Raw genomic sequence first — 72,089 nt, 5'->3', positions numbered from 1 at the left:
TTGTAGAGTCGCAAAAGTTATTAGCTTACCGTTCATACTACACTTATCATCACCTTCTGAACAATTAAATTGAAAGAGATAAAATGTTTATTTTCATAAATCGGGTCGTCTTTTGTTTCCCGTCGTCGTCCTAATTAGTAATTACCGCATGTTAGTTGACAATCACTGCGCCAGACGGCAAATCAGCGAAATGAATTATCATTAGGCATAGATCACGAAGGGAATGTTACGATTATTTGGGTTTGTAACCTCATCTGAGGCCATCAATACACATTTTCTGATGTTATTGTTGTTTTTAAGAAATTATTTTTTTTGTTTCGAAAAGTTAGTTTTAAACAATATTCATGCAAACCCTTCAGATTTTACTCACGAGAAAGGGAAAGTTTCATAAACTCTAATGAATCGAACAAACAAAAACTCCATCATGTTCAAACAACATGGATTGTCAGTAGCAGCAAAGTGTATTGTTGTAAACGACAAAGTTTTTGACAAAGCCTAGAAGTTTGAACCCGATAGAATAACGGTGGCGACATCTTTAAATAATAACCACGGATTATCAGCTCATCCGGCATCGGTACAAACAATATGATTAAGAAAGGAAACAAATGTTAATGGCAGTAACATCTTTTGAGCAGACATCACCTGCTGCTATTAACAAGGCCGATACGAGAAGAGGAGACAGAACATTTTAAGACACGTTGTTGATATCCTCGGTTGTCTTACAACAGTGAAATCGAAAACAATACACTAACTGTGTGGTATCCTGAGTAAGTACTCGGTAGTACTATAACCAAGAATTTCATAAAACACAGAAACTACACCAATAGATTGAAATCAAGAAAATTCAAAGAAAATACAAGTAAAAAAATGACAGCTAAGAATAAATATACTTGTGTCCTTGGTCAAGTTCTGGAGCCCCACAATCGCAATGGTAGACTTAATTGAGTCGTGTCATTCGATTATCGATTAGGCCTACTGTATAAGTCGTCTTTGGAAATCCTCGTTATAAGAACATATTTGCTGAAAAATAGCAAAGCGTAAGCAATATTAAAAGAAAAAATGCAACAATACGCAGTTCGTCAGTTTTGCAAATTAATTTTGGCGGATATATACACAAAACTTTGCGAATGTATGCAATTTCATTTTCGAATATACAAAATACGTTTGTGATTACACGCAAAACTCTTTTATTAAATGTCGCTAACACCTCCGTAGTTTCGCCCAAGGGCAAGAACATGGTTGCCGTCATGCAACTCACGTGCTCAGATACAAACCGCGCGAAACTACATGTAAGTCGCGTACATATATATATATATTCGAAAACTTCATGTGAAACGTTAATGCATGCGTACGTATATTTGCAAAAGTATTGCGTATATCACTTGATTACGTACATGTACGTGTAATTTGATATCGTTTTGGATTAAAAGGTGAGCCCTGTCGAACACCTCTAGTGATTTTAGTACATTTAAAGAACTATACAAGTCTTTGAGACCTTTTGGATTTTACATGCATTTGTATTTCAATGGTAGACTAGTCGACGATGTCGCTAGTACCTATAATATATCGCTGTATTGAAAATTGTGTGATGACAAATTTTCATTGTAGGAGTAAAAGAGTTTTTTTACCTACGTGTAGAAGTACATGTCCATGGATCTAACGTTTTTATGTTCACTACTCTCTACAAAGCCCTTATTCAACCACATTTGGAATATGCGTCTGTTATTTGTTATGTACATCTGTTAAGAACAAAATTGCAATAGAAGAAGTCCAGAGTAGGGCTACTAAACGTCAATCTGATTAAAATACATATCCTTATAACCAATATTTTAATCAGATTGACTTTTTATTATATATAAATATTCGGAATCGACGTCATATTCTAAAAAAAAATAAAAAATAAAAATCTAGCTACAGTAGGCTACATAACCAAACTCGGCTATTACGTTCAACGTGTGCACGATGTAGTTATCGTCCTTGACTGAACTTGACAGCTGAGCAAAGGTGGCGCTACCATAAAAATCAACAAAACAAAACTCACAAACACGTGAGTAGTCGACCAAAAGTAGGAAGCAGATCTGGTCCATGACTGCTTACCGACTCCTGTAGGTCTCCACTGGAAAGTAAGTAGAATACTATATTATTAAGAAATTCGGTGTTTTGCATGATATTTCAGTGTCAATATGAATGCGCTATAAATCCAAAAATGACAAAATGACCTCAGTCCTATTTCTTCACCTGTCCGATCAGATGACCGCTGTCTAATCTTCGAGTTCAAACTATGTTTGAAAAATGCACGGAACCTGATTCGATAATTTAATTGATTCGATTCTGACTCACCTCATTTGATAATCATCAGTCACGTAAATTTGCATGACAGATGAATCAGAATCCTACTGAATAACACTGATATAGCATACATAGTGCATTCGGTGCACTGATGCACCAAAGTCAGTTGACTGCAGGCTACAAGTTTGCAGTGCAAACAGTGTGCAATTTGATGTGGGATGTCTATTTACACAGAATCGTAATATTTGTCGGAAATTGTGTTGTCTTTATAACTTTAAATTAATAAGGATCCCGGAGTTTATAGTATTTAGGCCGATTTCTTGTTTTAGTTAGGTTACTACAGAATGTCAAACTCCTAAATTAGATAGTACATATTGAGCTATAATTACATGTTAGGCTATATGTTAAATCTTACAAGTACCTGAAATATAATGTTCGAGCCAACATTATCATGCCATACACTTTTTATAGTGTTATTATATCTCTGTTTCTAAATTTCAGGATGACATGATGGATAAAAGAAGTTGTGACGAAGGCTCCTCTTTACTAGGGGAGGATTCAAAAGACACACCTACCGGTATCCCTTCAGTGCCCCAACCAAGATGGACGTTTCCCTTTATTATTGAAATTACTGTTTGTATGTACTTTGTCGCTAATGTGATCACGGTTCCTATAAGTCAGTTTTACGTGTACAACCAAGTTGCTAAGTCATACGGAATCCCAAACTACATAAGAGATGATCAATCCAGTATCTGCAATAAGAATAATGAATCCGAATCAACCATCCAGGTCATCAATAGCATTCAGAAAGAGGCTTCTAACCAGCTTATGTACATGTCCTTCGTCAGTAGTTTTACAGCAATCATTCCGACATTTTTTCTCGGATACATATCAGACAGGTGTGGGAGAAAGGTATCTTTCTTGATCAGCTTATTGGGGCTTTTATTGCACCAGATCGTATATATTGTTGTGTTCTATTTCGATGCCCCGCTCTCTTATCTTTACATCGGGAATGCCTTGGAGGGAATCTCTGGGTATATGTCCTGTGCTATAATGACGGCGTTCATTATGCTGGCCGATGTCACATCTCCAGGCAAGCAACGTGGATTTAGAATTGCAGTCATGGAAGGGGTCATTGCTTCTAGTGTAGGCTTAGCCGTATTAGCTGGAGGGTTCTGGATCAAATATTCAGGGTTCCTCCTTCCAATGGTATGTTCCACTGGGCTTTCCGTTGTCACCATCTTCGTGTGGATATTCGCTGTGCCAGAAACACGGCCGTTCCGTGAAGACTTCAGTCAAATTGTGATAAGTTTTGACAGTATTAAGCGGTGTTTTGTTTTCTACTATGAAAAAACCTCACAGAATAGGAGAGGTAAAATGTTGGTTCTTTTGCTAATTCTAGTCACTGCAGCTGCATGCTTCACATCTAAATCTAATGTAGTCACACTTTTCCTGCTAAACCAGCCCTTTTGCTGGTCTGAGGTTCATATAAGTGTGGTGAATGCACTCCAAATTATCATCAACTGGGTAGTAGGAATTGCATTTCTTCGATTCATACAGTATTGGATGCGGGACACTAGTCTACTTTCCTTCGGCTGTTTTATTGGAACGGTGGCTCACATTACTTTAGGTCTTGCCAACGTTGGCTGGATGATATATTTATGTAAGTATTTGATTAAAATATGAATTCATTATGGAATCCAAGATTTCTGAAACAAGTAATAAAATACTTTTATGAGTATGGTAAATGTATTGTATTAGGAAACATGAGTTAGTATACATAAAGTTCTACCGTATTAGAATTTTTACGTAATTTTGTATATACACCATACATGGTTTTCAATGCTCAATGAACTTAATTGCATTGATTATTGAGGTAAAATGTGGCATGCATGATCAAGTCATATTATTTAAATCAGGTGTCAGGACTTTATAATATCTTCTAGCTATAACTTGGGCTAGCAGGGTTGTGGACAATCAGGAAACAAATAACATAAAAAAGATAAAGAAGAAAACAAAGAAAAATAAAAGTAAAGAAAACAACAAAGAAAGAAAGAAAGAAAAAAATTGTGATACTTGGATGATTGCAATATACTTTAAAGAACACAGGAATTTCAGAAGAAGAACAAATTAGATCTACAGTCTACAGAGGTTGTTTCCCCTAGCAATAGGATATTTAAACTACATACTTATCAGTATATATATACATTACCAATATCTATTATTTTCCACTTTTAACAGATATGGGGATAGTGACTTTCTCTGTTCTGGTTGTCCCAATTTCAAGGTCAATGTTGTCCAAGCTGGTTTCACCTGAGGAGCAAGGTAAATGCCACACGTAGATAACTAGGGTCACATGCAGATCAACCAACAGAAATATATTTATTATGTCTTTCATTGTCATGATGTTTTGTTACGATCATGTAAGTTTATGAAACCTGTATCGATATCTATAGAATAAGCTTATAATTACTTGGTTCTCCTTTATTCCTACTGATGCCGTGTTCAATATAGGCTATGGTGGCCAAGTGACCGTGGTTAAGACATCTCAACACATTACCACAAACCCTTCATCTATGGGTTGCAAGATTAAATCCCATATGGGCCATGCCATTTGCTTGGTACTGACCACTGGTTGGTGGCTCTTCTCTGGCTAGCCTTTCCTCCACCTCTTAAAACTGGCATGCCTTTATAAAATTAAATGACCCTGACTGTTAATAACTAATCCAACCGAACGTGTATTTCTATGTAGGAGCTATGTTTGCTGGGGTGGCTGCCATGGAACACTTAGTGACAGGACTAGCAGGGCTGCTGTTTGGAGAGATCTATAAGGATAGTTTGACCTTCTATCCTGGAATGGTTTTCTTGGCGATAGCAGGGATTGTATTTATTTCACTGATTTTATCAGGGTAAGTACCAAAGGAGGGAGACATGATTGGTCCATTGTTTCATGGTCATGTGATAGCAAGATATTGATGCTTGAGAAGAGTCATACTTCCTCAATTTTGCTATCCATACAAAATCTAACTGGGACATGATAGGATGTAACAGGAAGGAAGGTGATACAATAAGGTGTTACGGGGTAGGAAGAACAACAAAACTTTCCCTCTTGTATCACAGGGCCATGCATAGTCTCTATATGAAAAAATAGCCAGAAATACACATAAATAAATGTTTATTTATATGTATTTCTGGGTATTTTTTCATATAGAGACTATACATGGCCTTCTTGTATGGTGTTGGTATATTTTTTGAAATCACTGACTGTTGATAGAAACTGCTTGTTAAGGATCAGAGTTTTAGTTGTCTTTGAATTTATTTCATGTTGAATTTGATTCATGAGTAAAAAATATATTGGGAGTTATCTTTCTTCCAATAAAAATCCTAAGAGTTTGACTTCAGTATTGGAGTTGTCTTTCTTTCAATTGAAATTTTGCTGCACACTGTTCTTTTTGTAGGTTGTTGTGTGTATGGATGAAAGACTGGCACCGGAGAGAAATGGAAATCATAGTTGAAGAAGAAAGCTAAATTACTGCATTTAGACAATATTGTCATGTAAACAGAATTCCACGATAAATACACAGAAAAGGTTGGGTAATCACATGTATAGAAAAGGTAACATATGATCGACTTGTTCGTAATGTTTGATATTTTACTTTACCAACATATGTTTCACCATATTCGTAGTAAATTGCAGCTCTTCTCTATAAGTGTCCCGAACCCAATACCGAGAAGGTACAGTAAAACATGTTTATAATGAATACACTTACAAAAATTCATGGTTGTAACATAGTGATTTTCATTCCCAGTCAAGATTCCGGCATGTATTTTCAATATGTGTATAACAAACAATGTTTATAACGAATTAATTCTGATGGTCCCCAGAGGTTGTTTATAACCATGTTCTACTGTATAGAACAAATATATAATGTAGACAAGTTATAAGTATCACTATAAATATATAATGTAGACAGGTTATAAGTATCACTATAAATATATAATGTAGACAGGTTATAAGTATCACTATAAATATATAATGTAGACAGGTTATAAGTATCACTATAAATATATAATGTAGACAGGTTATAAGTATCACTATAAATATATAATGTAGACAGGTTATAAGTATCACTATAAATATATAATGTAGACAGGTTATAAGTATCACTATAAAGATATAATGTAGACAGGTTATAAGTTAGTATCACTATTCATTGATACTAGTTAGAAATATAGATACTGTTCACCAACTTATTTTCGCTTTTTTATGATTTAATAAATTTAAAGGAAAAGGGAAAATCTCAAAAACTAATAACTGCGAAATGTCACAAACATAGGTACAGGTGAGCTACATGAATCTTAAATGTGAAATTAAATTGTTGAGAAAAGGTAGGCGGACATATGAGTGGGAAATTACTTAAATCACAACAAAAATCAGTTGGTTTTATAAAGTATGCTGTTTTATGGTTATAGAATGTGTTGTCATTATTTATTATCAAAGTCATTAGATAGAATGGTTCTAATGTTACTATATATAGCTAGGAAAGTGGATACGATCTGGTCACAATAGATATTATTCCTTAACTCATTCACCCTATGATTTCATAATGGATTGGTCTAGTCTTTCATTTAGAAGAGCCTAAATGAGTTTTCAGGGGTGAATGTTAAAACTGCCCAGATATTTTAATCACCAACATTGCTTTAGAGCACATAATAAATGGCAATGATCTGAACAATAGTATCTCTACAATTTGAACACTTTTTTTCAAATTTTGATAATAAACATGTTATTTTTCATATATTTTTTTTAACATTTTGGTGAATATCAACATTACCTGATAGCTATCCACTTTGTGCCTTTTTGCCCATTTATGTAAGAATTGGATCTTTTTCACCTGTCTCAGTTTGTACGGGTATCACATAATACTGTTACATATAATCTCCACCCATTTTTCTTGATCTGCTTTTTTGAAAATTTCTTACCTATTTTGTTTATTTCTTTTTTCCATTCCTCATTTATGTTACAATATTCTATGTTAACACAAGATTACCGTACCTTATTCTTAACTGTAAAATAATTTATTATGAAATCAATAATGTGTCGTCACTTTTAGAAGTTTGTTCTCCTGTTGATAATATGTGTACTTTAATTTATATTAATTTGACCAACGACATTTTTATTTTCTGGATATTGAAAGGTATCAACATTTTTGATGTATGAAAGGTCTGCCATGCAATTTACCTGATACAGAAAGTAAGAAAGAATTTTATAAACAGTATACTCACTTATTGATTTTTGTTCACTTCTGACTATTTTGATATTTATATGTGTTAAACAAGGTGACATTTTAAGCCCAACTCTTACATATGCTTACCACATGTAATTATCATTTAAATTCATTAAAGCAATACATGTTTACAATTATCTACAGAAACCTTTGCCAATTGCAATGTGATTTTTTATAACTTATAATTGTGCTGATAATGCTGAAATGATGTTTTATATCCAAGGCTTATCTCTCCATGGTAATGCTAAGTTTTAACTAAGTTGTTGCATGATTGTTTAATAGTTTTGTTGTTTTCTGAAGCTGAATTTAAAGTAAGTTTTTATATTATGTATTAATGTATTGTAAACATTTAAGCTTAGTTACAACTTTGATAATACATAATGAAAAAAAGTAGTTTTTCATGTTGAATATTATTGCGAGTCATTTCTAAAACTTTTTTTTTCTGAAAAAAAAACCTCTTGATCATGAAACGTCATTAAAGAGAAAAAAATATAAATTATAAGTGTGTTAAGTTTGACTTCTTTACAGATTGGTACATTTAATTAATCGTTTAAGTCTTTTCCAAGGAATGGTAAATGGATTCTTTGTGTTCTCTCTGTGGGAGAGCTTTAGATGCCACGTTGCACTTTGTTTGAGGATTCTACCTCTTAACCCTAATATGTTCACAAAAATTGTTCTGTTGATTTGCATTTAGTTTGATTTTTAAAATTTTCTTGGCATTGATGAATTTTTAAGATACTATTTCCTTACAACCAAAAATAACATTTTATAATATGCTGTGGCAATACAGTGTTTTTTGTATTTTAAAATGTTTTGCATTTTTATTTAACATTTTTGTATATTTTGTGGATGTGATGTCATTTCACATCTCTTGTATTCATAGAAATTAAAGTGATTCCATATCTGTATATTAATTGTGAATTCAATATGAAGTTACCAATACTGTTTGAATCCAATGTTTCCAACTAGTTTTGAAGGTCAGTCACTGGTTTATTTTGAATACTTAGTAGTCTGATTGGTATATGGTGTATTGGTATATGGTGTCGTCTAACATGGGGCTGGACAGAGAATGACCCTCTGGATGATTGTAAAGTTCCGAGTCAGACAATAAAAATCACTGTGCCTCTCGTGGTTAAGGAGATTTCTATGTATTTCTTTGTGATACAGGTTAAAGCACACTATACGTAACTATCAAAAAATTCAAGTGATCGATATTGTTAGTATTGTAGATTAGTTAAATTAGATATATTAAAGAATATTCATAATGTTTTTTGATAACTTTGGTACAGCAGTTGTTGAAAGTCGATACATGTAAACATGCCTTCATTTTAAACTGTCGCCATAGAAGTTACGAGTATTGCCGAACGGAAGTCGGAAAGTTCATGACCCGTTTTCGGAAGAGTTCGGACAGACGTTACGTAGTTACAGTAGTCACATGACGTTCTCGCAAAGACGTTACATTGTCGGCTAACTTCGGCTTGTTTGACTAAGTGGGACCCACCTAGCGATAGTTAATATTTATTTGATTTTTAAAGAAATATTACGAATCATTATCGCTCATCTTGACTTCGATTTAGTCCTGTCTATGCATGATTTACAACAGGATTTTTTTTCAACATTCTTCTAAATCAAGAAAAAACTAAGAAAGATACGGATATTGGGCCTTTAAAACTATATAATGTGATGATGTATAACTTTAGGTTGCTTTGAACTTTACATGTAAAGTATGAATTGCCTCTCATTCATCATAATGATAACTCTGACACTCAAATGCATACATCAGGATAACTAAGATAGATAGCTTTCTGTTATTGGGCGCCGTCAATCATTATTAGATCACTTTTGGTCCAAAGCATGTCTGAGGAGTCCTAGAGGGACTATATAACCACTTAGAACGGACTACTGCTCAAGTAATGGAATCAAACATTCTCAATGATTGCTCTGTAAAATGTGGTAACATGAAGCACTATGAAGTTCAGCCAAAAGTGCTAAATAAGACAATAATATATCTCAAATCCTTTGATGGTTTTATTAAGTACTAGTTTTACACATACTATATATTTCTCAATAAAAGATCTGATTCAGCTGAAATTTTGTTGGCCAAAAAGTGCTAAATAATATGAGATATTAAATAACAATTTCTTTTCTGGATTTCTTTCACATATGATTTATTGATAAGTTTAACAACTACCATGTATTCTCAATAACGATCTGATTCAGCTTAAATTGCATTTAGGGCAATCAAGCTCAGCCCAGATTTTGTTTTGATTTTGCCCAAAAGTGCTAAAATAATATTAAATATTTTTTTTTCTTTTATATTTCTTTGACCTATATTTATTGTTAAGATTTACAACTACTATGCATTCCTCAATAACGATCTTATTCAGCTTAAACTGATATGTTCATATTTTATCAATGTACATGCAGGAAGTGAATACAAGAAGATATTATTAGACTAATGTTATAATTGGTTGGTATCTTCATTACCATGCTAATGTTATAATTTGTGGTATCTTTCTTACCATACTAATGTTATAATTTGTTGGTATACAATTTCCTCATTTTATGCAATACGAACATTTTGGTGCATTCACTGTATTATGTATGTCACATTTGTATGAAAAAATGCTTTTATTATTATATTTTGTTTTCCAGAGATACGATTCTGAATATTACCGTTAGTTCTGATTATAAATGAATCTCTGAAATTCTCTTCATAAAATTCCTTATCAGTCTGTAATTTGGAACGTATATATTGAATCCCAGAAACTATTCGCTAAGTGCCATCAAGGGTTGTTCTCATTATGATAATGGGGTTTGAACTTGAAGGACAAAGTGTAGCAAAAGGTTGTACTATCTTTGATGACCACCAATTGGAGCTCTTGGAAATATTGCATGTTTAAAGGCCCACTACTTTTCCGAAATGGATTTTAATTTTCTAAATAGTAATGCAAAACGAGACTGACAATTTTATACAGCCGTAAAAATTATTAGCTACACTTATCCTTATCTTCCGAACAGTCAAATTAAAATTAATTAAAATTTTCATAACGTGGTTCGTCTTATGTTTCCCAGTGTCGTCCTAAACGCGGTTCGTCTTATGTTTCCTAGTGTCGTCCTAATTACCACACGTTGCTTGACTATCACTGCACCTGACGGCAAAACAGCCAAATGAATCTCGACTGTTAAAGTTATATGTGTCGTAATTGGTCGAAAATTTTGACATGCTATTTTTTCTTCAATTATCGATTTAAAACCATAAGTTTTAATGAATAAAGCTGTGAAAATCATTCAAATGGACAGACAATCATATATAATGCCTTAAAAACGTTAGTTAGAACACATTGGTTATGTACTGTGACATTCTTTTTTTTATGCCTTATACATGTTTAGATGGAAATTCAGAAATCACTTTACAAATCCTAAGAATACTTTAAAAATGTGCAATGAAATGATGGACACCAAGATGACTTCATGGTCTGACCGTATGTACTCATTTCATTACACTGAAGATGTTAATATAATGATTTTTGGCAGTACTGCCAAAAATCATTTTCAGTCCTTTTTGTACTTGTAAAATTAAAACCTATACAATGAAAGTATAAAGTATTGTAATTCTCAAAATGTTGGTAACATTTGGAGTTGAATAACATATTAAAAGCTCTTCTTGATTCGTGACTATGAAAAATACGGCACATATAACTTTAACAGAAATCTAGTATTTGTTGGTGTTGTAATCTCATCTAGAGGTCATTGATATAATTTTTTTGTTATTTTTGCTTTGAAAAAACTTGTTTCGGAAAACTGGTGAGCCTTTAATATATACCAGTGTATAGTAGGTTGTTAATAAAAGTGTGATGCTCCACTAGTCCAATCCGTCTACACTTTGTTATTGATGCTGTGAAACAGCAATCATAGGTACGCTAAGCAAGCTTTGGGCACATCAAAACAACAATAAGAATCCGCGATGAAAATTAAATGCTGTTTTGTTACTTTCACACCCTAATTGAAGGTATAAAATAATAAAACACACATGTATCATAATTGTCACAACGATAATCGATGTATACAATTACGCAATCAGTGATGTTTTCCGATGTTTACTTAGAACTATTTCGTTTTGATCTTGGTTCAGATCTTGTGTATTCCCGAAAATCACACACAACGCCGCCTTAAGTTATTCCTCCGCAGTAGATATTCTTATATTATCTATTTAGTTGAATGGTACCAAATTGATGCTATAAATGATGATTAATTATGTTTGTTTCAATGATTTATACAAAAAATAAGATTTAAATGTGTTTGCAAAAGTCTTATTTGGTTGACGTTGCGAATTATATCTGTTTAAATTACTACGATCTCTTCCATCTAGAGATGTGAAATCTCGAGTTGCTTCACTTTAAACGTCATTGCCTTTCATTGCAGGAATTAATTTTTTATAGCTACCTTTTAATTATTTCACCAAGATCAATTCAAACAATTACATATAGAAATTATACATGTGGTGTCAATCTCCAGTCAACATTAATTCCATTTTTCTTTTTTTTCTGAAAACATACCGTAGTAAACCGAACTATATCTGATGAACTTAATACGCACTCTTCCATCTAGAGATGTGAAAGCTCGAGTTGCCTCCCTTAAAACCTCATTACTATATCACCGTAGTGAAACTATTTGTTCAAGCCATGTTTAAACAAAGATACACAAAATATTTGCAACAATGTTCCATAACATCAAATGGATCGTTGGTAACCAAATTATGACTTTTTATTTGACAAAAGCATCTGGCCATGATTTATAAGTCAAAAGTAGGCAAAGGAAAGTGATACACACATGCAAGCAGCCATGTTAGTCTTTCTAACAAGGAATATTTCTGTTGTTATTAAATGGATGTTAATGAGATCTAACTCATTTTCTTTTCTTTTAAAGGGACATTGATGAAATTGATAATTTCAGTAATTAGAATGTGTATATAGATTACTTACATGTATTAAAAGAAAATAGCAATCAGATTTTTAAGAGATTTATTGGTTTGATAAATCTACTCATTTCAGACATAAGAAATTTTGATATATAAAATATATATCAGTTATTTCAGGAAAAAACCTATTTAACTTGTGGTGGTTGAATCAACTTTGATTATATTAAAACAATTAATATCTTTTGTTTAACTCCAAAATTCAACATTGTACATCATATAAATACAATGTTCTACAACATGTTAACCAAATTTAATATAAATGATAAACCAATTCTTTTATTCCTTTGTTTGAGTCCTTCATTCACAGCATCTATGAGTGGCCTTGGCACTTTGATATCATACAAGGTGTAACACATTTGTTAGGCTACTTAGCTAGGCATTTTTGTCTGGTATATGAAATATTATGTGTTGTGTGTCCTTCAATGTTTTAAATTTTTCATATTGCACAAAATCTCTTAACCAATATGATGGATTTTAATGATACATAAACCCTACCACAAAGGTAAAAAGTTCTCTTTGAGTTTTGTTACATGTTGCTTAATTATTGAAAAAAAATATTGTTAGTTTATATTTCATTTTTTGTTTGTAATTACCGAACTTATAAGTACAATAACTATTATTTGATAGTACATTAATACTGATTATACACCATGTCGTTTTATACAGATTCTATACGGTCTATGCGTTGGTGATTTTTAATGATGAAATTATGAATACAATTTATTCCAGTGATATGACTTGTGTTGTTATGTGTATTTCAAATGTTCACTAACAGAAGACATGAACATCAGATAAGACACACCAAAGTGATGTTCCAATCCGTCAATAAATCGTTACTCACGATCAGATGTAAATCAACAATGATTACAATCAAGGGACATAAGTATCATTTTATTTATTTTCACATATTTCTTTTCATATGATCCTCCTGACTTTATTTTCTAAGTTATGGTATGAAAATATTCACTGGAATGATGACTTATCTGTTTTTATATTTGACAAAACAACAAATTGTTATCACCTATCCTGGTAAAAGTTATATTACTTTATTCAAATCGCCCTGCGTCCGTGGTCCGTCGTCTTGGTCCGTCGTCCGTCCGTAAACAAAATTTGTTATCACTATTTCTAAAAAACTGCTGCAGGTATTTTGTTCAAACTTCACATGGAGGGTCCCCTTGGTCCATAGTTGTGCCATACAGGATTTGTGGCTGATCGGAAAAACAAGATGGCCGCCAGGCACCCATCTTTGATTTTGGCAGTTGAAGTTTGTTATCAATTTTTCTTGAGAACTACTGAAGGGATTTTGTTCAAACTTCACATGGAGGGTACCCTTGGTCCCTAGTTGTGCCATACAGATTTTGAGGCTGATCGGAAAGACAAGATGGCCGCCTGGCAGCCATCTTAGATTTGGGCAGTTGAAGTTCGTTATCGCTATTTCTTGAAACTATTGAAGGGATTTTGTTCAAACTTCACATGGAGGATCCCATTGGTCCCTAGATGTGCCATATAGATTTTTAGGCTGATCGGAAAGACAAGATGGCTGCCAGGCGGCTATCTTGGATTTTGATAGTTAAGGCTTTTTATCACTATTTCTCAGAAAGTGCTGAAGGGATATTTCTCAAATTTATTATGTAGGTTCCCCTCGGACCCTTGTTGCATATTGCATATTTGGACCAATCGGTGAACAAGATGGCCGTCAGGCCGCCATCTTGGATTTTGATAGTTAAAGTTTGTTATCGCTATTTCTCAGATAGTACGTATACGGAAGGGATCTGTCTCAAATTTCATATGTAGGTTCCCCTAGGGACCTAGTTGTGCATATTGCATTTTGGGACCGATCGGTCAACAAGATGGCTGCCAGGCAGCCATCTTGGATTTTGATATTCAAAGTTTGTTATCGCTGTTTCTCAGAAAGTTTGTTATCGCTGTTTCTCAGAAAGAACTGAAGGGATCTATTTCAAAATTCATATGTAGGTTCCCCTAGGGACCTAGTTGTGCATATTGCGTTTTGGGACCGATCGGTCAACAAGATTGCCGCCAGGCAGCCATCTTGGATTTTGATATTCAAAGGTTGTTATCTCTATTTCTCAGAAAGTATTGAATGGATCTTTCTCAAATTTCACAGGCAGGTTCCCCTAGGGCCCTAGTTGTGCATAGTATGATTTGGGACCGATTGATCAACAAGAGGACCATCTTGGATTTTGATAGTTAAAAGTTTGATATCGCTATTTCTCAAAAGGTATTGAAGCGATCTGTCTCAAATTTTATGTGTAGTATGTTTGAAAAAGTTTAAAAAGTAGAGAAAAGATCCATCTTTCCATTGTCAGACATAGATCATTCTTTGGTGGGCGCCAAGATCCCTCTGGGATCTCTTGTTTATAAGGATAAAGAGGAAAACGGCGGCTCAAATGTTAATGTATATGTAAAAATACTAATTTTACAAAATTAGGGCAGCGGACAAATATGAAAATGCTGGTAGTTAACTTTCGTTTTCTGTGTAAATATTCATCAAATTTGACAAAAAAATAACCAATTGAAATAAAACGTGCAAATGCATGACATACATAGAGGAAAAAACACACCAACTACGAGTGTTTATTGACTGCACATCTTAATTGAGACAACTTTATGTAAAAAGAAAGCAGCAATATTATCAAGAAGTTAAGGCAATGATAAGTGCCTTTGCTTTATAACAGACATTAAAATGCATTTACTAGCATCGCAATAATATTTTATCATATTTTAATTGCAGTATTTCTCTCAAATGAGATTAGTAGTTAATTAAAGATGCTCCACCGTCGACAAATAGTATTTTTTCACTATCAAAAACAGGAGCAGACGATTTAGTATTTTTCTTCAGTTACAAAAACTACTAACTTTACACCATTACCACCATTGAAAAGTTTGAGTTTCTAATTCTACGTCAAGTTAAAAATATGAAAAATAATTGCATCCCGAAAAAATTCCGACGCACTATATCCTATATGGAATGAAGTACTGAATGCGCATGCACAAAAGGCAAAATGAAAATATATATATTATTGTTTGTGTGAATTAGACATACATACACACGATTGAATACCAATTATTGTTCAAATAATGAATATCATTTATGCTCTGTCGGCGGTGGAGCATCTTTAAAAAATAATTGAAGATTACTTTGTCCACCTGACTGATCAGTTCTGACAATGGTACTCTTCATTACCTATAAAGATTGACTCAATGCTGGATCCTGCTTGATAGTTTTACATTCCGTGAAATAATAATAACAAAACACTTACCCTTATGAAGTAATGGTTTTCGATGGAATGGCATCATCTGCTTCAAAATCCTCTTCCTGTAGGATATCTTGCTAAGGTGCAAATATGCATACTTACAATATACCAGTACCTATATCCGAAATTAAATTATCCAAGTACCATAATAACATGCTTGGAACGTCTTTCTTTCAGGTTCAGAATATCTTCTGCGGAACTGGGCATGATGTTTATTTAAAAAAAAGAAAAGTCGATATAGTTTTCGTCAACAAAACGTTTGATTTTAATCTTGTCTAATTACCTAACTTCTAACAATAACCGCATATTGATATCATATAGTCCGCTTTTGAAAAGGAAGACCGATATGCTCTTGTATATCATAATATGACTCTTTATACATTAGGAAAAGCTCGTCCGAACATGTTCCCCTACAGATCTTTGTAACCAAAAAGGTTGGCTTAGCATCACTTTAGATTGTTATTCGTGTTGGAAGATCAAGGTTACTGCTACTTGAAATAAATGTCTTTTTCGATTTTTCTGTAGACCCATCAATCTCGGTTTCCATTCAGTAATTTTTTATGTGTGTGTGTGTTTTTCTTTTTTTCAAATTCATGCTAGCTAGATATAGAGACTGTTTGGATTGGTCTAAAAATAAGGTCAAGGTCACTGGAATTAGAAATATAGAAAATATGGTTTTGCACCATACAGCTCTAGTTTTTCTTGGGTTCAAAAATTCAAGCCTTTATCATAATATCCTATTTACCGAAAGTGTCCGCTCTGAATTGGCGAATTCCATATTTACAAGCTGGGTGATACTGGTCTTGTATGTGAAGATTCTAATAGATTGCACAATGCCTTGTCAAATACCTATGGCCAGTTTACAACAGCTGTAGAGGTAGTTATCGACATGCCTGTCAAAGACAAAATCTACAACGTAAGGGTTAAAATACGTACATTAACGAATGTAATAGGGACCTGATTTAGTCAACACAATAATGTGATTAATAAACATTTTATGGCCTTTTAGAGTCTGGTGTTTGGCCTAACCATCACATCACATTCATTCACGTTAATTCATTAATGTTGAATACCAACACAGCTCAGAGAACAAAGCTCTTTTCAACACTCAACAATAAAAAATATCGAAATCATTCTTGAATCACGTGCTCCCAATTCAAACAAATTGGGTCTATTTCATATTTTGAAATTATTATATCATATTAGAAACGCGACGTTGTAAAAGACGGAAGGGCAACATGGTGCCATCTGATTTTAAAGATAATTTTATGTTATATTTCCTTGAACAATCCTGTATAGATATATACATTCTGGTGTTTCTTGATAAGAATGATGATGACATTTGATATCCTAAGATCAGAAACATTTACTTTTCTTGTACCTAGCCCACACGCCTGATTTTACTTTGTTTGTACTCAAATACACCGGTTTTGTTCATAGTTTAGCCCTATATATATTCACAGTGAGTTATAACATATTGTCACATTTGTTGACTGGATAAAGTTAATAATACGCTGATAGCGAAAATGTAATTGAACAGAATTTTATTGTTAAGATAGAGGTTGTTTGATTTTACACACTTACACTTTATCTTTAGTCCCCTTAGAATTGAAAATGAATTAAATGAAATATGTTTCTCCTTGCTCCTAATGTACTTTGCGCGGATAACTATTCAGACAGCAGGTGCGGGGCCTACTTGAAGCTACCTTAAGTATACTATAGCTCTGGTTATCCTATTATAGTGGTAGAGGGATGACACTCGAATTCGGTAGAGTGAAGAACTTGATCTTATCAGTGTCAACAAACTTGTAATCTCCCTGACCGTTGACGAGTGCACATCAACGATTAGCGCTATGCACTGATGTTGTTTAAACACTAAAGAAGTCAAAAGAACTAAGAGCTACTTTTCTTACCCCACATTGTGGGCATTACTTAACGTCAATAGGGCAACGTCGATTGGTCTTCGGTATTTAAGATTTTAAAATACCTGGTGACAACATGGTCGCGTGCTGGTTATATTAGATCACACGTTACAAACATTGAAAATAGATAAAACAAGAATTAAAGTATAATATTGTTGTCTCTATTCTTTAAGAGTCAACTATTCCGTTCACCCATATTTTTGTGGTACTATAAATGCTTTAAAATTAGTCTAAAATGGGGTATACCTTGAACAAGAGTTGTGCATTTATTCCTGATCAGTTATTTAACTGTGTTTCAAAACTCGTGAAAAATACTGTTCTGTCTCATGTTGTTGATTTAATGATTTTGATATATTACATATTACCAATCCATTTTCTTCCCTGTGCCTTCAATGGACGCTTTGTCCTCTTTTGGTCTGCTGTCGAATCCATCGTTCTCTTCTATTTCTCACCAGGTGACACCGCATACTAGTCTCTGTTTTGCCTTGCCAATTACAAACCATATTTTGTTCAATCCTTACTCATGAACGTGTTTTTACTGCGATCAATCGATCAATTGATGCCTCTTGATATGTTAATTTGTAAACACGAAAAAATATGGTAAGTAAAACAAGACATCCGTAATTTTTTTATCTTGATTTTTGCGAATGCGAGAATTTGACTCAACTGCGTCAAAGGTACCTTATTCCAGTAGTGCTAAAATTTCGCTTTACAGTAGCTCTAGTACCTTTACAGTAGCTCTAGTACCTTTACAGTAGCTCTAGTACCTTTACAGTAGCTCTAGTACCTTTACAGTAGCTCTAGTACCTTTACAGTAGCTCTAGTACCTTTACAGTAGCTCTAGTACCTTTACAGTAGCTCTAGTACCTTTACAGTAGCTCTAGTACCTTTACAGTAGCTCTAGTACCTTTACAGTAGCTCTAGTACCTTTCTTTTGATTTCGTGCATTCTTTATCTGTTATATGTTTGGACTTTGATATTACTTTATTCGACCTGAGAACTACTCATACCACCTAATCTAGAAAAAAACTGCTTTATATATGCTACATTTGTAAATTCTTCTTTCATCATACAATGCTGTAGACAAAATCATAAAAAGTAATACGCAATAATCAAACTATCGGTAGCTAAAGGGATATATAGCCTGATATGTTGAAATATGCAGTGTAAAGAATTTCACAGAGGGAAACAATATCTTTTAATATTTATATTTATAAAGGTCGTTTGAAATTACAACTATACTGACGAGGATATTTTAAAATGTTTACTTTTGACACTAAAGTAGATCTACACCTAATGACCCTCGGTTGATCTCCCTAGGGAACAGATATCGACCTTTGCCGCGGAGTGATTTGTCTCGGAGGTACACGGGTATGTACTCGGGCCTGCCGTTTGATGTGACGAGGTGACGTGGAGGACTCTGTGACAGAAAAAGACGATCGGTAAGGTAAGATACTTCACTCTTCACTTTGTGTTCACTTCCGTTTTATATAATAAACATTGACAATATGATAATTGATTTAAACTTATTGTATTTGCTTTTTTAAGGTTGACTAAAAGGTTTGGACACATGTTCTCACAGCTAATAAATAAGTCTTCTCCAAATATCATAACTTATATTTCAGGAAAAATATTCATAGCTAATTATCAAATTTGTCGTTGCTAGGTTTTGATGAATAAACAAATCTTATTGCATCCATTACTGAAGTTCTTAAAAAAACTTAAAATTAAAACTAATATGCGTTTGAAGACCGATTTGTTTTGAATGTTGTTTATACATTTTGAAGTCAAGAAATAGCAAAAATAAAATCACTGAGAATTGAAATATGAATATATGTATGTGAATGCCACAGTTAAAAAATAAAGATTTACTATATCAGAATTATCTAGTAATGACTGGCCTCTGCCATAACGTTCTTGCTATGTGGATGCAACACATGTGAATTATATCTGTGCTCATCAAATGTGAACATCTATATTTCCTTGTGTAATGGTATTTATACAGTGAAGTTATCGTGACATTTTTATTTAGATTTCATAGATTACGGTAAGTGTTGAATTGATATATTCCCTGTCGTTAAATTTTGTTATAACATTCTTGTAAAGTATTCTTGATATCATCGTAACTAACGAAGTGAACAATGTAATTATAAACTTTACAGAAATGAGTGAAACGTAACAATGTAATTATAAACTTTACAGAAATGAGTAAAATGTAACAATGTAATTATAAACTTTCAGAAATGAGTAAAACGTAACAATGTAATTATAAACTTTACAGAAATGAGTAAAACGTAACAATGTAATTATAAACTTTCAGAAATGAGTAAAACGTAACAATGTAATTATAAACTTTACAGAAATGAGTAAAACGTAACAATGTAATTATAAACTTTACAGAAATGAGTAAAACGTAACAATGTAATTATAAACTTTACAGAAATGAGTAAAACGTAACAATGTAATTATAAACTTTACAGAAAAGAGTGAGTGAAACGTAACAATGTAATTATAAACTTTACAGAAATAAGTAAAACGTAACAATGTAGTTATAAACTTTACAGAAAAGAGTAAAACGTAACAATGTAGTTATAAACTTTACAGAAAAGAGTAAAACGTATAAATGTAATTATAAACTTTCCAGAAATGAGTTAAACTTATTCACCAAAAGTAGTTATTGAATAATAGAAAATAGAAACAAAACTGTATTCCACCACTGTGCGCTCAAATTAAGCATGATGTTTCTGATCCTTGTTGATGACTTTCCATGTATAGGACGGTATTGGCAGTCTTTATGTCCAACTGATTTAATATTATATAAGCTTTATGTTCTCATTGTAACAATATTGAAATGAATAACACAGAATTCACTTAATACGGACAGATGAAAACAATGAGAATACTTCGTTGTCGACATGATGATTGTAATCAACTCTAGTTGTTTGCTATGCGTGTTTCTTGCTATTGTTTTGTTTTTGCAATATTACGTGATATTTTTGTCATTTTATTGGTTTCGTCTTGATTCTGACTTTTGGATAGATATTGTGGGTTTATTTTTATTTTAATTTTTTGTTGGATGGGTGTTACCAATAACATAGCAGACGCTTTATCTTTCAAAGCGCCTGGTCTGACTACCACTATGACTTATTTTGTCTTTGAATGATTTGTTTTATGTTTCTTTAGTAGTTTCACTTTGACTAACTCAAATTTATATGATTGCTTATTCTGTCTTTAAATAGTTTGTTTCGTGGTTTTCCAGTGTTTCGCTTTGGCTCTACCTAAAAGGATTTTCTGGATTATTTTGTGTTGGGTGGGTGTTATTCATGAAAAATAGAAGAAGCGTTTTCTTTCAAAACTTCTGTTTTATTCCCATTTTACTAATTGTTTGAGACGGTAATACCTATTACAAAAGTATCGGATCGACTTTTATTTGAAATGTTGAGTTAAGATATTTATTAGGATATTCGTTATTTAATGTCCTAATGCCTGTTGATATGGGTATCGAATGGAGTATTTGCATTATATACTTCTTAATACGTACTTGTTTTGGCGAAATCAAGTTTTAGCGCAAAATTCATTATTGATTCATACGAATAGCTATACCAACGCCCTACAGAATATACAATTAGCGTAATATTTTAACGCAAAATGTGATTTCTGTTAAACAGTGTACGTTAACATTATCCAAATGGGTTTTGTCTGCTTATAGACTTTGGTTTATTTCTTTTCTTTTCATAAACATAAACAAGATTATAACCACGCAAACATAATGCTTAGATTGATGTCAATGAATGGTTTAAATAGCAAATAAACACAACGGTCTTTGAGCTTCTTGCCAGCACTGCACGACCTGCTAGGATCTTCTTCTGACCAAGGTCATATGACGAAGGTCAGCACCCGGTGACCCCGGACCACCAATTACTGATTCCGTAATGTTACAGCTAAGCTCAGTGGTTCCACTTGCGGTGTCATGCCCTCTTGACTCCTGGTCGGAAACATCGTCAGGATGTGTTAGAATCCCGGCAGGTCCAGTTAAAAGCACACAGGGGTTGACAAAGTGTACTCAACTTGAGCCGTTCTGGATCGTTTGCCAAGCCTCTCTACGTGTTGTGGCACAGGAGTTTATGAATGACCACAGCTACTACACAGGCGAACGCTCCCAGCAAGGGCCGTCATGGCTACTCAATACCCCAACGACAGTTTGTCTCGAACACACATAACTCACCAGGGAAATCACGGGAGGTAAGGGAAACAGTCAATGGAAGACAGTCAGCGTAAACTATGGACGTGGAAGATACCTAGTGTAAATAAATAACATTGGCTGTGGCAGCCCTGACGAGAAGGTGTTGAGGTGGTGTTTGTAGACTGGCCGACTGATGGTCATTTATCGACTGACAATTGTGTGTGAATAGGGGACACTTCTTTGACGTATTTGTGGTATCCAGGTATAAAGAAATGTGTGTATGGCAACGGCAGAAGGAAGTCTTAGCATTGTGGCAATAGCAGAAGGAATGCAAAAATACAAGATATTGCATGCATCCTTTTAGAAACCCTATACTTAACAATTGTATTGTTCATTCTAAGAATAGTCAGTGAATATCAATTAATGATATGAAGGAAGCCGATTTGAAACAAGAAATTATCCAAACGAAAGAATAAAGGAACAAAGCATTCATTATTTAAGATTTTTGAATATTAGATATTGAAAAAAGTTAAACTAAATCATGTATTAAGAATTTATTTGTGGGTTTTTCTAGTTTGTGTCACAATGAAAACATAACTGACACAGGAGCATGGCAATGTCTTTATGGTAATTATCGGAGGGCAAGAAAGCCATATAGCTCTCTGTTGACAAAACTTAGTTCGATATTTTAACCAATTGAATCTATCAAGTAGAAGAACGATTAAATGATTATTTAGCCTTTTAGCCATGAATTGATTTCTGTTTGTTTATTAAACACTAAATCGAAACTTGCGTTCCAAAGAGGAGAAATATATCATAAAAATGATTTAGTAATGCTAAAAGTTTTCAATCTCTAAGCAAATATTTTTCATTGTTTTTACATGTATATGCTGTTTCATAGCAATTTTTATTCAAAATAAGACCAAAACTCTTTTAGTACCTAAAATGGGTATACCTGAATACTGAATTACGTTTGTAACGTATTCAACTAAAATCATTTCGCAACATGTATTCAAAAGAACCAGGTATAATATTTTATTCAAATGGTCATTATGGGAAACGGAATGAATTCAATTTCTTTTTGTTATATTATCATGGCAACTTATTCAAATGGTAAAAATGGGAATTTTATTTTTTTATCATGGCAACTTATTCAAAATACCAAACAGTAGTATGCATTAAAATAATAGACTTTTATTGTAATAATTTAAACTGGTAAATATACTTCAATTTCTATATGCATTATAATTACATTATATACCATTTTGATAACTCTAAGGAATCAACAATACTCGACTCGTGTTACATATGTTGTAAAATATCAGCTACAGTCTATCTTTTTGATATGTGTTCTTCAGTTTCTTCTTTCATTTTTGCTTTGAATAGATAACACTCTTGCAATATCGAATAATAAATATCAACAACACATGATAAACATAAAGTTGAATAATATTGAATATGTTAATTTATTTTATATATCAAAATATGATAGTCAAAATTAAATAGATGAATTAAAGTTGAAGTTGGGGTTTTTTTTGTCTAGGATTTCTCAGAGGAATACAAATTCAAAGATTCCATTATTTGTTTAATATCAAAAGCATAATTCATTTAAAAATATGTAAATGCAATATAGATCGGACATAAGCTCATTTATTATAAATAATGCATTCTGATATGTTATTGGTATTAGCCGGAATAAACATTTGAGAAGATGTTATGAAAATATTGTTTTGCAAAACACCAGTACATGACTAATTTTGTTTTAGTGAAAAAGTCCAGGAATGGTTGTACACAATATTTGAGTGGTTAAAACAGGTTAATTCAGCAAAGAAAACATAATTGGTAGCAGATTTGTCCTTAATACATATTTTTTTCTTTAGGGTATATTTATTCTAATCATGCGATGAAGCAACAACACAGCATATAATACCAAACAAGACTATAAGACTCTTTCATATGAGGATATGAAGGATAGGGATATTCTACCCGAGGATCACAAAATGTAGTAAAACCCGAGACTTGCCGAGGGTTTTGCAACATTTTGTGATCCCGAGGGTAGAATATCCCTATCCTTCATATCCACTTATGAAAGAGTATTTTTCTTTCATACCTCGACTTTTAATTGCAATTTTACAACTATATTATCCCGTCATTTTAAAATAAATTCGAAGAAATCCATGGCTGAAAGTCAATTTTTCATACATGAAAATTGCGTGATATTTTCAACAAAAATTCTATTGTTGCATCATTTAAAAATGTTTACATTTTAGCGAGGAAATAGAAATTTTGTTGACACCGTGACGTCACGAGGCTTTATTGCATGGGTAGCCATGCAATTAGGCGGCATGGGTGTATTTCCTAGACCAGCCAGTATTACACCCGAAAAGAATGAATATGAAAGAAATATATCTATTCATCTACTATATATAAGTATATACGATATGTATTGCTTTTGTTCAAATAGTACAATCCATACTCAATAAGCCAATTGGAGGAAGTCATAATTAATTAAAGGCTGTCTTATATCATGAGTGGAATTATTTTTTGTTTGATTTTATTATGATTATAACAGTTCATTACGTAAAGGAATATTCGTGCACTAAAATTCACAGTTCATATTAAACTAAGACAGTTTGACTTGGGTTTCATCAATGCTTTTCTTAGGAACACTTTTTCAATGGTATATTAAATACATTATTGTTTTGCATTTATAAACTGTTTACCGCATTAGTTTCAAATACACCTGATAGTTTACATGGTATAGACAGTCTTAATATAGGCCAACGGTATCCTTACTTCCAACCTGAATATTAGAGCATGACCTTTTTTTGTAACTGTAGAAAAGTTTTTAAAGCAATCTTTAAAGGATATAGTGATAAAAAATTGCTAATAGTATAGGAAATTGTTTGGGTTTTTTGTCAGATGTAATTGTTATTAATCTAGTAGTCCCTTAGGTATTATATTCATATTTTATTGTTTCTCTCAAATCGAAAAAAGTTGTTCCTTTAGAAAATTTCAACATTATGTGATTTTTGGGTACCAATTAAAATGACGATTAAAACTACATGTATTTGTTGACTGAATAGAATTTCACACAATTAAAAAAATATCAAAATTCCTTCCATATGTGCAATATGGTGTTGATTCAAAACTAGCAAATGCATGTTTTATTTCGAAAAGTACACTTTTACTCCCTGGCAGTGTTCCTCCCGGGGTTCTGAAATACTATCATCTACAATATGTTAGTATATCCAGTCCCCCGTGTGTACAAGTCTGATATCCCGGGGACTGGCCCCAGGGGAGACCACCTACACACCGATATACTTACCTTGTGTTTTATGATATCGTTAACAGGACGTGACACCCCTGTGTAACGTATAGTTCGTTTATTAACACAGTTGCACCATCTGTTTAACTGTTTGTCACCAGGCCTTAACTGTAAAATGGAATTAAATCTGTTTACAGATGTAAGAAAGTTTGGCATTATTCCCAGCCTTGCATTTGCAGAATTTCGACAGTGTATTCTAGAATGGATAAAACAATATGCAGCATAACTTAATCAAACAAACTGTGCAAAGCAGAAAATTTTAGATTTTTTCCTTCTTTCTGCTCTGTGCTATTTGGAGTTTCTGTCGTACATGAATGTCGCTTTAGTACCCATAAAAACTGTAATTGCAAAAACAAAAACGCAGAACTTAAATAGCAAAATATGTGTATGTGATTCAGGTGTTCCCTATGCAAACATTAAATTAATCAGAATAAGTTCTACCCGTACCTGTATATTGTTTCCCCAAGATAATGTTTTGCTGTTTTTGCATTAATGTAAAAATATCTTTTTGAAATAAGCATCGAACACTTTTCCAGATTTTATTGATCTAGTTAATTGTGTAGACAGTCATATGAATTTTTGGCTTTAGCAGCAATTTAAATTCGATACGATCTTTCGTGTTTCAGTTAGTTATAAATTTGATTTATTGGACACCTCACGACCACTGCTTTACCCTTTATATCTTGGATTAAGAATATCAATATCATTCGGAATTAGAATGTGTCCTTAATGGAACTTCTAATGGATTGACCAGTCCCGTGTGGCTAGTAAACAAACCCCATTAATTAACTGAAATAGATTCAGGGCATTTATCGCCAATGTAGTTTTCCTGTTGTCATGAGAAAGTTGACATATGGACATATTTCTGAGTAATTACTTCTCTTTTTCTGAAAGTTAGGAAATTGATGTTTAAGAAGTAGATAAGCCCGGTTTATGTAGCGTAGATATACAGGTTTTATAAAGTAGGGTTCCCACAAGGGTAGGGGATCGCGAACCGCCCCTGTGGTTCAAAGGAAACAGAAGAAGAGCATCTTGAAAAGTTGTGGAGTCGCGGGGTGGTGCACTGCCGTGACCTGTAAGCGATATGGCCCTGCCCCGCCACATGGATAGGAGGTGATGTGAAAAGCACATGCTTGTCAAGCGCTACGTACTCCCTCAGACTAGCTTGCCGTCAGTGCGAGCTCAGGCCGGCCTACGTGGCGGTAATTATACCAATTTGTTATGTTTTATCATAGCGAAAAAGTTTGCTGCTGAAATAGAAACTAATCGAAGAAAAACCTGCCGTCTGATAGGCCGACCTATCACCAGCGAAAACACGGACCTAGCGAACCAAACAAAGTCCTAGAGTCTTTCCGGATAGGTTTGGTCCCAGCCCCTCCTCTCCAAGGTGACTTGGCCTTTTAACTCTATTCCTCTTTTGGAAATAGTTACGTAACTCTGGGATATAAATATACATCCTTAATTAGCGATTACGATCTGACTGTACCTTCACAGATATGGCGCAGCCTGTTTACACGACCTTCTGGCAACATAAAAGTGACGCCATATTCCGTCTGTTCATCAAATATCATCGTCATAAAACGATTATATATTTTATCAAAATATTTTTTATCACAACACACAAACCACCGTATCTACGTTTCTACTGAAACAACCTGAGTACTTTAACACGTGTATCAATAGGTAGCAATTGCAAACAGTTACACACAACACTTATTCTCGAAGTGAATGGTGAACCCCGTAGGTGAAAACTCTTTTTTATTGTATTTTCCTTGTTGAATTGCATTACATGTATAAACCTTGCTTATACACAGGACAGTATTTATACATTTTATAATGAATTCGTTGTCTATTGAGTAGATCCTATAAATCTTGTTTTAATGCTATATTTTTTTATGATAGCATACCGGTAGTTATGAAGATATAGTCATATAATTCCTGTGGTATTCAACAGTAAACATTGCAGAATTTCATTGAAAATTGTAAATTTCTCCAAAATACTTAATCAACTAATCGTGTGACTCTGTCATATTTATAGTAATTATATTTTTGTCTACTTTCATTTTGATTGTGCCTTAATAACGCAAATTAAATATTGTACTTAACCGTTCAAATTTTCATTTTTAATTTTGTTTAATTATTAGGTTTTTCTTAAGTATCATTGTGCCAAAGTTTGTTCTTTTGCAGCATTTTATAGTTCTAAATTGGTGGCTTTCCAAATTACCACTTTCAGAACTATCAACATCCCTAACAAGTTCTATAAGAAATAAAGCAGGTGTGGTATAATCTATTTTTAAAGTTGTTCAATTTTTGTGTGTGTTTTGTTGTCTTTAACTTCTTTAGCAGTAAAAACCTCAATAAACCTATTTTGTTCAGTTCTTCTATTGTGTGGGTCGTCATACGCTTTTGTTAAGCATTGCAAGTTATTCCTTATCATCTGATTTGTTTAGGCTTTTAAGGAAAAGTGGCGAGGTTATAGGCTATAAACCGAAACCAAACATGGAAGGCCTTCTGTTATTGTGATGTGAGGATCTGTCCGAGACGAAGGTTATCAACTGGCAGTTTTACGATATATTGGTGTCTATGAGTCAATTCTGCAGATATCTCAGACAGTTTCCTGTCTACCATCATGTCGGTCATAAAAACATTTACCGATCTCAACTTGTGAATTTAAATTTCCAAAGGTTACAAAGGCATTTGCAATTCTTGAGCTGTGGTCTTTGTGATTGTGTGCCCGAAAATAATTAATTGACTGATAAATTGATTTTTTAACTTAATGCGTATGATATTTATAGCACAATAACAAAGCTACTTTTGCCTTCATATTTGCATTCATAACTTAATGTAAATAATGTTTTGCTAATGGATAGATACAACGTTTCGTTTATGTTCCATTTTTTGGTGTTTGTTTTGTTTCATAAAATACAAAAAGAGAATCGCTAAAATATGTACGTTTGCAGTAGCGTACTTCTAAAACAAAATGTTTGAAACCATGGCAATTAACATTTTGATGATTTACTTCGAAATAGTCTATACATTGAGTGTGTAATGCAGACATTCTAGGCCTGTACAATTTCGTTATTTGAGCTGGTTTTCTTATTTAAGCTTGCAGTATATCATTGAGTGATACATTATTTGTTATAGTTTATAGACGGATGTTACAGATGTGCAATTATTTTGTAATGCTTCGGTATTGTATTTTTAACCATTTTCATTTGATTTATTATTGATGTATTTCATATATCATTTTGCGAAATATTTTTGAAATTATAATAAATTTTTTAAAGGATAATGCAAATGAAGCACCTAATATAAACAAATAACTATCCCTCTTTTATAACGTACCGAGATTGAAATTTCCCCTCATAAGCAATTGTTTTCAAAGTTTGAGCGCACTGTTTAATGATGACTTATGCTTAACATTTATTGGTAAACTCGTTAAGTACCTTAACAAGGAAACAGAATGATTATTTTACACAGAGATATAAAATTCATAATCTAGCATAATCAATAAACATGAACAGATCTTATAAAAACTAAAACTTCGCCTACTACTCTTTCGATTCTTAAGAAAAGTTGTTTTCTGTAAAAATGATGAGCTATGATTCACATATAATAAGGAAACATCCCAAGTTCTTGATATTGTTTATATAAAATTGATGATACTCTAGTATACTTAATGGAATAGGATCTTATCACAAACATAAAGTACTGTATTATCGATTGTAAATAACCCTTGCGATTCTTTATGAAAGTTATGCTAAAAGTGTTGAGAACGATGAAATTGAAACCAAATTTTGGTATTAATTTTATTCACCAAACACAGATTTCGTCTAATTTATCTACCACAGTTACAATTAATTAGGTATAAGGACTATTTTATTTTATAACGATGGTTTCTTCTATCGTATAACCAAATGCTTATTTTGAAGTTGAATTAAAACCATATGAAAATTTATTTTAGAAATGTAAATTACCGTTGATATTTATCAATTAAGATAGCTTATGATAATTAAGCATGCATATAGATAGCGAAAATGCGATTTTACACATATTGACAGAGACACGAATTGGTACCAATAGCTGTTGTGATGTCATAGCATACCACAATATGTTGAACTAAAACAACGCAACGAAAGCAGTTTTGTTTTTATTATTTCAACGAAAGCAGTTTTGTTTTTATTTTTCATTCATGAGATTTATTTACGAATATGTATACTATTTGGAAACATTAATGTAGAAAAACACTCCAAGCAAAAAGTAGGATTAATATGCCTCCGGAAGTAATCAGTATTAGAACAACGGCATTTCTATGTACAACATCATAAAATATATAGAAGAGTCACCTATCGTTTCATATAACGTTGATAATCAAATAATACACACGATATATATGTATATAATGATACCCAATTTACTAGCAAAGATGTATTTTGATTGTTTAACAAAAATAGAAATTCCTTAACTTAAACAAATATACAATATGTATCATACACTGCAGTAATAGTGCATCATCGAAGTGTTGAAATATTATCTTCGATATTTTTTAGTAAGAGTGTTTTTAAGAGGGCCATAAGATACTAAGCAATACGTTCTTTCAAAACGGAACAGAAGAAATAATACGTTATTTCATATCATCCACTACTGGATATATACAGTATGCTAATATTATACTATGTACACGTATTACAAAAGCAACAATTTGAAATTGTGAAACTAAAATACCTCTGTGTTACATTTTATTGTTTACTTAATATTAGACCAGACGAATTTGTTGTCTGTTGATATATTTAATGGTCACAAATAACGGCTTTCACCCGAGATCGACTTCACTTTTGGAGCACCTGGTCACACCAATAATCATCAGTATGGGTTGTATTAAGTAGTGCTTAACATGAATATAACGGTCTTAAATCAATAACGACAAGGTCATATAGAATGGCATAACAAAAGACTTTATCCACCTCGTTAGTATACGATAAAGACGTTTTGTATATTTGAACTAAACATATCTGTATCTATATAATGTTGATGCAACGCGACCTTAAAGGTCTCTTAACGCCTTTTCCGCTACATGTACATATAGTTATGTAGCTGCATACCTGTACACGCTGCGCATGTAATAAAACAGTCAAATTTTAACCCAAAAGTAATATACATTTTTATTTAGAACTATTTTATTTGTTTCTTTATAACATGACATGTTCATTGTATAAAAACGTTCGTTGTTTTTGTAGTTGGTGTTGAACAACGAATATGTTCTTCACATTATTGGAATCCTTGTCCCATAAGCTAACTACATGTATTTCTTAATATGAAATATTGTAGAATCTTCTGAATCAAATGAAAAAAATGTACCTCGAATACTTCTTGTTATGTAGCATTTACTATAGAAGATATAGGGAAAGTTAAGATATATCTTGTATAAATTATTTTATTTGTAAGATGAAGCAAATTTCCCCAACTGCTTTAGCATAATCATAAGTTCTTGAACATCATGATTACAGGACAAATCGTATTACTATACAAATTTTGAATTCAACGCATCATTTGCCATTAACTTTTCTTTTATAACATCTATTAAAATCATTCGCATGGTAAAGGTATATGATATTTCACTATTCGTCCTTAATGTATCATACCCTGACGATATTTCGTATGCCTATAAATCACTTCTTTGGTAAAATTGAGCAGAACCAAGTTGATGATACTTACGTATGCTTCATGGCTAACCTTAGATAGGCGCACTTTTTAAACATATTTTATCAAAATTTTAAAGCTGCACAAAAAATACGAGTCAACAATAATATATTATGTAAGCCATGACGCAAATACACTTTTGATCAACTTATAAGTCATGTTCAAGTTCGTCTAACTGACTGACCGATGTTTATATCAATATTAATATATTTTATGACTTTGCATCATCTTTAAAACCGAAATTTCATTAAAGAAATTCGTAATCATGTAACTATTTCTTTCACAAAAAAAATAAAACATGAGCATAATTAGCGAATTTTCGTGGTTGCACTTTATGTCCAAGGCTAAACGTGTTTCCTGAACAAGTATTCTACGACAGCTGCAGGTGAATGAGTTCATCCACTGCAGAATTGGCATGCAACATTGGTGTAAACAGATGACGTCATAAGTATCACGTGATTAAAATGCAGCTGGAATTTATTGCGTCATATAGATATGAATTGTGTTATAAGCATATTGTATTCCAGTCGATACTCGTAAACTCAAAGGGCAAATCATAACGTAACTAGATATAATTACAGTGTTTCAAAAAAGGCAAATTACATTAAAAGAAGTAAACTTTATTGTAAAGTTATGTTATCGTTTTATGTATAGTGATCATTTTGATTTATTGTATTTGATACCAATATTCACTATACTATGACCCATAGGCCTAGTACAAATAATATACAGCCAATTACGACATCTCAATTAAGGTTCATAGATATACTACGAAATGAAAAAGGATTTTTCAAGGAAAAGTCCATTAATTTTGTGAATATATTTTCTATGAGCCGTCTTCAGTCTTCTGTTTTTGTAGTACTATTGTGTAATTGTCAACTTACAGATGTTGCTACTACTCATCAATCACAGGGGAAATGACAAATGATGAATGAATGGTGCTAATGTTCCTTTGTAGAGAAACAGAACTTCAATATGGCCATGCACCAGTAATAGACAGGGAACTCAGGTTTGGTGTCGAAGATGAATTGTTGTTCATTAAAAGCACATTAGAGTAAATGGGAAATATAAAGTGTTTCACGGAATCTGCATGTCTGGTCAGGTTTGGTTTGTCGGGTAAGAGGGAGTGGAAAATGTCTGTGGAATAATCTTAATAACATCCTGTATCCATAGAATGAGAAATATATTTTACCACTTCAAGCTTTATTTATTTATATTTACATGTACATATTTTAACACGCAAATTTGACATCATATCGGGTATAAAATTAATTAATTAGTTGCATTTCGTTCAGCCAGCATTCCGAATTTTAATTCTTTATTTCTTTTCAGAATACAAACATCCAAAATTCCTATTGAGGGTTAACCAGGCTTGGTAAATATATTGAATAACAACGACATATAGTCATAATAAAGGCTTTACACCAATTCAATTAACCTAAACATCCGCTAAGGTACACACGTAATGGGGTATTAGTACAATAGTGCAGTGATTAGTACAGGTGGGGGAGACAGGTTTTTCTTCTCTTAACCATCCTTGAGAATTAACAGTGATCACAACTCTTTACCTGTTTGATATTAAAAAAACATACCTATCAGATTAGTTTGAATATTGAAAAAAAATATATGATAATATTGAAATATGCTTTCATTTTAATCAAAATTAACACTTAAGACCACAGTAATGTTTTTGAACTAAACTAATTAACCAACAAATGTTTATTTTCACTTCGTAACAAAAAGGATAAAAGCTGACAAATTATATTAACACTTCCACAATCTTTACCATGAATTTAAGAAGTCCAAAATAATCATGGCACAAGCATGCAGAATCCTCTTTGTCGCCTATTCTTAGTTTTCAACAGTTTGCCTTGCAAATTCTGGCGAAATGAATTAACCAATTAGACAATGAATGGGATGATATGTTGTTCTCCTCACTGTATTTAATTTAGAAACAGAGTATTACATTTATAACTATACTTATTGATAACTACATTATTTCTGTAAATTACTAAATAAAGGTTGTTATCACATAATTTCATCATGATTAGAGTATGCTTATTTCCATTTGATTAAGATGTATTCCTGACAAAAAAAACTTTCATTGTCGATTCCAATTAACCATAACAGACATGTTGATTGACACCAGTCTTGAACACATATTTTACTCGTTCAAGATGATGTATAGCAAGAAAAGTTTAAAACTATACAAGTGATTTTATCAACAATTAGGTTATTTATAGTAAATAGTGAAAATGAAGGAGCGTAGAACGTTAGATGTTATTTTTGGGAAAGGTCAGTATCAAAATATATCAATCATGAAACAAAAATCTATCTGAGTATTGTTTACAGAGTACGCTTGATGTTCCAGAACACCTGGTTCTGTTTCCCAATCTATATTGCAATTACATTTTGTCGTTTTTATTAATATGATCCTGAATACATTCCTGCGTTAGTATTCATTTGCTTTATGACTTTCATAATTACAATTGTTTTCTACATTACATAAATCATAGTATGTGCTTGTATTTCTTGAAGTGAAAAGACGTTTATTTAATGACATTAAAGATATTCCATATCTAGCCTTTTGATGGAGTGTAAATAATGCTCAATGGTTCCCAAATCTGTCAGTATATAGACCATGATCATTATCAAAACCGTTTCAATTGTCATGGGACTCATATTTGCAGGATCATTTTTTAACATTAGAAATCATAATTAAATAAATAAAATGATTTTATATCTTATTCTATATTCAGCACCTCATATCTACCAATTAAAGACCTTTATTGAGGCCAATATGGTGTTATACAGCCCTAGTGGAATTCAATATATTTGCTATTGGTTTGTTAGAAAAAGAGTGAAAATCTATGGACACTACCTTGTGGAAAACAACGTTTGGGCAATGTGACCTTACATTGGGCAATGTGACCTTACATTGGGCAATGTGACCTTACATTGGGCAATGAGGTGTTTCTAAAAACGGAAATACATTTACATTAAGTCGATATGCTGAATATCGACCTTCTCGTGACCAATGCGATCATTTAAAAATCACTGCATATCTAATATTCATACTTATTTTATAATATGATAAAAGGCACTATTAGGGGTTATCGAAGGATATTCCTTTTGTTTTCCTTGATGAAATTTATAAAGCTTAACGAACAGAGAGCGGTTATATCATTATATCACCAAACATTGAATATTCGAGTTCAAACTCAATATAAAATATGAACTATTTTATGCAAAATCATTTGTTGACGTAGATGAAAAACCATAAAGAATGATTTCATATCATAACAAAGCCATTAGCCTTAGACATAGACCACGAGTCGAGCCTTTCCGGGGTAATCCTTATCAATGCGTTGGTTTGAAAACCAGGTCTTTCGGAAGATTGAGTTAAAATGGTATCATTTATGTCGTTATAGTAATACTTACATGTTGAAAAACGTGTAACATTACATTTTTCAGATTGAAATAAAAGATTTTGTTATGGAAATATCTGCGGTATTTTAACTGAGTGAAAATATAACTTTTGATATTTCACTCGATACTGATCGATCGGAACACATCATTTACAGTGAAAATATCGTTTTGGCGGGATATTTTTCTAACATCAGAACAAAATATACTATTACGTACATCTGTCCAGTTTTACGTGCATTTGATTATTTTTCGTCCATTTTCTTTGCAATTTTCATCCCTTGTGTGAAACTAAATAAGTAAGCGGGAAGTACTTAAAGGGGGATAAATAGGTATCGTCGCAGATTGAAACACATGTACCAGTATCAGTAAGCCTAGTCTAGACCTAGGACAGAGACGTTATCAATAGAAAATTTCTTATTCCTTGATGAATAACAGTTATATTTCATCTCGTAAGGTGGTAACTTTTTTATTTTTCACTCGCGCTTTTCACTAATATCAAACTTTCCACCTCACTCGATGAAATATAACTGTTATTCATCAAGAAGCAAGATATATCTTCTCTATATATAATATCACATTTACCATACATAGCCCTCTTTTTGTGTATTTCTTTGATTGCCGCTTTTCACTTTTTATCAACCTAATTCATTTTAACATTTACATTACATTGCACAAAAGACTTTACTACATTAGCGGTCAAAAACATATATGTTGAGGAAAGAATATATGAAGATATGATTAGGAAGACACACATAACCAGTAGATGGCTGCTTTTTACGATACTTACAAGTGTTTCGTTGATTTTAGAAATTCCATTTGAAATTCAATTTTCAAAACTGTGTCATTTTGATTCACAAAACTGATCAAAGAATGATTTACAGATTTTGGAATATGTATAAAAAATGAATGAATGAAATGGTATCCCTGTTATCTTTATCTAATCGTTTAATTAGACATCATAAACCATACTGAAGTACTTTATTTCCATCATGTCATTTTTCTGGATGGATTGATTAAAATATCAAAATCAACTTTAAACCAAAATGAGTTAAGGCAGTCGAAATGTACGTTCCGTTCGAGATGTCATATGTTTGAAGAATCAATAAAAACTTTCAGTCTTGATCATGTTACCATTTTAAAACACGACCGCTTTGTCTTCAGTTTTCTTACTCTTTTGTTCCTACAAGGTCTCAGTTTTGTTGACAGGCACACTTGATTAAGAATGTCACTCCAAAGTTTTTTGCGACTAGGGAAGTAATCACATGCTGTGAAACAATTTTATGGTTATGACATATATGTGAAGGCATTTGGTATGTTATAGTTGTTTTTTAGTTCCGTTGCTATATATTTTGGCTTTCAGTTCTATTCACATGAATCTACCAATACGTTGTATGATCACACAATCCCCCTATTATCCAGAGATACAACATGTCACCATGTCACCAGTGTTTTATTTCTGTGTCGTTCCACGTTGGTTGTACAAAGCAGACATCCATCGTAAACGAAACGAAATAAGTTGCCATCGCTTTTTAGGAGATTTTTTAAAAGAAGTTTTAATTGACATCGGTTAAAAAAGTTTTTGCGTAATCGAATCTTTCCTTTTTTCTATTTTGCTTTAAACTGGGTGTTTTAATTCTTGTATTTCATTTTGTTAAAATCATTTTTGTGAAATATTTCGTGCAATCGCTCTACCAATGAAAAAGCGATCTCGAAGTTATCTTATGTCATTCGAACAAAAACTGTTCCAATACTGTCACTACGAACATTGATTGTTACACGGTGGAAATATTTTATTTTGTCTGTAAAATGGATTTTGTGATACTATTTCTCACTAAAACACTGAATATGAACTATATTTAATCCTTTGACGTAATGATATTAAATCAAATTACATTCCAATAGTAATATAAGCACGTAGTGTGTTTATGTAATGTATTCTAAATAATATTTTTAGCAAATGAATATGAACGCGGGAATATAATCATTATCCAAACTTACAACCAATAGACATGACAAAATAACGAATTATATATTGGTACAAGTCTTTGGTAAAAGGTAGAGGAACACAGAACCAGTTGTTTTGGAAAATGAAACGTTCTCTTTAGACAATACTCACCAGACAGACTCAAGATATTTATATTGTGACTCTTCCTTTTCGATTTTATGTTTTGCCTTTTAATACAAATAGACTTTATAATTTTGCACGTTTCTTGTTCCCCAATCTTTGCTTTGGTTGTATCATACTATTATAAATAGCTCATTTTTAAATATACTTATATAGGCATAATTATGTCTTTTGATAATTCACCTTGAATGTGTTCAGGACTGCCCTAGTGCTATCATTGTCGTATGGTTATTATTGCTGATTGGAAACGGCAATCAAATAATCTATCCATCCATGCCATCTCCCTCACTGGTATGGACATGACGTTATGGATTGTTTTTTACGTTGTAGGAGAGTGGCCACTGAAGCGAAGAATCATGGTCCACATTTGCAAAAAAAAAAGTCTTGAACGAAAATTGCTAAAATGTGTACGGATTTGTTCGTCTATTTGAGACTAATTCCGTAGGATTTTGGGTTCCGTTTTCACCACCTGACTCTCATTTGATTTATCCCTAATAGACTTGTATGACAAGTCTTGCCGGTGACACGGATGACGCTTTGCTTTCTAGAGCATCTGGACGACTATAAGCATTTTAAATCTTTTGAACGAATCCGTTGAAATGATTTGTAGTGTTTTATTTTATTTCGATTTCGTTATAATATTATCATTTTCCTTGTGTTTTTTGTTTGATTCGTAACTTCTTATCAATGTCAATGCTATGTTCACCTTTTCGTGTCTTGTGTTTGAGCTACATTCCTATTGAATTGATAAATTTTAAGGTTATAATTGTGTGTGTTGTCAATTTATCTTTCTCAGGTATAGCATCAACGTATCAACATTATAAATAATGAATTTTTGTAGCATCTAATCCGTCAAGGATTGGTGATTTTTTCCTGCTTTTGGTTTTGTTGCACCTTTGATCAGCACTTTTAGTCTTACTGAGATTTTTGAGATAAAGAATTATATGATACTCTCACATTCTCACCTATGACAGACACGTTTACCTCGGACATATTTTCTGTCACCGTTACCTCTTGTCAATCACAACGCCATGTTATCATTAGAGACGCGTTAGAAAAATATAAACAGTGGCAAACGTTCATCAAAACAAATTCAAAATATCAAAAACTTTGATTATATCATTAAAGTTTGAATAATGAACCAATGCATTTCAAAAAAGCGAGTTTCGATTTTAGGATTATCTGTGGTTTATGTCGTAACAGTATATATACTTGGTTTTTTGTTGTTGTTTTTTTTTATCTTATTGAGGAAAGTTGCATGTTCTAACTTCTGGTATGTATCTATTTGATTTGATTTGATTTACAATTTAAATTTAGATATATTCTGGAAACATTATTGATACTGATAATGTTGATCGCTCAGAGCAGAGAATGTCAATTATTTTTTCATTTTGAACGTATTCTTGATAATAGCTAATACTTTTTTCAATTCATTTACCATACATATTTCACATGTGTCATGAAAATATCTCCTTTTCTGAAATTGATGAATTAGATAACATCAGGTTTCCCTGTTAAAACGATTTTATACCACTCGCGTGTATGTGATAAAAGACAGAAAGGTATCTATGAATTACACGGATTTCAAAATATTGTCTTATTTGCACTGAACAATACCCATTGGTGGTTAATGAAAACAAGATAATTATTCTTGTTTTTATCATAACCTAGAATTGATGCTTATTTTTTTCATAATTGATTTTTCATGCTAAAAATTTTTCCATGTTACATGCATTTCACTTAGCAATTGGAATTGTGCTTTCAATAGACTTTAAGGACTTATTAATAGTTGCTGGTAAAGAAACTTGATTTGCATTTTACTCTGAATTCGTTTTGATACGGTATTAAGAATATATTATTGACATTGCTTGGGTTCAGATTCTTGGTTGTATTATAGTTTCTTTTGTCTATTTTTAAACATTTCATATCATTAACAGTGTTGCACTCTACTACGTCGTGTTAGGGTCCACACCTGAATTTTTATCAGTACATTCATATAAAAAGAACGTTTTTGAAAGGACCTTCAACATTGTGATACGATAATGAAACATTGTGTATACATCTATAAATACAAAAAATAGCAAAACAAAAAATAAATTGGTAATTGCATCTTATAACCATAGGATGGATGTGTGCTATTGAAACATATTTCACATGAATTAACACTGTTTGAAAAATGAAAAGCATATATAATGTCTAAAACTTGATTTAGTATTTTAAAATCATAAGTACTAAAAGTAACATTTACTAATTAGAAAAGTTAGGATTCTATTATTTTTTCTTACTTTATCCTTTTTTGTTACTTTTCCAATTGCTTATATACGTGTATTTGCCTACCTGATAAATAAAAAAATCATGGAAAACAATAAATTTATCTTATGTGGCAATTCCTATATATGTTCTATTCCATATGTTTTAAACAAAATGCTTGTTTCATTGATTTTGTATCCTGAACATTTTCACCCTCCTTCTGAAAATTGCTGCATGATTTAGTCTTAGGTCTTAATAGGCTATTTCTTTTGAGTTTTCAGTAAAATTTCATGTTGACCTATTAAACAGTTTGGTACAATATGTACTTAAGATAATAAAATATAATGAAAATAATGTCATTTGGTCGAAAATACTTCAACCAACGGTTTATTTATTGGATAATGGTAATATGGAGGAACAATGCCAATGTCACTCTGACACGATATGACAGGATATGATATGTTATAGGTACATGACATGGGTTGACACAAAGTATAATTTGAGGAATGTATTTTGCATAACAGTTGGACAAAAACCTAACACGAATAGCGTTTTGCATAAAACTTCTGAAAACAAAATCAGCTTTATGTCATAAACAGACGATTGTAAAGATAATATAATATAGAAAATAGAATATGTTATGTTAGAGACTTTATCACGTTACATTGTTTTTGTTTAAATATTGTAGTGTCGTACACGTGTTCTAATAGGCGAATCATTCCAGAAATGAGGATCCTAAGAAAGTTTATAGAAAGTGAAAGTAGTTATGTAGTTATAAAGTGAATATTCGATTCGATTTATTTGTACACTGTAAAGCTCTCTGAAATTCTGTTACAGTTATTAGAATTCAGAATTTATCAGAATATTTTGACTGAAAAATAAAGATGTTTTGAAGATGCGTCAATGACCTAAGCGACTGACAGTCTCTAAGGAGTTAGATAGAAATAGTTGCCCAAAACATGAATTGGAAGGTGCCAAATATGATCGAACGATATCAATATAATAACTTCATTGTTATCAAGTAAATGAAAATATGTCATCAAGTAAATGAAAATGAATAACTTAATCAATTGAACTAGTTTATTTTTACAAAATACTTTATTAAAAAAAAGAAGAAATAGGTGGCTTATTTCGTTTTCGAAGTCGCCTAATAGGTGTTTGAACATATTGTAAAAATATTGTTTTGTAATCGGTATATTCTTATTCAAGTTTACTAGAATTGGTCTAGCTTGACGATAAAAATCGGAGAAACATCTTTTATAAAAACAACAATGTAGGCTTTATTCCAAAATCTTTTAGAGTTTCGGATTTATGATTTATGAATCAATTTTGAAAGTTTTTGAAAATGGCATTTTATCAAGTTTCAAAAGCATCATCATGTAGCAAACGTAAGTTAATTCTAACAAAGTTTAAAAAATTAGTTGTTTCAGTACAAATAAGAATAAGTCAATATTATTTTGTCTTTGAAGAACCATTATATGTCATAATTAACAGGTTTTGAACTAAAAAAATTAAAAAGCATTCGAATTAAATGTGAGATGACGCATTTTAATCATATTAAACTAAAAATGTTTACTTCCTTATGGTTAATTAGAAAGCCTTCGCCTTTTGAACGAAATCTCAAAAAGATATCCATGTCATCGGGATTTTGATAATTTATGTAAAAACTTGATATCATGTCTTGCTATTGTAGCTTGATATTTAAAAAAAAAATAACAATTTTAAAAAAGTGATATATAATTTGCTTTTATAACACTCCAATATTTCAATACAATAAAGGTGATTTAAAATTAGATTTATAAAGTTAATTCAAATGAATATCAATTTGTTTCTAATGAATTTAATTCGGCGGCACTTACTTGTGATAGTTCAAAATAACGAGTGTATTAGTAAAAAAATAAAGTACTTTGATATACAGTTTGTTTTCCTCTGCTGATTTATTCTTATTCAAAACAATATCATTGTCTTATCTTCTCAAAATAAGTATTTTCCCTGCAAGAATTAAAACCAATAAACAAAACCGTATTATTTAGGTGTGGTATTATAATTTCTGACATATTAAATGCATTTCAGTGTTAAAGTCTAACACACATATATTGTTTGCTTTTAGAGTTCTAATGTAATGTTGTTTTTAACTTCATTAATCTATTATGTAACAATCGTTCTATTTTTGCGAAAGCAAAAATCAACATTCCGCTTGGTAAGCCTAACATTTGTGACCAATTGTATTTGGAAATAATAAATAAACAATTTGGGGTGTCTGTATACGCTAATGTTCTTAGTTGGCAGACAAGCACCAAGAATCACTTCTATTGTGTCAACAAAATACCCTTAAATCAGTATGGACGTCCGCCAATGTTGGATCAGTTTACGTTAAAGTTTTACCTTTTCATTTTTATTAGGATACCACACAATCAATCTAGTGGCATAAAGTCAAATTTTAAATGTGCCAACATTGGGTTGTTTAAAACATCTAAAATCAAACGGATTTTGTTACACTGTATTATTTTATTGCAGTGAAACATCTACTGGGAAAATAGATATCATTTTGCATGTGCCAATAAATGCAATTTTATGGGAAAGACTGGTTTAAGGAATGGAACATTCACACGAACATTTTAAAAGATGTTATTTAATGCAATATATATTACCTTAGTTGGGATGATTTTTGTCCCTTAATTTCGGTAACAAAACAACATTAGTAACCACATACTTGTTTGCACCAGCAGTGTTTCGTACAAAAACACATTTTATAAAATATATATTTCATCTAACATATTATGTGACAATTTTGTTTCATAAACAGCAATTTTTGCACTGCATAAACATTAAGCATCTGGATACCAGTTGTGAAATATTTCAGGCTCAGTTTGGTATTTAGCTTGTATGCATATCAACTTTACTTTCTTGTAGGATCATTATTTTTTATGGTATTTTATACTAACGACTGAAAATATGGCATAACATTGTATGTACTACAATATATTGCCTTTGTACGAAGTCCTTTAGGTTGATAACTGATACGTTATTGGTGACCAAAATTAAAATCAAATTATGAAATTGACAACAAGAAAACTTTATGACGTTATTGACTTTAATTAGTAAAGAAAACAAAAATAATGAATTAATACCTGATCGCATAATATGTACAAAAAATGAGGGATAAATTCAATTTGTTAACTGTTTATTTTATATTGTTTTTCTCTTCAGACAAACACTTATACCACGCTTGATAAAGCAATCCTTGATTTTAGTCTGTTACCTAAGCAATTGATTCAATATGTTTACCTCTAGAAATATTGCAGTAGGCAAAAACATCAAACGAAATAACAGTATATTTTCACACAAATGCCATTTTGAACATTTAATACTTTTTTCAGCAAATGTTTACAAGCCTTATGGTTCCAAGTAGTAGAAGTACCATGTAAGGTTAGAATGAAGAAACAATTGCATACCGATATGACTTTTCAGAAACATGTATATAAAAGTAATTTTCTATAAAAGCTTGCGTCTCTACAAGTACCTTAGTTTCACAAGTATTTACACCAGAAATATGTTGTAAATGTTACATACAATATGATTTATTTGATTTTGATAAAACATAACAATTTAACTCATATAGTATCTGTTAAACGATAAAGATATAAAACGAAAAATGTGCAATTAGCATTTACTAGAATACCATACGACGAGTAGTGTACATCATTGTTTTTGTGGATAAGTTGGTTACTGTATAAAGAGATAGGCTACATAAACTAATTACATCATTATAAAAAGTAACATAAAAGGTAATTTCGTGTAACTTATTGACACAACTAGATATATCAAAATCCTTCTGCTCAACATATCACGATTCATATTTTTTTTAAATAAAATTATGATAAGATTATACAGCAAGGAAATGAATTTGTATATCAAACCAAGATAAAAGAATTTCCTTTGGTTTTTTAATCACTAAATTGTGTAAGCTGACTTATTTTATACACTACATATATTACCGTTTTATATTTTAGTACGTTTTTAATTTCTTTTCTAAATATTTATAAGTGATTTAATTGAAATAAAGACTGCCATAAAGCTTGCAATTGATACAAAACTTTGAAATGTGTATACATGTATTATATTCTTCTATGAAAATGTACGTTTTATTTAGCTTCTGTAATTTCATAATGGCTTATAAAAAGTTGTGGTTTATAATAATATTGTTGTCAGAAAAAATACCACATTTGAATCAATTGTATACATCTTTATATATCCTTCGATTACTAAGCTTTTTATCTCTGTAACTGGACAATATAAAACACTTTAACAAATTATTGTATCTTAAAACATTTAGAATCACCACAATTTACATAATCCGTTTTATAATCTTATAAAATGAACAATTGTTTCGTTAAACATATCATTACATTTTTTCATGGATATATGAACCAGTTGAAATCATCACACGTTGTTTTTAACTAATCAACATAAATAATATCAATCTAACAAATTGTGACAGTGTTATTATTCCAAAGATATAATTTTCTTTTAAATCAAAAGAGTAATTACCTACAGTTAATTCTTTTGTATTTAACAATGGACGGTTCTCACGTTCGTTCCCGGCTTATCTCCAACGTTTATCGGCGTTCTCCCTTAGAGCGAGGCCTCGCATAAACCCTTCGGTATTAATATCATTCCCGACTCAGGTAAAATTGGCTAAGGTACCTGTCAAAGAAACAAGAATGCAAAGTTAATCAATTAACATGCTAATATATTCGTTTTTCTTTTAGAACATAAATGAGAATCGTTTCATTGTAGAGATTAGACATAAAATATCATAATTTACATAGATAGTATGAAATAAACTCCTTTGTAGCAATCAACAGATAATTTCTTATAAGCAACGACTAGATATATGAAACACTATATCAATAAACTTTGCACATGTTTTCCACCAATGTATCCCTCATACATTTAATGGAAGTTTCACTTTATTGAATAAGAATGATGTTTACTCGGACAAAATTTAACATCTCCCATTATTTTTTTCTATAAATCAGAGAAAAGTTTTTAAAAAATATGGATGTCGCTAAAACATCATTTTTGTATCAAATAATTAAAATAAATAAATAAATATTTATAATTCCATTGATAATAAACATATTTGTAGTTTAAACATTTAACTATATTCGTAACTAAATTCAAAAGTTAAAATGCCATATTTGTCAATAACAATAGATAAATAATAAAAAATTGATAAAGTATGCACTAATCAAAAAACCAAAACAAAAATTGAAAAATGCTAAATCCGACGTCCCAACTTTTAAGCAATGATGGCATTTCATTTTAATCATAAACTATACGTGTGATCGAATATCAAGAGATACTTAAATAATTAGGAAATATAGGACACTCGTCTCAGATATAAACATTGACACGTGGAATCCAGAATAATTTGAACATTAAAATATTTTGTAAATATTATCTTAAGTTGATATGAGTCCTACCAGATAAAATCGATTTTTTAAAAATAAAAAATGTGCAATTTTAAAATGAAGCCGTTTGTATACAGAAACTGTTGTAATGATATAAATAATACGATACAATTCGCTATAAAAGAAACATTCACATGTTCACATATGTGATATCCTAAACAGCGTCGGAGACAATGTGAAAAGGTGATGAAAACAAAAAATCGATGGCCAACAAATTTGGATACCTTGTAGAGATGACAGGAGGCTGGTCAGATCGTCTAGTCGATCCTACCTTCGTTACCTGAGTGACATAGTCCACACCTCGCTAAATCCTCACTAATTCCGTCGTCTGTACACTGTCAAATCAAGAAAATAATGGAAAAATAAAAGTACCGGCCATTTTATATGGAAGCTTGGAGATATGACTGGCTTTCTCATCGGTTCGCAGATGTGGGATAGTTTTCGTGCCGGTCCAGCGGCATCGCTTACTCTTGGTGATGGAAGCTCACGTAACAATCAAATTACATGAATCCGAGTGTGCCCTGGCATGACAGCGTTGTGGAGTCGCATTGTTCCGCTATAGCCGCCAAAACGAGTTTTGGATCGTTACAGGAACTAGACACCCCACTCCTTGGGTCTTTGAGGGGTCGCCATGTAGCACGGACATGGGCTACGACGCGAGACCAAAGGGCTTGACGCAACGTCACCATTCGTGAAATCCACGCGATATACTTACCTCAATACGATAACCATATCCCAAAATGATACCAACTCATATTTTGACGGATATAGAACTATCTTGATAATATTCAGTCGGTAGTCATATCCTTAGACATAATACAACTTCGGTTTAAATTTAGAGTTATCATCTTTACGAATAAGCTGAAATCATTGGCACATTTGATTTAATTTATTTTTGATTGGACAATAAACGTTTCGAAGAAAACGTTACTATGTCCATTTGGGAGTATTTGGTCATGCTATGAGAGATAGGCCTAGAATCTTAAGATAAATGGGCATGAATTTGTAAAGTTGTGAGAGGAAGAAATCGTAAATGAGTTTTGTAGCTGGCCGAGTGCATGTTCGTTAGCTCGGAACCAGTCGCAATGATCCATGGGAGGGACCGAGGCCGAGCGAGATTGACGTATGGGGAAGCGCTCTCCAATCACAGGCCTAGAACGGAGGGGCACGGATCGAGGGCCCGGCCGCAGACCCATAGCTCGTTGCCAGTAGACCCAAAAGTCACAGCCAAATATCATTGACACACATATACGCAAAGAGGTGTTCTTACGGTATGTGACGGGAAATTTACCTGTGTGGATATAGATAGACAAGTACCTGCTGGACAATTATTTCCCATTAGGTAACACAAAGACATTCGAATTGGAGTAACAAATATTTCAATCTGGAGACGCTACAAATCCAAGCCGTTTGCATGGGTAAGTTCGCGCTGAGGTATACTACGTTATCATGAAATATTAGGAAGTGTTCAATTTTAAAAGAAATATGTTCATGTATCGTATTCTGGCTAACTATCAAACATCGCAGGTGTCCGGGCTAGGGTTAGGGGATGGGGGAAGGGGAGAAAAGGCCGGTCAAATATGATACACAACTCATACTACTTCCAGATGTTCAACCGGTATCCTTTAGCGAAAAATCAACAAACCAAACTCAGTCCATGTCACTGAGAAAATAAATTTCCCAAAACAAAATCACTTCTTAATTTCATTCATGTAACAAATAGTACTGATGGATTACAGCTGTTGAAAGGGGAAAATGCTTTGTTTTGTTCCGACGCTATCGACTGTTGTTCATCTTTTAACTTACGATCGTGCAAAAATGATAGCAATTATGTTTGATACAGAAATTAAAGGATATACTATATCTTCGTATTTTGACGACAACACCGTGAACATTGAACTGCCCATTCGGAAGCTGAAATGGAAAGTAAAATGTCTGAGATTGCTTCACGGATTAAAACTTACGATTCGCTTGACTGAAGATGCAACAAAGTGAAAATTTACGGAGATAAAAACCATGACGATCGTAATAGTGAAACTAACTAACTGAAATAATGGAGAAACAAGTGAGATCAAACTGTGGTCAAGGGGTTTACTACGGCCAATTACTGACCACTGGGATCCCGGCGGTATCCCCTGTAGGGGCAGCTAGACTGATAACGCACTTCAGTAATTACAAGAGACGGCGAATTAGTACTTTCTCACGTCTTCTCGTCAGAGGAGCCATCGATAGACTCCCGTACAAACGTATTGGGTATCGCGTGACAATGCACGATATAAACTCTACGATCTTGGCTTAGATAATTGCAATCTATTGGATAAATATCAACATTTACAAGTGTATAAACTGGGGAGCATATCAGTGAGACGAAATCCTCTGTTCTTATCGTAGTGGATGGACTTCACAAGGAGTCGTGCACCCGCCGGCACCCTGTATAATTGTTTAATTTAGATATCTTAAAATTTATCATAATGGAAAAGATGGTTATAAAAATTCCAGGTAACTACTTAATTATTTTTACATGATAATATGCCGTCTACTCCTATTATAAATTTCAGTTTGGGCTTCCACGAGTCGTTAAAAACAACAAAATAATATATATATATATATATATATATATATATATATATATACATGTTAGATACTTCTAATTAACATATTACATCAAGGGCTTGTTCAAAATAAGTCTCGACATTTTTTCACATGCTAAAATGAAAATCTACTTAAATCAATTTAACGAAATTCCTAAAGTTTTCATTCGCAGCGATTTTATTTCTGGAGAAACAATAACTATTATTTCAAAGAAAATTAATTTCTTTATTTTATTACTTATAAATGGCGCTCAAGAACATAAGTTGTAATTTTGTTTTAGTAACACTACATTCAACATAAGCTCAGATAATTTTCATTTAGAAAAATAAAATACTTTTCACAAAATGTTATTTTCTGTCCGGACGTATTGCTAATGAGTATAATAATGAAATCAACCGTTAAGCAATTTAGCTCGTAAAATTATTTAAGTATTGCTTAATGTTTTCTATGCTGAATATTTTCTAAACTTTAACTCGATTAATTTTAAATTTTAGAAATAACATCTGGCACCGAATTACCCTACTGATAACGTTTAAATGTTTGTACAATTTTTAAAATTTATTCACTGACAAAATAAATTAAAAACAAAAATAGAAAATTTACATTAGAGTGAAATATGGTTAAAATATATTTTTTTATTTAGAATACAAAATATGGGTAAAAATAAAGAAGCAAATTACTACCAGATAAAAAGAATGATGATAACTGTTTATAATTTTCTTGGCGGAGAAGTTAAACCCATTTCGTGAAATCAGTAAATCTAGAGAATGAAGAAAAGAATTCGAGTGCAAAAGTGAAAACTCATAAATAATATTTATTTGAAAGATTTACTGATCCGACCAGCTAGCGTCAGTTAGAATTAACCAAAACTATAAACATAAGACTGAACCTGAGATAAGGAAAAAAGCCAGAGCTTTATAGAGTATTACCAACACCCGAAACTTTCTATAAGATTTTTTAATCCCACACAGTAGGGTAAAAGATAGTGTCCAGTAGATTGAACAGATCTATAGGTTTTAGGGAGGAAGAAGGAAATAAAATAAGTTATGTAAATGATGGAATACGATATAGAGGATGGTAGGGCTAACACATGTTAAGGCTTGGGTGCATCAAGCCGCTAGATAATAGGGTAATTTGACCATGATGCATGAGCGTTACAATATCACTATCAGACGGAAGGCAATGTCACCAGGTCAGGCAGTAACACGCCGGCTACAGCGCAGTGCTGCACTCACAAATTACCTGCTGCATATATTCTCAAATGGATTTATTTTTGGTAGGGTGATAAGTAGGCTGACGGTTCTAGGTGTTTATCTTCTGATATGTCTTCTTTTAATCCCAATTATACGACTTTAATTCCAGCTTCAAAAGTTGTTATAGAATAAATTATATGCTTATTTGCATGTGTAGGCGGGTTTTTTTGGGGTTTTTTTTTTGCATACTACGTATCTTTTTTTCCCTCTTTTTTATATAAAGATATACACCGTGAAAACGGGTATTTCTCTCCTCAAAGACTTGTTTTAGTCCAGAATGGCAGCCTGCCACGAATGTCAACTCTTTTATTGTGATTTCTGCCTCTATATAGAAGTCTGTTCCCCTAGTATAGTTCCTTGCCAGCATATCTAAGTTTTATGTCCCCCTTCCTACGTGAGCTCTACCAGACCACGGTACTAAAGTCTCACCGACAAAATGGCAACTCGTCCACAGGTTTCGCAAATAATTCAAATAAATGATTTACTAGAAATAATCAGTTTTCTTCAACATCAAACAAACGTCTGGTTTATATCTATCTATCTTTTCAGGCATATGCCAAAAAGTACTTCCTCATATTTCCTAGTATCTGTTTTTAAATTCAGATGTAAGGAATACATATGTTTAATCTCAGAGTAATTCTTATATTTACACTGAATAAAATTAAGTTTTCCAATCGTTTTAAAAATATCATGGTTATTAATGTTGAATATTGATAAGATTAGGATTCACATTTGTGCTTATAACAACTGGTGTCTTCAGCTCATCTACATAATAACAAAATTGCTATAACTTGAAATCATCAAATATTTTTTTCACGATGACAGGTCATTTCCATATTTTGGCACACAACACACCATCAAAACTACCAAATATGTTTATAAATGTGTGTGACATATCACTCAGTCAGCAAAACAGTTAAAATGCAACGTCGATGTAATGAGACATTCAAATTTAAATTTAAATTCATGTTAAAAGGATCTATTATTATGAGAATAGTGCTTAAATAGTGCACTGTTTTGTACATTTTCCATCTGTAACAGGTTACAATATTACTTTTACTGACCATCATATATAAATATATCGAATACAACATATAAAATACAATGCATACGAGAAAATATTATAGTATAACATTTTATAACATACGGGAAAATGTAAATATCAATTCTAATATTGACATGAAAATCGAACGAATGTGATTGTCAGTTCATATGTGTATGTCTTATGGTAAATTAAAATGGATACATATCCTATATACCTAAAACACATGAAAATGAAAACCAAATCTTATATATGATAAACACACTAACTATCAAAATCAGCTAAGTTATATACAGATACTTGTATCGATAATGTGAACGCAAATATATAAAGGTAAACTTATTAGGAAAATATAAAATAATTCATAAATTATTTGATGTATGTAGATTATGTGTAGAACACGCATTTATTTGTTTATACAAAGCGATTATTTGTATTGTACATATACGATCTAATATATCCACTCAATCAAACACGGTACGCATGTTTACAGAATATAAAATGGCCGCTCAATAATAAAATGTAATGAAATAACGAAAAAAGTACACAGCAAACATACATTCAATCGAAATTATGCATAAAATTATGTACATGTAAATTGTAAAAAATAATGTTGGAAGATACTCTTCAAAAGACTATATAGTCTACCATATTTTATGAATACCTTGCGAAAATACAACATAAACCTTTCTGAACTCCCATAATGTTATGTGGAATATATCTCAATGGCAAAATTTAAATAAAAAATCTCACTGATATTGATAAATAATTGCATGTAGCTATATAGTCTAAGTTCACATCTAAAAGTGCTTTGAAAAATTAAAAATGTAAGAAACATTCAATGATTAAAAGTAACATCAATCAAGTAAGATAATAATATTCCATGAGTAAAACGTTCTTTGCCTTAAACAAAACAAAGCGTAGTGATAAATATTAATCTGAATCCTACAGAACAATTAGATCCAAAACAAATATTCGTGTTTGTATTGATCTGTAAGATTAAAGAAAACCTGACTTAGATTCTGTGTAAATTATGGCAACAGTTGAACATAAAATCAATAAACGACACTGGTTTATTTATCTAATATTTGTTTAATATTATTTTGGATGTAAGTAAGTTAGTACCCCTTTAAGCACGTGCATTCTGCATTTATATATAAAAATAAAATTAATCATGTGCTTTACTTTCACAAAGCTAGGCTAATTTTGTTATAAATGAGCAATGCAATAATGATTAAATAGTGCAGTTTTGATTTTTATTTAAGGAAAACATAAACATATTCAGAATCTAGTGTCGAAACAATGAATGATTTTTGTACAAATGTAACAACAATATAAGTATAATACACAAGTACAAAACCTTCGTTACCAATGTTCACCTTTGTAACATTTTTACATAACAATGAGAGGAAACAACAATGATAGGAAATAAAATGATGCCTTAGGTATTAACAGTAATATTGAACATCACAATAGCTTTCAATTAAATCGCATTTCAAAAGAAATACTTGTCATAAGGTAATACTATTGCATTTCCCACCATTAAAGTATTCTCTTCGTCCTACATATTGATTTATCAACTACTATACTTATTAATTCAATTTATAAATTCGACGTGAATATTGTCTGAACGTTACAAAGTGAAGGTTGTCAATAGCTAAATTCTCTGGTTAGTATTCACTCTACATATTAATGTGTGGTCTGTCCATGTAAGATAGCAGGTACTTTACCACCAAAATGTCAGCAGTAAAGCTAACATCTAACGTAGCTACAGTTAGAATAACCTTAACCTATTTCGTGGGTGTAAAATATTGAAATCTTCACTAAAGGTGTGCGTTATCATTTTGGTCAATAAGATTTCATTTACAACTGGGGAGTCAATTAAATTTTATTTGGAAGGATAATATTTTGCAAAAGAAAATTCGCAAATTCTGTAAAAAGGACTAAAGGACTGATGTCCAGTCTAAGATGCCTTTAACCTTGGATGTTGTTGAAAAGGCTTGCCTACACCACTTGTGTAGGTCCAACACTTTAAAATGTTCTTTTTATTTGAATTTCTCCTTGTAACATATATAATTGTTGAGACAATTATTTCTTTTGTTTTTCTTCAGAGCAATCGACTTTCGGAGAGGTAAACCAGCTTGGAGGTGTGTTCGTCAATGGGCGTCCCCTACCCAACGCCATTCGTCTGAGGATTGTAGAATTGGCTCAGCTCGGAGTCCGGCCTTGTGACATCAGTCGTCAACTACGAGTGTCCCATGGATGTGTTAGTAAGATACTAGCTCGTTATAACGAGACGGGGTCTATTCTACCCGGGGCAATAGGTGGCAGCAAGCCTAGAGTTACCACACCTAATGTCGTGAAACATATAAAGGTATACAAGGAACGAGACCCAGGGATATTCGCATGGGAAATTCGTGACAAGTTACTAGCCGACGGCGTTTGTGACAAGTATAATGTACCTTCTGTAAGCTCAATAAGCCGTATTCTCAGGAACAAAATAGGCGGTGGTCCAGCTCCTCAGAACCCCAGCCCGACGTACGAGAGTAAGAACCAAGTCGTTCCGTGCACTGCAGCACCAACACCTATTTATAACCAATTTTATCCCTATTCATGTCCACCGCCTTCCATGCCGGCTGTACCAACTGCCCAAATGGCCCCTCAACACCACACACTGGCTCCCCTGGGGGCAGCCCGGCCCCCTCAGGCTACCACCAACTGTGTGACTCCTTGTATGATGCGAGCGTGGGCTGCCTCTTCACATTCCGTCAATGATATTCTTGGTTTCCGGGGCAGTGTCCCACAAGGTATGACCCAACCCATGCAGGCGGAAAACGGACCTAGTATAGGACAGAACTACAATATGAATTACTACAGCATGAAACCCACTGTATCACCAATGTATCTACAGAGCTGAGACTGACTCAGAGACCTGTAGAAAATATAACTTAAGTGCATATTCTTTAAATGAATTTGGGGAAAAAATACTCCTAAGTTTGTTGACATAAAGTGCCAAAACCTTATCATCCGTCCACGGAGGAAGAACGTTTTACATCACTCAGGAAGTTTTCTGCTGTTTATGGAACTGTTTCCGAGCTTGTAGTACAATCGGTACTGGTCGATTTGACGTTCTAGATCAATATATCGATGTTATTCTCGCCCAAAGGCGCGTTCAGCAAGGACATGTCTATAAAACTTACACCAACTCCATAATATAAATGATCCAAATTAGCTAGAAGCACATGCTACATCTCAACCTGGGATGGAATATGGAAAGGTCAGAGACGGTCGTAAAATTTCAACAGGGACAATTTCATATAAATAGCAGATCTTATGTAATTTAAATTTATCGCACAAATTTCCACTTTTTTAGTTTTAAGAATGGCTTTAGATTTATTCCATTGCTCCATTTCATGTTTGCTTTTGTTTCATATTTTAAGGTTCTACACCAAATAGAACATTTTATCATTAATTAAATACCAGAACAGAAACACGTTTATATTGTTCTCCATTTATAAATGTTGCATACCTTAAACTTTACTACCCTTCTGAGTCTGAGGTTCTTGTTTGTCATAACTCTTTTATTTTATTTCTTAATTGGATTCCGTACATACTGAATCAAATGACATTTATTGTCCAAATAATTATTTTTGATTTTGGTCTTTTCACAGTGTAGTATTCTTTTGCCAGAAAATTTTGTTATTAAGTAAATTTTTGCCTATTTTATACAAATATCGTAATTGAAAATGCAATGCACCTATGGGTACACACATGTTGATAAGATAAATGAATTGCCTTATAGTCAAACAATCTATTTAGAGGAATTATTTCGGGGTGATAGAACAAAAATAAAATCGAACGTAACTAAAACTATTATAACTTATCTAAAACATTTATATTTTTCAATTAGTTTGTGTTTCTAACAATTTTGATTGTTGTGAATGAATCTGTGAATACATGTATATTGATCGAAATAAAAAATTGAAATATTTAAATTGTTAACATTTTGTAGTTTCTGTTTCTGACATTTCCATGATTGAAGTTCTGATCAAGATTTTAAACAGTGTTATGTGTATGTGTGTATAGATGCAGATTGATTTCTTATGCTGGGTCATTAGTTTTTGTGGCTGACGTCATTTATCATTTTTCTTTTTTTTCGAGAATCATGATAAGAATGAATTAGCAAATGAAACAAATAGTTTCTGTTCTTCATTAGCTAGGTCAGAAAAGACGAAAAGAGAAAAAAGTATTTGAAAATAGTTTATGGTTGATCTCTTGAGGATAATCCTATGAAATAATAGTTGAAAACTTTTCTACTTTATTCTGCTGAGAATTTTATTCATGGAATAATCTTCAACCATCGCTCGCTTTAAATGGGATCTTCAATAAAAGGTGTTTTTTCTTTCAAAGTTATATAAACGCCATTGATTATGATTACTGTTAATATCGTATTTATGATCGTATTTCAGAATTTACAGAATTATTATTTCACATTTTTAAACTAATGGCAAATATATCTTTACAAGTGGAGACTCTGAAACTCTTGATATCTTCGAGAAATACCTAAGCTTTTTGAAGAATTTGCTAATCAAATGTAAACTTGAATTCAAATTTTACATGATATATTAAACAAAAAACAAAACTTGATTTCAATTGCGAATAGAACAAAAATATAACAAAACAAGAATTCATATCTTTGATAAAACTAAGATACAGCAAAATGATAACTTTGATGATCGATTACACAAAAATAAACAAAGCTTAAATTCTTATTTTGGTAAAAAGTTAGCAATATAATTATGTATACCTTTCATAAAACCAGAATTAATTTCTTTGACAGTAGGATAAACAAAAATAAAACCAATTTGTAATGGTATATAATTTTCCCTTATATCTTTGATAAAATAGTTTTACTACCCTTTACAGTTTTTAATGTCCCATCTTGTAAACAATTGTAAACCCGATATATCATATCTTATTAGTGTGATTATGCTAAAGCGCCTAACTTCATCCAACTAAATGTATATTAGATATGGAGCGACGTTTAATAACGGTAAAAACAAGTACCCTATAGCCTTATCACCATCAATATGCCAACACGCGATTCGGACGCCGTGACATATAGGAGATATCCTCACCTTGTATAGGCGGTAGGATACACACATCCGATAATGACCCAGCAACATATGGGCCGGAACTACCAAGATAATGATGTACATTTAAACTACAGGGAATTAGCAAGATTAAACTTGAGCCCTGTTATTATATTTTATTGTTAACAAGGCTTAAAGGGTCACTGTCCAGTTATATGTGTACCGTTTTTTTATGTCTTGTGGTTTTACTGTCAAGTTGGATTATCTTTTAATATCTATAGCTTATCCTTGATTGAAAATATATTCATATGGGGACATTCATCAGTGAATACGAAAGTCGCTTTCTCTATCTATTATTTCTAGTTTTATTGTACTTTTCAGAAACTTAAAAACTACTCCACACTTTTATTTATAACACATAATGGTTATCGATTACCAATATCTTGGGCTTTGTTTTCATTTTGAGTAAATATCGTTCTGTTTACCCGCGCCTCAGCCCCCACCCCCACCCCTAGGACTGGATCCTTTTATTCTGATACCAAACAAGTGCAGTACATTTATAAGACGTTATGCATTATAAATTTCGCCTTACCTTTTACCAGACAGTTGTATGGGCACATTTTTTAACTTGTGTATTTTTAAAGACTTTTTGTGGACAGAGTTAAAGATGTTTCCAATTCGAAGCAGAAAACTAGAACAAAATTCTTCATTTTATACTTTTTGTTGTAACATGTAAAAGGAAAAATCCAACAAACTGATGTAACGACGATATCAAAAACATAAAAGGGAGAAAAAACAATACTTAATATACATGTATGTAAAAGGTTGAATTGTAAGGAAATTAACAAGTTAACAAAAAGAACATTAATACATACGCTCCTGAATAGCAAGCGTCGTTGGCTTGATTGACGGCACTAAACGTGCAAATGTAATAAAAAAATAATTTTCCAAAATTTTCAACATTTTCCACAGGTTACCTGGTAACCTCGTATTTTTGTGGATTTCAATATTCACGAATCATTTATCGTGTGGTATACAGATGAAATATTTCAATCTTCAATGATATGACAGATCGGTTAAAAGTTAACTAGTCTGGAATAGTTTAATTCCATTAATCATCGTTAAATGTCTCTAACTGTTTATTGGAAGCAACTTTTTCAAGATGGTAAAGCATGCAACTGTCTTATTAGGAGACTTTATCTCTTTAGAGAGAGAACTATAGGCCCAGAACAAATTAATCTTAAATGGTAGTGTAATGTATTTGAAGCAACACTGTATTTTTATCGGCATATTGGATGAGTGGTTGTAAACACTTGTTTTCTGTAAAACGGAAGAATTTTAAAACTAGAGATTTATGAAGACATTTTAATCTCTAGATCTGACAACATCCTTTATGCATAGTACAAATCTGGCACTATCAGAACCTATCCCTTCATACTGAACCGCAACCGACTGTGACTTTGAAACAAAATATATTTCTTGTGGTGTTGTAATTCATAAAACGTGGAGAACACCCACGGCATTCTGTTGAATGAAACAGAATTTATAAGACATATATAATACAATAACATATGTATCATGACATCGTTCCCTGTAACAATTATTTCCCTCTGTACTCCTCACCCTTTCCGTTATTCTCTTCAAGTTTGGCCTTCATATTTCTCTCCCCATCTTCTTATTTCCCCTCCGCCCTGGACGTTTCTCCAACACCGTTTTCCCTCCCAGGGACTCCTCCCTTTCCTTGTTCCTCAATACTTCTCTTCCCTCTTCCTCCCCCTCCTTTTTATTTGTTACCAGATTTGTTCGTAACAGTTATCGCTTCATCCCCAATCTACATATCGGATTCCCACAATTTGTACGACATAGCGTAACAACAATATCCCCCTCCCTCTCCCCACTTATCCCTCCCCACTTCCCCTTCCCTATATCCAAATCCGATAGGGGTTTGTCCGTCCCCACACAGCAATAATCCCCTGACCTCTGAACCCTAACACACGTGTACGCGGGGATTGACTTGTGTGGGCTGGGTTAGCCCGGGACCCACATGGCCTACTGCTTTATCCTCCCAAAACCCCTGACTCTCACTAGCCTTATCCATATACTCGGTCCATCTCATTTTCCCACCCTCCCCAGCTCGTCGACTTGTTTACCTCGGAGTCCGAGAAAATAAATCAAAAACATCCACAACAGACATCTTGTGGTCCTAAAAGTTCAATGTTGATAGATAATTGAGTTAAAGAATAACTTTCGAGGTCAATGTTTTCACCAGCAGAGGGAATTTATATTTCAAAATAAAAAAAAAGTTTCTGTTTTATATTAAAGATCGTGTGCTTGTATGAAATATCCAATGTCTTTTTTTAAATATTATTATGGTGTAACTTTAACTATTATATCTTCACAGGTATTTACAATATTTATCAAACTGCTTGTCCAACAGCTACGAAATGAACCAATATAATGAAATCAAAATATCAATTACCTCCTTTCATTTTTCTTTGCAGCGTCTTAATTCCTTGGCCGATATTAGAAACGCGTCTCCCCTCGTAAATAGTAAATGATCTATACTATGCATTTTCCTGGTGTTTGAGATTATGTTTGTGAAATGAGTGTCATAGCTCTTCCGGAACATATGGTATGTTCCAACTGAGAATGAAACACTTTAAACCACTAATAGAAAAGGGATAAATGTATGCACTTCAACAAATCCATCTTTGACAAACATAATATATATTTAAAAGTGGTTTTATAATGAGAATGCATCCCGTAAGATAAAGCGCTCATTGATTCATCCACCATGCACTTTGAAATCAGTCACGGTGGGGGTATTGGGATCATAGATTGTCAAGAACAAATCATGTTGTATTTTCTATCATGAAATACGTAGGTGTCTTCAATTGTCATCTAGATTTCTGGGATATACACAATGAGTGATTATCATTACGTAACTATGGAAGATTTAGATGATGTCGAATGACAATAAGATAACATAGTTACTGTGTAGGTGTCACCAGGCACCAAACAGACATATCTAACCGTACGACTTCATACCATTGTGTATACTACCTGCATTCTATTTAGTCTGCATGCGGGGGTTGCTGCCGCACGTCCATGTACGCGTGCGTGTGTCTACCACACCTGGCCAGCACTTGGGCGAGAAGGGGGAGTCCGACCGGTACCGTCCGCTAAATATGTGTGCAATTATGTGTGTTACAACTCAAATAAACAACCAACGTGCATCTTGTACGTCTGGAATCTGCAGAAGTAAACATGTTTGTTTTCGACTTCAAAGCGATCCGATTCTAGGGAAATGAAAGTGGCCCGACCGATTCTCTGCCAATGCACCACCAAGGCAGTAGATACAATTACCAATGTGCTAGCCAGGTGCATGTGAAATACACGACACGTGAGACAGAGGTTCCATACTAACACCTCTACACTGCCATGTGTGGTACACTGGGACTACCAATAAGTAGGAAAGGGAAGGTTCTACAGTAAAACCAAGGCTAATAAGGAGTTGATGACAATACGTAACAATAATGAGCATTGAATCTACATACTAAGCATGTCAATACGATTCTGCCTTACTTTTATTATAGGTAATATACGGAATTGTAATTGTACATGTGTCATATGTACTTATGTTATTTTTTCGTAAATTGTATTGTATATGGGTCAAATTCATTGTTTTGCAAAAGTGCAAACTCGAGTATATTTCATACAAAAAAGTTGGTTTGTTTGCTTTGTTGTATTGTAGAGTGTTATTAATGGAAAGGATGTCATTTAAATTGTCAAATGTGAATATTAACAAACTCATTCGTATAACCAAATGTACCAATGTCTAAATAATTGATTTATGTAAGAAAAAATTCACACATAAAATATGTAACACGACTCAAACTCTGATATAATTCATCAAAAAACTCTAACACTTGTTTGTGATTTTGTTTGCATTGCATTTGTGTTGAGGTTTTATTTCTTTCTCTTCTGTGTTTGAAACTGATTCTTTTGATGTGCAAGTGTTTAAAATAGTTTCGTCAAGCTGACATTACCGCCGAATAAATGTTATTTTGCATGCAACTTTTAGTAATACTGCGGTTATATTACAATATCGCAATGGGACCTTATTTTCTAAAACAGGGTTTTCTATATAACGATGGCGGAATGATGCATGACAGAAATTTGATATTTACGGTATGACGACGTATTAAATAATATTATCAACATCTTGCAATTTTCCACTCATTCTTACGCCGTCGCTTCATTCACATCACTATACTTTCGTCTTGTCACATTTATCACCCTACCCCCACCTTAGTTTTCAATTCAAATCTTGAATTTGAATATGCGATTAGTGATGCTTTAACCACTCTGTATTTTGAAATATTCATAAGCAAAGCAAAAATCGACACTTAGATATCCAATATTTTGACCACTTGTTCTAACACGTACTGTGTTGTATTAAGCAAAAACAGTCAAAAGTGATCCGAAGTGCATAATCGTTATCGGCCATTATAATGTATTTTCATTAGGATCCGATCCACATCCTCTTCAGTAGGTTTAAAACATCACAAGACTTTCTCTTTGTCGCATGGTATAAATCATTCTAAGCAGGGGACATCTTCATAAGAACCATTATCTTGGGGTCAAGACACGAGGTGTTCCGAGCGTAATCGTGTTGTCATGACTACAATAGGTAGGCAATGCATTTCACCTGTTGATTTATGTAAACGATATACTTACCAATTATTAGTGGTAATTATATGTACAGTTGGACCGTCCACGGGTCGTGGGAATGAAATAGGGCTGATAAGGGGTCGCGATGAATTACGGGATTGCACCTCTCATTGGAGGTCACGAATGGATCAGCGAGTACTTGTCCGCCATTAGGCATCACACCTGGACTGGTATCGTAAATATGTCGTGGTCGTTTTAACATGTTACGTGTGTATTTGACAAAACCATTAGCTAGTTTTGCCTTATCAGTCAGAGTCTTTTGGTTCCCATGCGTTTAAATGATTGCCGTAAAAATCATAATCTTCTGGTTTCGATTTCTGAAAGACAGTTTATGTACCATTTTCATCAGTTTGAACTGATTAAATTGTATTTCTCATTGCATGAGAGTTGTGGTTTTTAATCAGAGAGATAGGGGGAATTGGTAAATTATTTCGATATGTTGATGAATACATGTTACGCTAATAGGACTGCTCTCTGGTAAATACATGATGCCTTGAAACGTTCTACGACTTTCTAATTTAACCAGTCCCAAATGAATCTACAAAGTATATAAACCGATTACTATATCGGTAGTATATATTTGTAGTAAAGTAATTGTATGTTTTCAGCATGTCGAACGTTTGGCATAAAATGCAGTTATAAAAGAAGCGTCGAGTAGCAAGATTATAGTATAAGTATAACTGATTGTCTCCCCTGCATACCTAGGCGCTTGCTGCCATCAGTCATATTCCTAGTGTCGTTTTTACGTTCCTTGTATGATTTATTTTACATTCTTGTAGGCTTTCTCCGCTCTCTGCACATGTTCCAAGACATCTTTTGTGTGATTTTTCTATTCCATGGATAAGTTTCCCGTCGGAGGGCCTCTTTACCATTTATCTTCCGGACGGAACTCTTTGGTCAGGGCAACAGAAAAGCAATCATTGTTCAGTTGCTGGTATTTTAATGGAAAATTTTTCCATGACGAATTTGTCGGCTTAAAGAAACTGATATTCCAATTGTGACAAGACGGATTCTGTGCACAGGTGCACCAAATAAAATTTATGATTTAAAACTATCTGCGGTTTTACAACTAAATGCACGTGTGTAAATTCCAAAATGGCGGCAAATAATTCCATGACGTAAAGTTTTCATCTTTTACGATACAAAATGTTCTTATTTACTCCAAAGCAGCCATTATCAACGAGAGAAGAATTTGTTTTCTCATCCGACACAGTGATCAAAGCGAAATGACCAATCGCAATGCCGATACAGGTGCTGCCGTCTGTCGGCTGGTGTAGAGCTAATTGAGTTATCACGCATGTCAGAGATAACGACGCTCTGTTGATACGGGAGCAAAACACTGAGATTCCATCAAATGCGGATAAGTGACTCTACCACTGATCTAATGGTATTTTAATTATACTAGCTAAATTCTCCTGAGATATTTGTTTTCTCTTTTGTTTGAGCCAGGCTTCCTACAGTTCATACTTGTGGACCGCTTATACTGACCACGGTTTTCATAAAAGTGTTTGATCTTATTTAGAAATATAAGCTTTGTTTATGTCGTTGGGCTAATTCTAAACGTTGGGATCAGCTGATTTATTAAGCTCACTTACATTAGCAAACATAGGAATCTACTAACTGCTATTAGTAGAAACAAAACAAAAAACTCTCAATTTTATTCAAAATCATGGAGTCCAACATAAAACTTTTATAAAGTATTTTGACATGTCAAGTACCATGTGAAACGTTAATATTGGTCAAAATCTTAAAATAAGGAGTACAGATGTCATGTAAACGGAACTATTCTTTAGTTTAGAAGTACAGTGTAGATAACCCGATACATTATTGCAAGATCTTCGCTGAAAAGTTGGGATTTCGATAATTCATTTTAGTTTCAAATAATTAAATCCGACGCTGGTCTCACACTAATCGTCATTTTTTTTTTTTTTTTTTTTTTTTTTTTTTAATTTTGTGATGAGTTACGTGTATTCTGTACACATCGTAGATTATTACCGGGACCGGTAAGGTGATTACGTGTGTGCCTGACGACCCGGCAGATTTGATCAATGTATTATTACAATTCTGGCAAACATTCAGGTCGGCCTACCCTATACCATTTATGAATGAAAAACACGCGTAGTAATATACAGCATACCAGAAAGATGGAAGTCAGGGTTAATCGATGAGGGGCGAACAGATTGGGTAGGATGGGAAGGGTAGTTTTTGTGAGGGGCGAGCAGATTGGGTAGGATGGAAAGGGTAATTTTTGTGAGGGGCGAGCAGATTGGGTAGGATGGAAAGGGTAATTTTTGTGAGGGGCGAGCAGATTGGGTAGGATGGGAAGGGTAATTTTTGTGAGGGGCGAGCAGATTGGGTAGGATGGAAAGGGTAATTTTTGTGAGGGGCGAGCAGATTGGGTAGGATGGAAAGGGTAATTTTTGTGAGGGGCGAGCAGATTGGGTAGGATGGAAAGGGTAATTTTTGTGAGGGGCGAGCAGATTGGGTAGGATGGAAAGGGTAATTTTTGTGACATAGAGCGTGTTGATGAAATGTGTTACACTTTCAATGCCTACAATTTTAAAATTGAAAGAGTTTCGTCATACGATTATACGCTATCATTTATTGTACATTGTAATCTCATTTCACAAAAAAACCACAGTTGTTCTGTACAAGCCAGGGTATCATCCTTTATCGGCCGTGGTTGATCTAGCCTCTATATGACAGTTTGTACAGTTGGCATCGTCACCAAAGCAGAAAACGCTTGGTCCTCCAAATTATTTTCGAATATACCTGATTGTTGTTGACGTTTCATCATCATTTTAACGTACTCTAGTTTTAGTTATGTAAGAATTCTTCCGCCGGTTTTTCTTTTTAGGCACCATATTTTCATTTTATTTACCACATATGGTAAAATGAGGTTTATGATGAATTAGTCAGCATTCACAAAGCTATTGGAGTTAGTTTCGTGATTAGTAACGTGACATCACCAATGGTATGAGAGTCTGTACAGTGATCGTGTGTATTCACGTACATGTATGGAGCATATAGAGGAAAGTTCAACTAGATAGTACGATAGCTGTATCGACATGACTAGATTTTCAACCTGTATATATATCATGATTTGATACAGTGTTGATGGTTAAACACCTATGAATCTATTACCATATGTACCTAAGGATAGGCCAGTGGCCTAATGTTATAGATATACACGTCCATGTGGCACAGGGTTCGGCCTAAAATCTTCTCAACCCACCTGACGCACGATGAGTTGGACCAAAGTACACGTGACCTCATCACATGACCATACCATATCCCCACAGCTGACGTGTTTTGTTGGAGGTGTGTCGTTTTTCAGGCGACTTAGTGTTCGACTGTAGTACATATAAATTATGAATATCAAACAATGATGATGTTAGCCTGTGTATCTACCAAGTACAATGCCATTAGTGAAGTAACGGACGACCGTATGTTTATCACAGTTTTGGCTTTATCTCTGGTAATTAAAAACAAATCAAGTCTCTGAAAGTTATAGTGTAGATTGCCGCATTGGTCCAAAACAAAATGATTTATTCTAAGGAAGTGGTTGATCTTTGATATATTTAGTCCATAATATGACGTAGAATTATCATGTCAAGTATTGTATTTCAACCTTTATAGTTCACCCTGACGTTACTCTCTAACCAAAGTCGATTTCAGATGTTAATATTGCCGCATTGAAAACGCATTAATGAATCAGAAGGTTCGATGGGCCTGTAGAGTTATCAACCTTTCGTTTCTAAATCATCTGAAGGAGTACACTCTCAATGACATGTAAATTACTAACTCTTCGCATACGATTCCGATGGAATGTGAAAGGCATATCAGGTAGCACATTCTTCGTTTTCTTTTTGGAGATACGGTAAGTAATTTGTCACACTGAAGCTGTGTGATAAGGCCCTCTAGTTCTTTTTCTTTTTCTATCCGTTATTTTTGATAATGGAAGGATATATTTGCCATTCGATTGGGATTCAGCAAATGTTAAAAAAATCCTTTGAAAGAACTAATTCATAATCCTTTTGTGTTTTTCTTACACTTAAGACGATGAATATAATTTTTTATGTAATCAACTATTCTCAGAATTTAAACAATTTCGGCGAAATTGCAATAACATAATCCAAACAGCAGAATTTACATTCACGCACTATTGGGTATACACAGTTAATACCATATCTTCTCCTCGTCCTACCTTGTGAAAGGCGATCCGTAGTAAGGTGAGAGTTCTTTCAGAAGCAATTTCTTTCTGAAGACATACTGAATGATTTGTCATAATGAAACCCATGCGATGTCCTCTAGATTCGTCTTTAAAGTTATCTATTTTCTTCGATTGTTTGTTTTTCTCCATCACACAAAGTTCAACAGATATCTCGATGGACCATTGTCCTCTTATTATAAACGTCCCGCTGTTGACACTGGTGAAACTTCGACCTGTGTAGAGACGGACCTTACTTCTATCATCGGACCAATTTTTAAAAATTGCAGTAGTTCAAGAGTTGAGTATAAGTTCGACTGCACTGACCACTGTGTGACTGAACCGTTATTTTGACGTTTTGGTAGAATGTTTTCAGAGAAATAGCACTAAAATTCAGATTGCAATTGAACACTTTCACCCCTATCATAATACAGGAAATTTAAACACAACACAACAAGGATATTTTAAAGAAAAAAATTATTAAACCCAGTAAAGTAACTTGTTCAGGCAAAAGTACTAATAAAAATTTAAAGGTTTGGCATTCTTGGGGTTGCTCTGTTACAACTATACGTTATATACATAACAAAAATACTAAAACAAGCAAACATATAAAAATATGATGGATGTAACTTAGGCGATCCTAAGTTAAGTCGAGAAGCTGGGGCGATCCCCACGCTAGGGCGGACCTACACTAAGAGCTGGGGCGATCCCCAAGCTTAGGCGATCCTAAGCTGTGGCTAAGGAGAGATGGGAGGTAATCCTCAGAGACTTAAGCGATCTTAAGTCGAGTCGTAGCTAGTATCTGGGTAAGTACAGTGATTTACAGAGCGACCTCCAACAGGCACTTACAAAGACAGATTTACAAGCTAGACAACTCTCCAATTACAAACATAAAATCAAAACATACTAAACTATGTACATGACTAGAGGGACGATTCCCATAGTTATCTCACTAACTAAGCTAACAAGTAAGTAAAAATAAAACACAATTGAACACAAAGCATAAATGAATTGGGGGTAAAAAATTCCCCGAATTAAGAGCCAAATCGAATGGAGATACAAAACGTATGTGAATGTAACAGAGTGAGAGCCCCCAAGAATAATATAGGTGCTTTTAGAATGTTAAACATCATGATGTAAAAATAATAATCATCGAGAAATGTTCAATTTACTTTGAGCATGTTTAATAGTAGATGGATTTGTATGTATGTAACGTCTAAAGCAATCTGACTTCCATCTACCTAACTCTTGAAGAACATGACCCTCAACTCCAGCAGCTGCGCCGAAAGTGCAAGCGCCTATTCTAAAAGAATGGCCGCTGAATGATCGATCGTCATAACCTAACTAGTTAATGCTTCTTTCAAATAGAACAAAAAGGTTTGTCTGGTGAGAGGCTTATAGCTGTTTTCATTTTCTATGAATAGAGGCGCATCAAAAACCGCACCTTGACTCTGTCTTACATTCAGGTACCTACACAAAGTGCTAACAGGGTTTAGGGGTTTATTGTCAAAAATAGAGACAAGGACACCCTGACCAAAGGGGTCAGTTTTAGAATTACGAAGTAACAATTGAAATTGAGATTGGTCGTTGTTCACCACTACATCTCTAATTGTAATAAAACTGTCCTGAAATGACTTGCATGTAAATTCTCCACATCTTAAAAAAACATAAAAAGCTGTTGTAAATGCACATGACAACATCACATCCAAAAAAGGGGGTAAATACACCTCTATCGAGAGCATTGCACAAGTTCTGTAAAATTGGAAAGTAATGGGAAGACGCTTACTTTCAACAGACATATTGGGCTGATTTCTCTTAATAGCACGCAAAATATACGGTAGACGTAAACGATTAGCCAATGGGTCACCCATACCATATTTAACAGAATGAAACCTTATTCCTGCTAAATACAGTCTAATAGTTTCAAAACGAAAGTGTAATGATTCCTGGCAAAATGTTACAAATTTCATTAGAACGTCTTCTGCAATTAAAAGTACAGTATCTGATAACCACGGCGTGACAAGTCTATGCAGCACGAGAAAAGACAAAAAAAAAACAAGAGAGAGCTGACTTGTAGGTAGACAAAGTGGATTTACTAAGTGAATTGCCCCACCATAGAGTAAAATCCATACTCAGGCCAGCATGAGCTGCTCCTGCATCGGACGACAGGGTGTGGGTAGATGATCCGCATGTGGTGCTAGACCTCTGAACCTGGTCATCTGCCAACAAGAAAGAGCATCAGCGATACAGTTCTGTTTACCAGCAATGTGTTGGGCAAGAATAACAAAATTGTTTTTCGCAGCAAGTAAAGTGAGGCGTCTCATTATTTTCCCAAGCTTTATCTACTTTTGATCTGCCTTTACTTATAATTTCCACAGTAGCCATAATATCACAATGGAATGAAATTCTTTTGCGCGACCACAAATGTCCCCATAAAACACATGCCATCACAATTGGGTAAAGTTCAAACAATGCCATAGATGTACGTTCCTTTAATATTTCAGGTGGGAAAAAATCTTGAAACCAGTGGCCCTCAAAATAACCTCCAAAGGCTGAAAGTGTGGCATCAGTAAATAAATCTAGATCTGCCGCGGGGGTAATGTCATCTAGAAAGAAAGACACACCATTCCATGATGCTAAAAATGATGACCACATAGCTAAATCTGAACGCACAGCTGAAGTAAACGTAACATGGTGATGAAGTTCCTTGACTGTAGTGGACAGCTTGATGAGGTGCGAGACGAATGATCGGCCTGGACGAATCACTCTGCTTGCAAAGTTCATATGTCCAAGGAGACTTAAAAGTTCACATTTAGTACAAGTCTTGCGCATCGAAAAAGAATCGAGAATTTCTCGTATTCTCTTTACTTTTTCTAATGGAAGTCGAGCTTCCATTTTAGAAGAATCCAAACAAACACCTAGGTACTCAAGGCATGTACAAGGACCTTCAGTCTTATGCATAGATATAGGCACACATAGTTTATGAAAAATGTCCAAAAACGAATTCATGATGGCTGTCGCATCAGCATGGGGGGGTTGAACCACAAGGAAATCGTCTAAAAGATGCAGAACATTCTCTATACCATACACGTTTAGGGCGATCCAAGAAATTGCGATAGACAGGCTATCAAAGATTTTTGGGTTTGATCTGCTGCCGAACACGAGTCTAACGAAAAAATAGTATTTTTCTTTCCACGAAATTCCATGTAAAGGCCATAACTCTGGGCTAATTGGTGGGAGTTTAAACGCGTCTGAAATATCGGTTTTCATTAGCCACGACCTTTTCCCTAGGTTTTTGATTAAAGTAATTGCGTCGTCAATCTTCACATACTTTAAAGAATGGCTATCTTTGTCTATGAGACTGTTCATACTAGGGTTAAGGGGATCATCATGTGGGGCAGACATGTCCACTATCAAACGTTTCTTTTTTTGAATATTTATGTTCAGCCACACCTATAGGTTTGATCCGACATTAAGTGAAAGGAATAGTATCAAATGGTCCTAAAAGAAAGCCTTTATCAATCTCTTTCTGTAGTAAAATAGAAACAGTTTCTGGGTCTTTAAGAGCTGATTGAAGGTTTCGACACACAAATGTTCGGGTAGGTATTTGAAGAAAGCCCGTATTAAATCCAACTGATAAACCATTTAGCAGTCTTGACACAAACACCAAATCTGGATGACCGCGAAGTTCATGTTTCAAAGTTTCTACACAAATAGGTGTAGATGCCACAAGTTTTATTTCTTTTTGTGTTGAAGCCCAGTCATCTCTAAAGGGCACTCTAATTTGGAATGGTTATTCTTGCACGTTAAACACACATGTGATTTGGAACATGCCGCGACATTGCAACCCCTATCTCCATTAAAGTTATTACATATTTCCTTATTGTTGTGGAAAAGTCGAGGCCTACCATGGGTGTCCACCTTAACATTAGAAGTTGTTTTGTCGGAAATTTTTCCAGTGTTGATGATGGTGTTAGCGACTTGCGGATGGATAGAGTTCTGTTCAGGTGAAGAAGGACAGAATGTAGAAAGATGTCAAGAACTTCCACAATAAATGCACACATTTGACTGACGATTAGTGAAAATGCTACTAAATAACGTATTGTCGCGCACTGACCAATCAACACCAATATTATTCCATCTGAGATATGCAGCTGCCCGCATGGAGAATTGGCAGTGATACTCATAAAATCCCGGACCTGGGAAACGAGAGGCCATATCGATCACGTCACGCTCGTACATGTCTAGCTCAACTCTTCTATGAGGAAAAGTTTGACACATTACTTGTTTATAAGTGCCGAAAGCTTGAATAAATTCTCCTAAAGTTAGCATGCGGTTCAGCCTGTGATCGGGTTTTTGCTCAACTGCACTATTGTCACCAGAGCCTTTAAAGAAGGAGATTAAAAGTGAGGCTAAGTTGATGTCTTTACCTGACACTATGTTTTGCCGAACTTGAGGAGACACGGTTTCCACTAAGGGTAATGTGTGGGCAGCGTATCCGAAGGCTGTTCTTGCAGCAGTTGTAGATCCCGGTAATTGACTTGCACTTCCCGCTGCTGCCGATGGTATGCTGGACACGTTCTCTCCAGAATTAAAAACTCTGTATGCCGTAGACAGGGTGAACGAGTTGTCAGTCACACTAGTATTGTTCCCGTCAAAGGTCAGGTTTACAGTCTCGCGACCTAAATTGCCGATTGAAACGCTACCACTAGTATTGACTGGCTGATGCATCGAAGTGAATTCCGCACTGATACCTCTAAAATATATTCTTCGTTCTAAATTATCCACCTTTGAGTTTAACAAATTAACTGACTGCGATAATGCAGAGAGTAGTGAAGTTAAATTGTCAACATCGTGGGAGCGGCCATCTTGGGTGACGTCACTAGAAGGATTGTGGGATCGCGCACCTTGGACGGCATGATTACTGCGCTGATCCTGACCGGACTCTGAATGAGATTCGACCTCGTTGGCACGTTCATGATCGCGCAAAAGTCGCACAAGTCCAAAACGTCTGATATTAGACGTAAACTGCAAACCTTTATCACGGCACGCTGCTTTCAATCGAGCTAAAGTCCAATTCTCCAACATATTAGGGTCATACGGCGTAGGCCTAGTTCTCGATCTGTTACTTCCCTTCCTCGACGCCATGTTGTTTATCAACTTGTAGAACTTACGTAAACACTGGTAAATTGAAGTTTAGCACAAAACACGGAACAATGCATCAATGTTACACAGTAAAAGAATCAAGAAAAAGTACATGAAAAATCACTGTTCAAAGCAGGACATCGAAAAACGTGTAATCCATGTGATAAATACAGTTTTCAAAACATCGTCGTCGAACAAAGGAAATCGACATGGGTCATAGTTCCAGAGGTAAACAAAGCCACGTGAGTTTGAAAAAACACTTGTAAAACGAAAGTAGAATCACATGTTGAAAAGCGAGTCGTAAGATGTCTGGTAAGTGCGAATTGAAATTAAAACTAAACAAGATGTTGATGTAGAGAAATAATGAACAAAATTTCAGCTGCTGGATGAAGCTCCCTCCAAAAACTGACTGATGCAGCTAACCCTTATCTCTACTCATTGACCATTGGTCAAGATGGTCACGTGACTAGATGAGCTATTAATAAAACAGTCATGTGCAGTAGTGAAGGTTGTGTTGTGTATAAACAATTATTTAGGAAACCCAAATAAACATTTACAAACAAATCACGAGTTCCTTGAAACACTACATTATAATTCTCTTCATACCTTGCTGGTGTGTTTGTGTATAATCATTATGGCCAGCCGATTTTAGTTCATATTTTGGTTTGGTTAACGTCCACAGCTAAGATATGTTATAGGACGTTTCCTGTTTATAATATTATAGAGTATTTGTTGTGATGTTGACTTTTAAGAGTTAACTTATTACAGGGTACTGAGGTAGACATTTAGCAGGACATACCACCTTGTGATGCCAAGCTAACAGGCCAACCAACTTCCAACCCTTGAGTGGTGGCTGGGAACACACGGCGTCTTTTCGGAGTCCTTCTCCACAATCTATTTGCATCTATTGCAGACTTAATCCTGCATGTATAAGGTACGTTGGGACACGGATCACATGTGAAAACTTGAGGTCATATTCCGATATATCATCTGATTTGTACAGATATTAGCTCCCACAGGAGGGTTAAATATATGAAGTAAAGAATCATTCATCGACGTAAACATATCGACGTAAACATATAGCATATGACATCAAGAATCATATAGCATATGACATTAGAAATTGAAATAACATTTTGAACATTGCTATATGAAAACCATATGAATATTTCAATATAGACATTAGGTTTTATTTCGATCATGAACGGCCCGAGGACTTGATAGCAGGTCCGACAACTGTGTTCAGTCTAGTATCACCATGCCTAGGAATCCTTTATCTTTGCTTTAATTTAAGGGATGCCCGATCTGCCAGAAATCCTAAATGTATATACAAAGTGATGAAGATATTAGACATCGGAATGACAAAAACAGGTCTGCAACAAAAGCGGAATATAGCGGTGCCGAGACCCTGATGTCGATGGCTGGTCCGATACGTCCGTTTGACTGTCTAGTCCTCCCATCCTCGTCTGATCGGCGCTTTGAAGATCCGGCATACTAATAAACATCTTATCTTCTGATTGTTACGCGCATTTGCACTTGACATCTACCCACTACATGATTATACATTGTGCTTAAAGAAACTCCCTTAAGAATGGAGACAATTGTTGTTGCTTGTCAAGGTCGATAATTGAAAAGGCTGGTTAGCTTCCGGTTAAATTTCAATAATATTTTTCTCACAAAGCAGACCAATTTCTCTCAGAATATACATTTTATGATAAAATCATGATACAAAAATGGTGTAGCATTATTTATGTTTAATTGAAATAGATCCATGATCCCTTAAGATGAGATACACAGTGAGTAAAGTTTAAGAGTTAAGATGACCGATGTTCCAGTTGGTTCAGGTCAACCATTTCCCGATAGAAGTAATTGCTATACGGTCATACCGTGTTTTCTGATGTACAAGAGTCAATCAAAGACATTAAATGTTCATTAGAGAAAAGCAATCCTTTAACAAAACAATCAAAATTGAATTAGACTGAAAAACGCAACGAATGAAGAATCATTATGGGAACAAAGTTGTATTTCAAGCTTGAATCATTGCCATAGTCAAAACAGGAATTTAATCATTCATATATAGGGTTAAAAACAAATAAAAACCTAATTAAGACATACTATTCACATCTTAAAATATCAATGGTACATTACTGGCTTGTTTTCTAACAGAAGTCAGTGATGTTTAGGAGCCTAATCCGGAACTTGAGATGCATCAGCTTCATACATAACTTGGGGCTATGAAGTTGGAAAGGGTTTTTTTTTCAAACCTTTTTCATCGTAACCCTGAATAAATTATCTTTTGTCCTCCTCATAAGAGAGAACAACAATCTTCAGGTATTTCATCAGTTTGGTCCTTTGTATACTGCAATGTGCTGCAATAATATTAGATTAATTGTGCAATATTCCAAGGCAAAATGGTTAGAAAATTCGGATTTATTTTTAAAAAAATCAAAGAAAAACGAAATGCAAAAGGGAATGTAAAAACGCCGTTTGATAAATTAGTGAAAATATTAAAAATAAATAAAATCTAAATTCTTTTTAACCGTTATTTTGTTGGCGTTACCACGTGTATGAAAAAGCTAATACACAAAGGGGAAGCAATTAGCATTTAAATTAAACAACAGTGAATAGCTACTTTTCTCTCCAAGCTGGACATGTAAACTTGTTAAAAACAAATTATTTGATAATATTTGAAAAAAAAGCAACTTCAAGAGTCAAGTTTCATTGTCCACAATAACCCGACCACTTTGTGAACTACTGCATCGTATACATCATTCTGTGCCCAATATTAAGTCTTGTTCACTTTCCAACATATCCCAATATCACAAGAATTCTTTTATCGTCACAATTTAACTTTAAAAAACAACAACTTGTTTTCTGAAAATCCTAAATACCGTTCAAATACATTCCGCATGTTTTAATAATCTAAATGATATCATCGTACATCAAAAATGCTTTTCGAGAAGTTGCATTCACAAAAAAATGATATGTAATGTATTCTTATCAATGTATTTGAATAAATTGCATGTCATGTTTAGTTTTGATGTTATTTCTGATTTCGTCAATTTTTGTCGATAAAAAATAATTTAGACAGATTCATGCTCGCTGTTTAATGATACTGGTATCACAGATTCATGTTTAAATATATATTGTTTGCTTCTGCTTTTGGCTTTTTATACTCCTTTAAAAATAAAAGAAGAAGAAAGTAAGGAGAAGAAAAATTATCCATTTTGTTAATGCATTTCATTGAATTTTTTTAAGCAGGATGAAAAACGTCTTCAACAAATGGTATGTTTTGCAAAGTTGAATCGCGTCTCTTCGAGTGTCTATTTTTTCTCAATTTGCGAACCATGGTTTGACTTTTGGAACCCATCACCGTGTAGTATTAAATTTCACAGCTGGCGAGTCAAGCAGCCTGGCCAAAGATTGATAATCTAAAGCCATTTCAGATTGTATTCTACTAATCTTTAATCTACGAAAAAATCTTGTGACTGTTTATGTAATAAACATATAGATGATAAATGTACTTTTTTGTCAAAAAGAGTCATTTATATAAGAAGAAAGGTTAAGAGAACATCTCCGTGGCAATACGATAGCAGATAAGCTTGTACACATCAAAGCAGGAATGAGCGATGGTCGTCGATTACTGGTCGGGAATGTTGGCTGCTTCAAGTGAAATGGTTCATTATAAAAGTAACAAAATGAAGCATTTGGCTTTCAGATCAGGAAAACGTTATTTTACACTTACAAAGAAATTCATTTTTTGTTTGTGTGTA

At 33.5% G+C, this 72,089-nt stretch overlaps 3 protein-coding genes and 1 long non-coding RNA gene across 4 annotated transcripts; 2 read left to right on the top strand and 2 right to left on the bottom strand.

Moving 5' to 3' along the window:
- The first annotated feature begins 1,883 nt into the window (after positions 1-1,883).
- Positions 1,884-8,760, top strand: LOC138318741 (lysosomal proton-coupled steroid conjugate and bile acid symporter SLC46A3-like). Its single transcript, XM_069261387.1, has 5 exons — positions 1,884-2,123; positions 2,791-3,952; positions 4,531-4,614; positions 5,042-5,198; positions 5,748-8,760. Exons 2-5 carry the CDS (start codon positions 2,797-2,799, stop codon positions 5,815-5,817), a joined length of 1,467 nt encoding a protein of 488 aa, XP_069117488.1. The 5' UTR covers positions 1,884-2,123; positions 2,791-2,796; the 3' UTR covers positions 5,818-8,760.
- A 33,891-nt stretch (positions 8,761-42,651) lies between these two features.
- Positions 42,652-57,422, bottom strand: LOC138318740 (uncharacterized). The gene is made up of 3 exons (XR_011207914.1): positions 57,291-57,422; positions 44,472-44,582; positions 42,652-43,477 (listed from the first exon to the last, which is right to left on the bottom strand). It is a non-coding gene; the product is annotated as an uncharacterized lncRNA (long non-coding RNA).
- LOC138318739 (paired box protein Pax-1-like) lies at positions 45,342-53,082 on the top strand. Its single transcript, XM_069261386.1, has 2 exons — positions 45,342-45,665; positions 51,246-53,082. The coding sequence occupies exons 1-2, from the start codon at positions 45,662-45,664 to the stop codon at positions 52,049-52,051; spliced, it is 810 nt and encodes a 269-aa protein (XP_069117487.1). The 5' UTR covers positions 45,342-45,661; the 3' UTR covers positions 52,052-53,082.
- Positions 57,423-62,187: 4,765 nt separating the features above from the next.
- On the bottom strand, positions 62,188-66,576 carry LOC138319692 (uncharacterized). The gene is made up of 3 exons (XM_069262838.1): positions 65,715-66,576; positions 65,285-65,390; positions 62,188-62,314 (listed from the first exon to the last, which is right to left on the bottom strand). Exons 1-3 carry the CDS (start codon positions 66,574-66,576, stop codon positions 62,188-62,190), a joined length of 1,095 nt encoding a protein of 364 aa, XP_069118939.1.
- Positions 66,577-72,089: the final 5,513 nt, after the last annotated feature.

The sequence above is a fragment of the Argopecten irradians genome, chromosome 3 (assembly GCF_041381155.1).
Source record: "Argopecten irradians isolate NY chromosome 3, Ai_NY, whole genome shotgun sequence".
Classification (NCBI taxonomy): Eukaryota; Metazoa; Mollusca; class Bivalvia; order Pectinida; family Pectinidae; genus Argopecten; species Argopecten irradians.
The sequence above is the reverse complement of the archived record's forward strand: the minus strand, read 5'-3'. Positions and strand labels throughout refer to the sequence as shown.

Excerpts from the sequence above, each read along its gene's own strand:
- LOC138318741 (XM_069261387.1), top strand. The coding sequence starts at position 2,797 with ATGATGGATAAAAGAAGTTGTGACGAAGGCTCCTCTTTACTAGGGGAG. Across the intron at positions 3,953-4,530 it reads TGGCTGGATGATATATTTAT|ATATGGGGATAGTGACTTTC; the intron begins GTAAGTATTTGA and ends CACTTTTAACAG. Across the intron at positions 5,199-5,747 it reads ATTTCACTGATTTTATCAGG|GTTGTTGTGTGTATGGATGA; the intron begins GTAAGTACCAAA and ends TTCTTTTTGTAG.
- LOC138319692 (XM_069262838.1), bottom strand. The coding sequence starts at position 66,576 with ATGTCTGCCCCACATGATGATCCCCTTAACCCTAGTATGAACAGTCTC. Across the intron at positions 65,391-65,714 it reads CACACTTTCAGCCTTTGGAG|ATGACCAGGTTCAGAGGTCT; the intron begins GTTATTTTGAGG and ends TCTTGTTGGCAG. Across the intron at positions 62,315-65,284 it reads AGTATGGATTTTACTCTATG|TCGAACACTAAGTCGCCTGA; the intron begins GTGGGGCAATTC and ends TATGTACTACAG.